General features: G+C 32.3%; 2 protein-coding genes, 1 long non-coding RNA gene and 1 pseudogene across 6 annotated transcripts; 2 read left to right on the top strand and 2 right to left on the bottom strand.

Moving 5' to 3' along the window:
- The first annotated feature begins 12,927 nt into the window (after positions 1 to 12,927).
- LOC127087676 (uncharacterized) lies at positions 12,928 to 14,651 on the top strand. Its single transcript, XR_007789995.1, has 2 exons — positions 12,928 to 13,105; positions 14,371 to 14,651. It is a non-coding gene; the product is annotated as an uncharacterized LOC127087676 (long non-coding RNA).
- Positions 14,652 to 24,150: 9,499 nt separating this feature from the next.
- On the bottom strand, positions 24,151 to 26,509 carry LOC127078691 (uncharacterized; annotated as a pseudogene).
- Positions 26,510 to 28,284: 1,775 nt separating this feature from the next.
- Positions 28,285 to 33,038, top strand: LOC127084109 (amino acid permease 8). Of its 4 annotated transcripts, none has more exons than XR_007788624.1 (9): positions 28,285 to 28,457; positions 28,603 to 28,713; positions 29,445 to 29,772; positions 29,862 to 30,079; positions 30,169 to 30,308; positions 30,403 to 30,630; positions 30,748 to 31,157; positions 31,645 to 32,080; positions 32,303 to 33,038. XR_007788624.1 is itself a non-coding variant. In XM_051024499.1 (8 exons), exons 2-8 carry the CDS (start codon positions 28,635 to 28,637, stop codon positions 31,649 to 31,651), a joined length of 1,410 nt encoding a protein of 469 aa, XP_050880456.1. In that variant the 5' UTR covers positions 28,285 to 28,457; positions 28,603 to 28,634; the 3' UTR covers positions 31,652 to 33,038. The 4 variants fall into 4 exon arrangements, 2 of the variants coding, with proteins under 2 accessions (XP_050880456.1, XP_050880455.1); XR_007788625.1 differs by having other exon boundaries at positions 32,278 to 33,038; XM_051024499.1 differs by having other exon boundaries at positions 31,645 to 33,038.
- A 5,101-nt stretch (positions 33,039 to 38,139) lies between these two features.
- On the bottom strand, positions 38,140 to 46,288 carry LOC127084108 (amino acid permease 1). Its single transcript, XM_051024497.1, has 6 exons — positions 46,162 to 46,288; positions 45,947 to 46,042; positions 43,028 to 43,355; positions 42,731 to 42,948; positions 38,809 to 39,179; positions 38,140 to 38,724 (listed from the first exon to the last, which is right to left on the bottom strand). Exons 2-6 carry the CDS (start codon positions 46,032 to 46,034, stop codon positions 38,302 to 38,304), a joined length of 1,428 nt encoding a protein of 475 aa, XP_050880454.1. The 5' UTR covers positions 46,035 to 46,042; positions 46,162 to 46,288; the 3' UTR covers positions 38,140 to 38,301.
- Between the last annotated feature and the right edge of the window lie 25,801 nt (positions 46,289 to 72,089).

Raw genomic sequence — 72,089 nt, 5'->3', positions numbered from 1 at the left:
AGAAGGGCTCCAACTTGGATAAAATAAAAAAGTATGCCACTAACTCTCACAAATGGAAAAGGAGCAAAATTTTCACACAATACCATGAGGAATAGGAAACTTACAATCTCACTTATAAAAATGCCATTGCCTTTGAGACAAATTTAGCATTATGTTAAGAAATCGTAATTGGACTTATGTAGAAGTCACAACTATCTGAGGTCGGTCAATAATAGTGTTTGTGTTAATACATGCTAGAGAAATGATATGTAAATCATCCTCCTAAAGCTATGCCTTACAAGAAAATAAAATAAAAGGTGATGATCAATCACAAAGGCTAGGAGGATGGTCCATTACTTCAATCCATATTTCATGACACTTAGGAAAAACTTATGCATCAATCCAAAGTATCTTAAATGATTCATGATCACTTAGAAGGTAGATTTGAAATGATGAAAGTTCATCAAGCACCAATCACACATCATGAACAAGATGGACACCAATCCATCCAATTGATCAAAAGAAAAGAAAGGGATGAAGATGAAAGGTGACAAAAGAAGTCACACCCAAATTGAATCACAAATTTGATCAAGTCATCATCAAAATCAATCATCTATTTTGGTGGATTAGGTTTTTCACCCCATCAACACCCAAGATCCATTGAGTTTAATGATACTTGAAGTCAAAATCATCATGATCCAAGGCCAACAAAAATTCACAAGATCAAACAGATTAAAAATGCAATTAAATTAAATAAAGATGCATTAAAGGTATTTTTAAATGATTTTTAAAATGAAAATAAAATGGAAAATACACAAAGTCCTTTAAAACACCAAATAAATGACCAAAAAAATTATGGAAGGTTGAAAATAAAATGATAACCATAAAATAAAAATCTCAGAATTTAAAAATGTAGAAAAGTATTTTTAAACCAATTATAACAAGGGGAAAAAGAGAAAAATCATGAAAAAAAGAAAATCAATGAAATAAAATGTGAAAACATAAAAATCAGATGAAGAAAAATAAAAAAGAATTTAGAAATTATTTTGGGATTTTTTGGATAAAAAGTGAAATTACTACGAATTTTTAAAGAAAAAGTAATTTAAAATAATAAAAGAAAAAGAATAAAAATCAGAAAAAACCAGGAGCGTTGGATCACGCCTCATTAATTGACGTGACAGATCCAACACTCCAAATGATGAGAGACAAGGTGGAACGCGCTGCTAGCCAAACACAAGATCCAGTTCGAATTTAACCAATCAAAACATTTCAAAATGCCAGCGTGTCTGGTCAAACTCAGACCACCTGAGAAATACTTTGGTCACCTTCTCCGGTGAACTCTCACCGGAGTTTCATCTTTTGGTAACTTCAGGACACGAGACCACCACCATTGTGATCCTCTTCTCATCCCGAATTCAACCTCATGCTTCAAATTCATTTATGTGAATTGAGCAAAGGGAATTTCAAAGAAGTTTCAGAAATAAGCAAGCCACGAAAAGTAAAACTAAATGATGAACATGATCAATCAACACCAGATAAGTTAGGGGAAAGCATCACAGAGTGAAAGACTACATTGTGGTAACTTGTTTGAATTTAAATGATGCTCAGAACTACCTTATCCAGATGGTGATAAGAAGTTGATGAAGCTCAATCTGGTTAGAACACTTCATAAGGTCTCAGATCTTGGGAATTGTCGCAAAAGCTCCAGAGGATGCCAATGGAGCTAATAAAATCAAGAAAATGGATTGAAACAAGCTGAACCTCAAAACACGATAGTTGAATTTTCTGGAAAAACTTCAAGTTTCAGCAGGGGTTTCTTGACTCTCAAAAGCTTGAAAGTGAAGGCAACATGTTCCTCTATTTATAGGGAAGCAATTGGTGATTCATAAGTGCCAAATGATGCTCAATTTGTGCAAAACCAATTTATGCAGAATGCATGGAAAGTGTAACATGCAATCCATCAAAACTCAGCCAAATGATGCGTTTTGAGTGTCAATTAACTTCTGGGGGTTTAATTAAACATGTTTATGCCTAAAACACTTTCTAATTTGGCTTGGAATTGAGTTTAGTCATGATCAAATTTCGGCCAATGGTGATTTCTTCAGTTCTAAATTACCATGTTCAACTCAATGGGACATCTTGTTCAAGAGGCTTTTTGATCCCATTCTTTTCGCAATGTGTTTACATCATGGCCAAGATTAGAATGATCCAATAAAGGTTTCATTTGGATGTTTGAGCATAAAGTTATGGTGTGTTGAAGTTGGCATAAAATATTGGTTCCATAACTGAGAAAATTTTGAATGCTTCATAGCTGAAGATGACCTATAATCTCCAAATGAATTCCATGGCCTTCCAAGCATAATTTGACTTCGGTCCTTGAATCAAACTTGTAAATGGAATCCCAAATGACATTGTGAAAGAAGAATTATCTCCATATGTTGAAAGTTGAAGAAGTTATGATCTTTGAAAGTTGGAAAAAAGTCACCTGAAAATATGTCAAATTTCACTAAGTCCACAAATGACCTATAATGTCTCTAAACTTTTGATGATCCTCCAAGCATAATTTTCTATTGTCATGTAAAAAGAAGTTGTATAAGATGTTGAGAAGAGTCATATGCAAAAAGGGACACTAAAAAATGTTGAAAATTGAAGGAGTTGTTATCCTTGGAATTTTGACCTCAAAATGTTGGCTTTTAGGTCAAATCCCTTGGAACAAGCATGTGCACTTGGACTTTTATTGCATTCCAAAGCTTATGGATGATAATGGTTGAAAATAAGGCATTCTTGATTTTTTATTGATTATATTTTTCAAAGCTTGAAGTTGCTTATTGAAGAAGGCATGGAAATAAACACATGAACCTTTGACCTTCTTGAGAAGTAGGCCACCAAACTTTGAGATGATTTGAATTGAGAAGCCCTACCTTGCACAATAAACTTAAGAGAAAAAAGACATATTTTTTTGGTATTTTTATTAGTGGTTAGATAAGCAATGAATCAAATAAACGCAAAGGTAAAACAAAGGGGTGCTTAGTGATCCCTGCAAGAGCAAACCCAAAGATGAATAGGAGGAGGACCAACACATGACCTTGTTTGTATGCAAAAGATGAAAATGATATGTGAGATCTTAGGGTTAAAAATTAAGGTATGACAATAGAATCTTCCTCAATCAAAGCAATTCCATCCTCACGTTTCTAAAGAAATATAACATAATCATCTGAAATTGCACTCTTTCTCTCTCTAGTGGATCTTCTCAATGGTGGCTCTTGAGGTTGTTGAGTTTGAACTATATGTGGTGCTTGGGGAAGAGACTCTGTATTGTCTTGTTCTTGAGGGATGTTAGGAATAACATCATTGTTTGTTTCAGAATCTACTTCTGGAACAAAGATAGGTACAAAAACTCGATCATTGTGAGGAATAGTTTCTTCATCAAAGACAACACTCCTTATGCTTCCTTCCCCTCCAAACTTTACATCTTCAAGGAATCTTGCATTTCCCATTTCAAAAATTGTTCTAGTGATGGGATTGTAAAACTTGTACCCGTTAGAGCATTCAGCGTATCCAATAAAATAACAGCTAATTGTCTTTGCATCCAACTTACCTTCATGAGACCTATAAGGCCTCGCTTCAGCTGGACATCCCCAAATGTGTAGGTTTCTAATGCTAGGATTTTTCCCAGTCCAGAGCTCATAAGGGGTTTTAGCTACTACTTTACTAGGTACTCTATTAAGGATATAAACTACGGTCTTTAATGCTTCTCCCCAAAATGACTATGGAAGTGAAGAATGACTAATCATACTCCTTACCATGTCCTTAAGAATCTGGTTTCGTCCTTCTGCCAATGCATTCATGTTGGGTTTTCCCGACATTGTGTATTACGGAATAATGCCACACTCATTGAGGAAAAACGCAAAGGGCCCTGGACGTTGTTCCATTGATCCATCATATCGACCATAGTATTCACCACCACAATCGGATTTGACAACTTTTCTTTTCTTTTAAAGTTGAAGTTCGACTTCAGCTTTGAATGACTTGAACACGTCTAAAGATTTAGATTTCTCATGAATCAAATACAAGTATCCATACCTCGAGTAATCATCTATGAACATAATAAAATACCATTGTCCATTCCAAGAACCTGTAGGGAGAGGACCACATATATAAGTATGAATTAGTTCTAAGACATTCTTAGCTCTTTCAGCATGGAAATTTGTCTTGTTTGTTTGCTTGCCCTTGATATATTGAATGCATACTTGAAAGTCCGACAAATCAAGGGATCTAAGAATACCGTCCGACATAAACCTCTAAATTCTTTGTTTAGAAATATGTCCTAATCGCTTATGCCATAAAGTGGCAGAATTCTCATTTAATTTTTGTTTTGTACCATGTGACTCTATTTGCATTATTTTGTTATAAGGACATTTAATATCAAACATATAAAGATTATCATTCAAAGAACCATAACCAAAAACATTTGAATCATATGAGAGGCTAAATTTATTGTTTCAAAATGAACAATGATAACCTGGTTTGTTCAAAATAGAAATAGAAATTAATTTCGTCTAATAGACGGTGCAACAAAAGTCTCAATCATATCCAAATGAAAACCGGTCTTTAATAATAATCTAAAAGTCCTTATAGCCTCTACTGCAACTTTATTACCACCATCCACATAGATGAATCTTTCAGCATCATTTTGCAGACGGCTCCACATGCAACCCTACATGGACATACTAATGTGAGTAGTAGCACTAGAATCTATCCATCAAGTATCCTTAGGCACAAAAACTAAATTAATTTCAAAACAAACAAAAGTGAGAAAATTACCCTTCTTTTCACGCCATGCAACATACTTGGAACACTCATTCTTCATGTGTCCATCCTTTTTGCAAAAGAAGCAAGTGGTCTCCTTAATGTGTTCCTTTGCCTTCTTATTTTGAGAAAAATTTCCCACGGATTTCTTCCTTTTATTCTGAGAACTGGTAGCCAAGTGAGCACTTTCAGTCTTATCTCTCTTTAGCCTTTCTTCCTCCTGCGCACAGTGAGATATGAGCTCATTGAGAGACCATTTGTCCTTCTGAGTATTGTAACTCACTTTGAATTGCCCAAAGTGTGCCGAGAGAGAGAGAGAGAGATCAACACCAAGTGCACAATCAAACGCTCATGAAGTTTTAACTTCAATGCCTTGAGTTTTGTTGTGAGATTGGACATCTCCATGATGTACTCCCTTATGTTCCCTTTGCCTTTATAGACCATTGAAATGAGTTTGGACAAGGTATTACTTGTATCAACCTTATCATTTTTAGCAAAGAATTGTTCCACAGTTTCAAGGAACTTCCTGGCGCTTTCACTCTCAGCAGTCGAGCCCCTAATCATTTCAGGTATGGATCTTTTGATCATCATGAGGCACATTCGGTTAGATCGGTCCCATTTTTCTATTTTAGTTTTATTTGGATTCTCAACAGTGGCGGTGGGATGCTCCTCCTTCAAACATAAGTCTAAATCCATGCATCCAAGAACGATCTCCACATATTCTTTCCAAGACTTAAAGTTCATCCCACTCAACATAAGGATAAAGTCAATCTAAGCAACAAAATTTGGAGCGGTAGCAGCGACAACTTGATCTATTGAAAAGAACAACAAACATACAATAACATTAGTAGGCATGCTAAATAACCATATAGACATGAGCAATATTCTTTATATGAAAATTTAATAAGACCTAGACAAGATACCCAAAAACACCATCAATTCTCAATCTTTGATTGCAAATTAACTGTAAGCGGTACTCTCACGTAATGATCAAACATTTGTAATAAGTCTTGTCACATAATGGATGCTTCAATCATTAGCCACATGGATAAACTTGATAATTACTACATATTTACCATTACAGGTGTGTAAATTTTCGGCCAAACCGTGTCTTCCTTTTGACCGACCATAACAGTTCGCATGAAAAAATTACACACTACTTCTTTTCTAATTCTAATTGAATCAAATTTAAATAATAGAGGTTACTTTTGCAACTTGTTGTTTCAACTAATCCAATCAAAGTTACTAGACAATTTTTAATTTAATAAATTAACTTGGAAGATCTTTAAAATTCACATAAACATTACCTGCAAATGTAATGTCAAAATTGTATGTTTACTTGATTGCTTAATAATTATATTTATATCATGTACATACCGGTATAACAAACCGGTTCTACTCGAAGGGTGTTAAAATAATAATAATAATAATAATAATAATAATAATAATAAAATAAACATATTTGATTGTGTTTAATCTATGTAAATATAATAAATAAAAAAATTGATATAAATAACCAAAATAAAGTTTCAAGCATCAAGTGTGTTTATTCACGTTGTTATAAAAAAAAGTTTCAAGCATCAAACATCAAATTGATATAATTAACCAAAATTGATATTCACGTTGAATCCTTTACTTATTTTAAATATCAAGTTTCAAATCAATAAAAATTGCCGACTAAAAAATACTTGTGTTTCAAAATAAAACATGGAGAGAAACTCAAATAATATAATAACATGATGAGGAGCACATATTGACTCGCCAAAATTCCAGATTACCACTATCGGTTTGATATAATAAAATTGGATTCAATTCAGATATAAACATGCTTATACATATGTTAATATATATATAACTAGGTACATAAATTTTAAAGGCACCGATACGATAATATAATTGTCAATTACATATAATTTTGTTCTTGCAATATTAATTATGGCAATTTTCAAAATGTTCTGATACCGTTTGTTGGAATAAGATTAATAACGATTAATCAAAACATACATGCTCAAGAAATTATAATATAATTTAGGCGCATAAATCAAATATATATAAAATTAAAGGATCGATAAATGGATTATAGAATACCTGTATCCATTGAGAAAATTCCCTTAGATGGTAATCCTAAAACCCCAAAGTTGATGGATTTTGTGATTCTTCCTCAACCAGTACTCCTTATGCCTCGAATTCTCTTCAGATGGGGAAAAGAGATAATTTGCTTGTGTACGGTATATTAGGTACCATAGTCTGTATATAGTGTGATGACCAATTAGGGTTTCCATTATTCCCAAATGGGCTAACCTGACGTCCACTCATATTTGAGCCCATATCCAATTATTTAATTAATTAAATAATTTCTAAATAAAATCTAATCATCCTTTTAACTCTATTTGATCACTTTATTATTTAAGGAACTTAATTGATAAAATAACTAATATAATTAAAATATATATGCTCATATAATAATCATTGGGATATTAAAATAACATATATAAAAATATTCCAACAATCCATTCCCTTAATCCAATCGTTGCCTTTCTTAATAGCAAGAATATCATTCCTTTTATTCATATAGTTAATCGAGGCACGGAAAAACCAAAGTTGGCATCACATTCCTTAAGCCACCTAGTCCTAACTCTTTGGTACAATTGAGAACCCTTCACCTTAAGCATATACTAAAGATCACAAATGACATTATATATGATTTCTACCTCCTTTGCGTATAGGGAATTATTATCGGCTAACAAATCCCAATTAGACACGACATTCTTGAGAGTATTAATCTTAGAATCCAAGTCTCTAAAAACATGCTTATTCCAATATTTGAGTGTGAGCTTAAGGGATCTAAAATTACCCATAAGGGCAAAAGCCTTAGAAAACTCATTTGGAGAAATCAACCAGGAATTCAAAACCAAATCAGGGAACTCATCATTAAATAGCCAATGATTATCAAACCGAAAAGGTTTTAGCCCCCATAACTAGTTAACATACTTCAGGATGATATGATAATGATTAGAAATATTTCTCAGGAGAGTCCATTGAGCCGTAATCCCCTATAAGCTACTAAAACCCCCACCGAAAGGTTGATTCCAATTAAAATTTCTATCTAACAGGGGAAAATCCAACAAATCCACTTGAGCGATAAATGATGATAAAGAAACACATTCAACATTACTCGAAGATATAGAGGTGCCCTCGATACTTCTCCGCTCACTGGGAGACAAGATCTCATTACAATCATCAAGGACACACCAAACCTCACCACCTAGGATGGACTTACAAGAACAAAGATACTCCCACATGAACCTTTTATCAACTTATAAAGGTTTGGAGTACACGTTGAACATGAAACATACTAACTTCTTAACACCTCACTCTAAACAAGTATCCAGAAAACCTGGTCCCAAAAAAAGAGAAGAGAGTTTTCCCTTTAGTACTCCACTAAATCGAAAGATAATCATGCCCTCTGATGGTTTGGAACTCCACTCATGAAAAGAATTCCTCCAAAGGGAATGGACAAGAGAATTAGAGATTTCTAGAAGTTATGTCTGTTAAATAGCCATCCACTCTAAAGAATTATGAAGAATAAGATTCATAACCTTCCTCCTTTTAATACCACTCCTCAGCCCCATAATATTAAAGGAACAAACTAACATCTCCCTTCCCACTAGACGAGCGAGACAAACTCTTTCTTTGATCTCTCATATCCAAATCCACAAGACCCTTAACCATATCATTGCACTCACCAGATGCTTACATCTTAGTTGCTTAGTAATCCTAAGTTTTTTTTACAACTAAACTATCAACACCAAAATGCACCATGATAAGATAAGTAGCGGAGTCAATAAATATGAATGAGAAGGGGGATGTTGTTGTCTTTTAAGAAAGAAGAAAGAGAAAACCTCCATGAAGTTAGACTTCCCTCTGGAATTGGCGTAGGAATCTATCTCGGAAACAATAACCGATAGTAGTATGAAAATCACACGAGGGATTGGACATACTTAACTCCCGAAGGGGGGGGGGGGGGGGGGCAACTAGATTAAATTGTATGTAAAAGGGTATGTGCCTATGGCTTCCCCCTGATGATCTAAAGAATGGTGGTATGATTGATGGGCAACAACAAAAGGATCCAGTCTAATAAGAGACTTCTGAGGACCTGTCTGAGTAGCTGGTGAAAGAACTGGATTGGTCGGGGGCTCTTGAGAAATAACCTGAATGAATTGTTGCGTAGTGGATGTATTATAGATGTCATCCTCTATGTGAGGGACACGAGGAGAAGCTCTCAAGCGAGCAGACGAATAGGAAGAACTTGATCTAGCCTCCAAAGAAGCCTCAATACCACCCACCTCCATAGCACAAGGCTCAAACTAATTAATTGTAACTGAATCAAAAAAGTCTGATAAAGAGGACAAGATCTCAAAATCCATTTTCTTATGAAGCAAAGAAAATTTTACCACCAAAGTCAATAACAACTAAATTGCCCCCCCCCCCCCCCCCCTCTTAAAATCCTCTGTCTTAGGAGAACAATTTAGCGCACCATCATTTGGATTAAAAATAACGTCCATATTGAAAGGAATAATAGACTCAAGATTCCTATTAAAAGAAAACTTTACCCTATATTCCAACAATTATCCTCCACCCCAGCATTTTTCAAAATATTTAAACTATACCCTTTTTATTTATTATTAATTTCTTTTCAAAATTGCAAAATTTTATACCCCTACGCTAGTGTACCGGAGAACGTTACTTAAAGAATTCCAGTACATAGTTTCTCTTTATCGGATAAATTGCAATCAAGTATTTCGGTAGGGTTATATATTCACCAAATAACTTACATAAAAGTTATTCGGTATTATAATCTTTACCAAATAACTTGGTTATAAATTTTCTGATAGTTACCATGTTGTTCACCAAATAACTTGGTTATAAGTTTTCCTATAGTTTTTCATTTAGTCATCATATAACTTATATAAAAGTTTTTCGATACTTTCCTTTCTTCAACATTTTGCAATGACATGATAGACTGCCGCTTGAAAACCGTTGCCAAAAATGGTCAAATCACATTTAAAAACCATTGCTAAAAGTGGAAAGATCATAATTAGAAATTTATATACAATAAGTAAGGCAACGACAACGACTTTCTTTACTTTAAGCCGCCATTTCTTCACTATTGTCTAAACTCATTTTGTTTAGTAATAACCTGATAACTTACCTATAAGTTATCCCTAATGTATTTATTTCAAGATAAAATATGGATTTGATAACATAGTAGAAAGACTTCCGAGTTCCGGAGAACTTAGTAGAATAGTAAACGATTTTATTTACTTAGGTCACAGTTTTGAACTGTTGTCTAAAATCATCTTTGTTGTAGTCATAAGGTAACTTACCTATAAGTCTTCTAAAATACAATTTCTTTTTCATTTCTTTTACTTTTCCTCCCATATATAATACACTGGTAATTTGTTCAAATTAAATGAATTTTAGGGGTGAGGGATAACTGTTGGAATATGATCAGGATTTGGTACCTTTAAGGCAGAAAGGCACAATGCCCATATTTATTGTATTTATTGATATGGAAGAAACAACAACATCAAATCCAGTTGCATAAAAATCATAAAATAGAGTTTAAAGTAAATGTTTGCAATAAGAAGTTGAAACCATTTCAGCAACAACCATATGTAGAAGATTTGGAATTGGAAAACCATTAAAAGGGGAGATGATTATAGATCGACCATTGTAGAACCAACCTTATCATATTCGAATGGTGGCGAGAAAAGCTCCGACAACGACAACAAGGTAAGCTCTAGCATTGGAGGTGAGGTAAGCTTCGGCGCCAATGACATCAAAGGGAGGATGGGTCATGACCGATGTATCTTGAGAAAGAGAACACTTAGTTTTTCCTTTTATTTCTGTGAAGAACCATGATTAAAAAAATGAAAAACGTGACATTATTTGATGCATTGAATTGATAGGATGGACAAGATTGGTGGAAACGCATCATACCTTTCCCGCCTTGCCTTAAAGGCACCCAATCCTGATCCATTTGAATATGGGTTAAGTTTTTCTATTAAATTCACCAACTCGACCAATAGACCATGAATTCAAATTAGGATTGAACAATCAGTCGATTTGGATCGAAGTTTCATAAGACCAAATTTTGACCTATAAATTTCGACAGATTCACTTAAATCATTTTTTGAAAAAAATATTATTATGTTAAAATATTTTCAAAATCATTTGATATTAATTTCATCATTATTATACTTTAAATCATAAATTAAATAACACTTAAAATGATAATAATTTAATAATATTATAAATCTAATTTTTATAATGAGACAAATCCAAAATATTTATTCGAACTCGATTGAATAAATAATATATTATTTAAATTAAGTAATTGGATCAATCAACACTTCATTCCATCCAATTTGTTTACATAGAAAAAGACAATAAATTAATCAATTTTAATCTAAACGTTTCAGATTTGTCCACCTCTAATTGACTTGAATAAATAAAAAGGAGAAGTCTCGATTGCCATGACTTTCTTAGATAAGGAATAAAATAATGGCTTTTTGCAAATGGATCTAGGTAAGATCCACTTCACAAGAAAAAGCTTAGCACCTTTTTTTTCTCTCTAACTAAAGCAAGAAGTGAGCACTATTGGTGACTTGCTTTGAGAATGAAGAACACGTGTCACATCCACACTCCTCATATCCTGAGGACTGCACTAATAGCCTTAACATCAATAGAGTTCTTACAGAATATGGGAAAAGACACCCTCTAGTGTGAATATGACTAAGAGGGAGTAGTGTTAATCAACATCCTTAAAATTTCATTTATATTTTGAATTTAATTGGAATACATTCATATTGTAAAAGAATTTTACATCAAATTCTAGATATTGAATATTAAAATAAGTTTGACTTTTATTTTAAAAATTTATAAAAAATAATCCAAACGGATAATGGTGATGAATCGATTGTGTAAATCTTTTTACACTGATAATATATAATAATTAATCTCTTATATTTTATGTATTTTATATATATTTGACTTTTAATTATGTGGTCGAAATTTCATTGCATTCATATATCAGAGGAGAGATATTAATTTTTGTTAAATGATATTTTTGTTAATTATTTAATCATATATTTGTCTTCTCACTTCTATTATTATAAATGTAAACGGAAAGATATTAATTTGAGAGTTATGTGAATAATATTAATGATATATTATAATTAAAAATTAATTTTGTTGTTGTATTTAAAAATTTAAAATATTTGTTATTTTGTGAATTTTTTCAAAATAATTATCTTTTCCATTCTCTTTTAATAAATTTTGATTTTTTGGATTTATTGAATAAACGATGTATTTGAATAATATATAGACTAAATACATCAATTATTCAATAAATAAAAAAATTAAAATTTAATTATAAAAGAGATGGAGGGAGTATTTTTTAAATGAAATTACTAAAATAATCATGTTTTTTTTTACTATTTTTCAAGATACCATGTTTCAAAAAATTTACAACGCACAAGCTAATTGAATTGACGTCTGCATTATTCATTTTAGAAGGAAATCCATGCGAATTGGCGCTTCATATAGGCCTAGTCAATCCAATTGTTGCTTTTAGTTGGGCAAGTCAATCCAATAGCTGCTTTCAGTTGGGCAAATCAATTCAATTGGCACATATACTGTAATATCCTATATTCCCTTAAATGTTCAATCAGTTGTCAGTTGAGACCAACTGAGTTTCTATGTACTCTATCTTTTTTTAGTTGGAATAATTAGAGTTCCTATGTGCTCTAAATGTTGTCAGTTGGGACCAATAGAGTAACCAATGAACCATGAAGAGATTAATTATTAATAAAAGAGACATACCTATATTAATAAGTACAAGAGAAGACATTTTTGGTAACTGGAAGATAAAATATCAATTGAGATATTTTATATTACTACCTAATATTAATATTAATATATATATATATATATATATATATATATATATATATATATATATATATATATATATATATATATATATATATATATATATATATATATATATATATATATATATATATATATATATATATATATATATATATTATGTTATATATTTGTGTGGTTATAAGAAAAAGAAGGAAAAGTGGATAAGAAGAAGAGAAAGAAAGAAAAACCAGTAAAGAAAGAAACAAAAGAAAGAAGAGGAAGGAAAGAAGCCACCACCACCACCATCATGTCATCTTCATCTTCATCATCATCATCACCATTTTCTACTCATGATCTTCACCATCTTCAAGTGTTAGAGGTGAGTTCTTAGATAGATTTAGCTTTGAGGGGGGGGGGGGGGGGATAATATATGCTTTGGGAGTTAGGATTTGTGTGAATCTATGATGTATTTGTTGTGTTTATACTTCCCTTGGTGCCATGTTACCAATCGATTGGTCCTTGGGTACAATCGATTGGATGAACTTTCTGTTGTGAAGAAGTTGGAATTGGATGAATAATCGATGAACTTTCTGTTATGAATTTGAATAAGTTGGAATTTTTCACATACCAATCGATTGGATGAACTTTCTGTTGTGAATTTGAAGAAGTTGGAATTTTTCACATACCAATCGATTGGCCTTGGGAATCAATCGATTAATTCCTTTGTATTTTTGTGAGTACGGAGTTCCAACCAATCGATTGGTCCTCATTCTTTGATAAATTAAAATATGCTAGAATTTTTCACATACCAATTGACCCCAACCATGGTGGACATGGGGGAGATGTCACATACCAACCTTGGTGCCATGTTACCAATCGATTGGTCCTTGGGTACAATCGATTGGATGAACTTTCTGTTGTGAAGAAGTTGGAATTGGATGAATAATCGATGAACTTTCTGTTGTGAATTTGAAGAAGTTGGAATTTTTCACATACCAATCGATTGGATGAACTTTCTGTTGTGAATTTGAAGAAGTTGGAATTTTTCACATACCAATCGATTGGCCTTGGGAATCAATCGATTAATTCCTTTGTATTTTTGTGAGTACGGAGTTCCAACCAATCGATTGGTCCTCATTCTTTGATAAATTAAAATATGCTAGAATTTTTCACATACCAATTGACCCCAACCATGGCGGACATGGGAGAGAGGTGGACACCTAAGTGGGTTAGAGTCTCATACGATGAAAGATACCCTAAGTGGGTTAGAGTCTCATACGGGTGACAGTCGCTTGAACTGGGGATTAAGCCTCATAGAGGACCCAATATCCACCGCGAAAGTCGAATCATACGAGCATGCATGAACCGTGCCTGGCTTAGACGTAAGTCCGTTCGGGGATTGATGTTTCGTAAATCCGAATAGTGATTTGTTGAATGGATGCACTCAAGTGACATGTTTCCATATATTGCGATTATCACGTAGTTACTCAAGTCCTAGTTACAAGGTGCGAATGATGCACATGTAACGGGAGGTGAAAACTTGAGTTAGAATCGAGTAGGGACCATGTAGAGCCGAGTGGACCCATAGGATATGAGAACTCACTGAGATTATTATCCCATCCCATTATTGTTGTTATTTTTCAGGTATTCCTTGCAGGTTGAATCTAAGAGAAGTTGTCTATGGATGTTTCAAGGGACACAATTATTCTGATCTTCCGCTGTGGAGTTGTGTGCAATGAAGATATTGCACATAGTTCTTAGATTTTTATTGTTTAGGCATTATTGTATAACATGTTCCATTGATGTTTTCATATTCGGACATGTATATATATTGATGCCATTAGGCACTTATGTTGGATCAGTACCAATTACTAACACTTGTATGATATTATTCTAGGTATATATTATATGGGTTGTTACATGCACTTTGATTTTCAAAGAAAGTAAAATTCATCCGACTCCAACACTTTGCAGCTTTTCATAATTTTGTATTTTAATTAAAACAATTAACTAATTAAAAAATATTGACTAAATACTAATAATATTTAATTTTAATCGGATTACATATGAGAATACTTTTTACTTTAATGATAATGATCGACTTGGTCATACATGTTGTCGTAACCCAAATTTTAACTACCTAATTTTTCTATTTTCACCGGATCAACCCCAATAACAAAAAGTTAAAGGGGTCTTTTTGACTTTTTATGAGAATATTTAGTTTTATGTTTGTTCGTTTAGGTCTAAATCAGGTTTTAAGGATGGCATTAGGGCTAAGATTGACTTCGATTATTGATAAATATTTAAATATTAATTGAATTTATTTTTAACAAATTTGTTTAGAATATTAAATTATTTTAGGTAGGCCTGGGTTGATGTTGGTATTTTAATTGGATCTTTTTAAAATTAATCAGCTTTGATCAACTTCTAAGGTATTCAAAATTTAATAGTTATATTTTCAAGAGTTAAATTATTAGTTATTAATTATTATTATTATTATTATTATCAATATTATTATTTATTTTTCATTATTAGAATATTATTTAAGTCGGATTAACTGGATACAGGTTAAGAAAGGCAAATTAACTTCTGTTAATTTGTAAAAATGTTGATTAGATCATACTAGTAAATAAATTGGTTTTAACTAAGTGTTAGATTAAATTGGTCTATTAAATTAATCTGATGTTGATGAGTATTAGGTTAATTAAATTAGTAAAATAATCCAAGTCTTTAGAAATAATTAAGTTTATTATCACTAAAATACCAAATGACTAGTATTATTGGGCTTCTTATCGTTTTTTTCCCAATCTTATTGGGTTTTTGTTTGAAATTTGAGTTGGGCCTGGTCCAGACTCATTTTCGTAATTTGGTTATTTGGATAACCTGCATGTCAACTGGGTCAAACCCAGTACCCATTCCCTGAACCGGGTCAAGTGTGACCCAGGTCTATCATCGTCCTCCTCAGAAACCCTAATTGGCATAAAATCAAAAATCATAAGGGATCAAAATGTTGAAATTGTAATCTCAATCAAATATTTCTAAATTGATATACATATACATTGAGAAACTATTTTATACCGTAAATTGGACCAAAATACACAATTGAATCAAAAAACCTAATTTCTAATTGAATCAAAGAATCTGATTACATCAAAAGTTTCCTAAAACAAATTAGCTAATTAAATTTAAAACCTAATCCTAACACTATAAAAACTAAAGAATAAAACTGTATTGAGGAGGAAAAAAGGAAAACCCTAAAAGAATACTTGCTGCTGCAAATCCGATCTGTCACGTAAAGCTCGAATTCAAATAGAGATTAGGGTTTCACATTGAAACCCTAATTCTTTAGAGCTGACCTTCTTTCCAATCCAGCAACACCTTGCATAGAAAAGAAATAAAAAAGAGGAAGTTAAAGGGGGGAGAGGAAGCAATCATATCAAACAAAGGAAAGGAAAGAACTTAGAATTTACTTCGTCACCGGAATAAGCCTCTATTCCGTAGGTTGGCCTTCATAATTTCATACTCTACTTTGAACTGTTGTTTGCGTTGATTTGTTGTGGTTTCAAATTTTGGATATTTGAAATGGGGGTTATGGTTTGATTTTGATAATTGAGGGTTGGATTGGGGTTTGGGGAATGCCTATATACGAATCGGCCAGGGCTTAGAGTTTGAATTAGTGAAATTTTAGGGTTTTTGGAAAAATTGGGGTTAGGGTTCATCACATGAACCCTAGGGTTCTTTGCTTCCTAGGTAGGGTTATGGTTCATCACAAACCTAGGTTAGGGTTCATAGGTTTGGGGTTAGGGTTCTTAAGATATAAGGGTTTCTGGGTTAATGTTCATCATCAAGATGAACATCGGTTGAAGATCCCGATTGAGCTTCAACTGTAGATTTGTGGCTCACGATGGTTTTAGGGCGGGGACGGTGATCTCTGGGTCGGGGGTTGCATTTCTGGGTTGATGTTCATCATGTTCATGATGAAAATGATGAATGTGGTGGTCCAGTGGTGTTTTGGGTGGTGGTGAAAGGTGGTCGGAGAGGGTTGGGTTTAGAGAGAAGTCAAAGAGCATAGGGGAGAGTAGAGAGAAGGGAGAGAAGAGAGAGAAAGAATAGTGAAGAATCAGAGGACACTGAAGGTGGTGAGGGTTATATACCATCACCGCGACCTCTCCGATGCCATCCAAGTGGCACTCTCCGAGCCCTTCAGATCAGTTGACTATCTCAGTCAACTGATGCTTCTCTACGCGTGCAAACATTGTGTACACCCCTTGACTTTCCATATGATCCCTCCGTTTCAATTACTTTGACCAGGTATGAGGATCCAACATTCCTGGAGATATGTGTGTGCATCGCGTTGGATCGATCCAACACTCCAGGACGAGAGTCAATCGCTGACTCTTTCCGTGGACTGCCCTTAATTGGGGGCTTCAGAATGCATTGGGTTTTCCAGCCCCTTGTTGATTGCCCCTACCCCCATTTTCAAGCCCGTTGCTAATTCTGTTTAAAATACACCCCCTTCGTTTTTTATTAATTTTTAGTTAGTTAATTACTTAATTAGTTATTAATTATGATTTATCTATTTTAATATTTAGGATTAATTCAAATAAAATAAAAATAAAAATTATTTTTTTTATTTTTTTATTTTTATTTATGACATGTTTATCTAATTAATTAATTATGATAATAATATTTTAGTTGATTAGGGGTTTATATTATTTATATTAGGGTTAATTAAATCAGAAATTAGTGAATAGAATCAGGGATAATTATTAAGGTTTAAGGGATGTAAACATGAGACAAAATATGGATAAAAGATATCTCTTGTGACATCCAAATGTGAGTGATCTTGTATTATATCATTTATCATATTTAATATATTATTATTAATCAAATTAAAGGATATTTTCAAGTTAAAACGGGATAAAGACATGAGATATTATTTGGGATAAAATTAAGGGGTTATCAAAGGTTAAATCAGGATTAAAATAGGGATAAAAAGATATGCCTAATACACAAATATGACTCCTAATTTATTTTCTTAAATAAAATTAAAACAATATTTTTTGCAAGGGATAAAGGGATAAAATCAATTTAAATTCACTTCAAATCGTAAGACCTCTACCCTAGTGTATTGAGGCATTTTCTAAAATCATTTTTCCGCCCCCGATGCGTGAGAATTTTCAAGGGATAAAAAGAACCAACCAATCAACATTTTCAAGAAGAACTACGGTACTCTGATCCCTCGCCTAATGCAGAGGTACGTAGTCATAGAGTTGTAAACTCTAGCGAGTACAATTATAAAAAACTTTTTTGGGTCTCTCGTCCATTTAAATGTAATACCTTCTATAAATAAATAATAATCAATAGTTAACTAGAAATCAAGCAAACACATTAAAAACATACACTAGCCCTAGAATTGTAGGAGGATCCCATTGAATACAATGGAGGTAAGAGGTACCTAACACCTCCCCCTTACTTAACCGACTCCCGAACCTAGTCTCTCCCCCTAACTATTAGGTTTTATCATTATTTCCCTGTTCCTTAGGAACGAATAAAGGATGGTGGCGACTCTATAGTTTTTCCAACCGCGACACATGTCACCTGTTCCACACCCTGTGGTACCCTTTCTCGTACATGTCTTTGTTAATTCACCTACTGAGGTGTTTGATACGAGCTCCACAGAACATCACCATCACTAGATTTCCTAAGAGTTTCTTGTAATTCTACGCAGTCTTGTGTCTATATTAATGCATTGCCGTAATTGAGTTTGTTGCCCATGTCGTGGTAATTGAGTTGTGTTGTTTGGGTTGACGGGGTTATTGGTGAACAACCTGGTCTATTGAATGAAGAAATTTGTGTGAATAATTCGTTGGAGAAAGGAAGAAATAGTTGTTGTGGTGTTTTGTAACCATATGTTTGTTGGATGATTTCGTGTTGTGATGTTTAGGTGTTTTGACTATGGTAAGAAGTGTTGATGTCATATGTTTCTTGGGAGGTTTGGCTATGGTAGGAGGATGTGTTGGTGATACATGTTTGTTGGGAGTTTTGATAATAATCATGATGTTGGAGGTGGTATGGAGTATGCTATTTATTTTTATGGTTGGGTGTATGATATGTATTGGTTGTGGGTTGATAATTTTGTTGGGTAGGGTGTTGTGTGGTTTGATAATTTTATTGGAGATTAGATGTTGAATCTTGTTGTGTGTAAGTGATTTGGCGTGGGTCGTATAAATACTTATTTTTTAGAGAAAAATCAAATTGTAATCGATCTATACCAATTCATATAATTAGAAGCTGGTTTAGATTCGGTTGGCATGACAACGTCGATTAAGACTCGTTGATGAAGCCTAAAACAACAAAACAAACAAAAAATAAAAATACTTAACACTACAACATATCTAAAAGCATAAAACAATAAAAATAATATCATCTGGTGCAGACATCATATCTCTAACATCATTGTCATCTTTAACTAGCACCCACATACGCTAGATATCATCATTGTCATCCGAAATAGAGATGACGAAATAAATCTCTCAATTCTTCTAATTCTTTCATCGTCATTAATCCCTCTGTCTAACCAAATGATCAAGTTCTTCTCAAACTGCTCGGAACTCTAGATGTTCTAAAAATGCATCTTTATCAGAGTCTTGGTTCTAAAAAAAACATGTCCATGTCTTTCACTACTCATGTTAGAACAAGTGAAGAAAATATTAAGAAGAAAATGAGAAGTGTAAAAAGTGATAGAAGACATATCTCTATTTATACTAAATAATACCTACTAAAATATAATATTTTACAAAAAAAAGTCGCAACACATAGGCGTCGGATGAATTGGCGCATCGTCTTAACGTCAATACATGTGCGTCAATTGGATTGACTAGACTATTGGTGGCGTAACTTCAATTAGCTCACCTTATAATTTGTATAATGCAAGTGCTAATTCGTCTGACTTGAGTGCTACAGATGACTTTTTTGTTTTGTTTGAGACTGATGTATTTTAAAAATTAATGGAGGAATATGATTTTTTTGGTATTTTAGTTGAAAAATATGATTATTTTAAAAAATAATTTTTCATAATAATTTTTTTAAAAAAATCAATCATTTTAGAAAACTATCTAAATATTATAAAAACTGAATCAATTATTTTGTAATAATTCTATAAAAATATGAGTTATGTATTATCTAAATATTATTATAAACAAAGTATAAACACATTTATAATAAAAAAATATTTTCTTTTCATAATTAAGATGTGTGATGATATTTTCTAAATTTCGTTTTGATACTTGACAGGGTTGGAACATTAATTAATTAATCTTGTGAAAATGGAGGGTGAAAAGGTTGTGTCAATGAAACATTACTCTAATGAGGAAGTAGATGATGATGGAAGAATAAAGGGAACTGGTATATATGTTTTCTATATCTTTTCAATTTTAAACTTCTTCTGATTTCAACATCTCTCTTTTTCTTTCCTTATATAACACACAGTGGCGGAATTAGGGGGACGTGGGAAGCCCAAGACCACCCCTCAATTTTTTTTTAATTCATATATATTAAATAATAAAACATCCTTATTTTAAATTAAAATTAATTTTTATTTTTTCTTTTTTATTCAAAGTTAGGTTAAAATACAAATAAGGTAAAAAGCTCCTACCTTTCCTTTCTTTCTCATATGGATTTGCTACCGGCACGGCGGCACCGGAATCGGAACAGATTAAAGTGAACGACATCTAACAGGTAAAAAAATTTATTTATGCTTCTTTTATAAAAAGTAACAAATTAAAGTGATTGCTTGATTTGTATTTTTGAGATTTTTAGGGTTCTTCTTTCTTGATGTGTTAAAATAATCTATATGAGGTTTATTAAGCCAATTCATAACATTGTAATTTACAAATATAATTATACACTGTAATAAAGTTTATTTAATCATTGTTGCTGCTAATTTCTAATAGTGAAGTTACCGGTATTTGAAAACGGATTAAAGTTTATTAATTAAGTTTATTAATTTTTTTCTCTTTTAATTTTTATGTTCTCTAAATTGATTTTTGGATCTGATATGATATTATAGGAAGAGTAAAGATGAATAATAGGAAAATTGATTCTTTTTTCAAAAGGAAAGCATGTGAAATTGAAAGAGAAGAGAGAGATGAAGAAATTATAATCCCGACATCCGAATCTGAAACAGTTCTTGAGAATCCAACAATTGAAGAGCATCATGGTTTTAAAAATTCTTTGAAACGCGATCCTGGAAAGCGTCCTCCGATTTTGCAATATCCACCAAATTAAGTGGATGCAATACGAAGAGCTTATCTAAAATGGGGTCCATATCAAATTCATTTAGAAAACTATCCTTTGTCTGTAACGAGGATCATCTGAGAAGGTTTCAACATACTTGGTTTATCATATTTCCATCATGGTTAGAATATTCACCATCTGAAGATGCCACATATTGCTTACCATGTTACCTTTTTTAGCAAAAAACTAAGTGGACATCCCGGATCACTTGTCTTTATTTCTATGGATTTTAGAAATTGGAAGAAAGTTAGGAATGGAAAACATTGTTCCTTTCTTAAACACATAGGGAAGGATCCTTGCTCACCACACAACAATGCAATGAAAGCTTGTTAAGACTTATTGAATCAAGATGGTCATATTAGAAATGTTATTCAAGTGCAAAGTTCAAGTCAAAGAATGAATAATCGGTTACGACTCAAGACTTCAATTGACACTGTTCGTTGGTTAACACTACAAGCTTGTGCTTTTAGGGGTCACGATGAAAGTAGCAAATCAAGAAATCAAGGTAACTTTATTGAGTTATTGAAACTTTTAGCATCCTACAATGATGAAGTTGCAAAAGTTGTGTTGGAAAATGCTCCACAAAATTGCAAGTATACTTCACATCAAATTCAAAAAGAGCTCTTGCAAATTCTTTCTAGTAGGGTGAAAAAGAGTATTTTTGAGGAAATTGGTGATTCCAAATTTTGTATCGTTGTTGATGAAGCTCGTGATGAGTCAAAAAAGGAACAAATGGCTCTTGTATTAAGATTTGTTGATAAAGTTGGTTTAATACAAGAGAGATTTTTTGATGTGGCACATGTTAAAGACACCACATCTTTAACTCTTAAGGAAGCAATATGTGATATACTTTCTCAACATAACCTTGATGTTTCTAACATTCGTGGTCAAAGGTATGATGGTGCTAGCAATATGATAGGAGAATGGAATGGTTTACAAGCCCTCTTTATGAAGGATTGTCCTTATGCATACTATGTTCATTGTTTTGCTTATCGATTGCAACTTGCATTAGTTACATCATCAAGAGAAGTCAAACCTGTTCATAAATTTTTTGAGAAGCTGATCTTTATTGTGAATGTTGTTTGTTTTTCTACAAAGCGTCATGATGAGTTACAAGCTGCCCAATTAGAAGAAATTGCTTATTTGTTAGAGATTGATGAGATTGTAACTGGTAAAGGTGCAAATCAAGTTGGTACATTGAAACGAGCTGGAGATACTCGTTGCACTTGATAAAAGAAATCATGGGAATAACAGATATGCTTTGTCAAGCCTTACAAAAAAAATCAAGATGTAGTTAATGCTATGAACTTGGTTCGTTCAACCAAACATCTTATTCAAGGTTTGAGAGAAAATGGTTGGGATATATTGTTTACTAAAGTGATATCTTTTTGTGAAAAACATGGTATTGAGATTCCTGATCTTAATGATGTTCATTCAACAACAAGATTTGGACGCTCCCGTCTTGAAGAGAATCAAGTCACAAATCAACATTACTTTAAAGTTGAAATCTTTTTCACTACCATTGACAAACAATTACAAGAGTTGAATAGCAGATTCAGTGAGCAGGCAATGGATTTGTTAACTATTTCTTATTCTTTATCTCCTAAGGATGGATATAAAGCTTTTAGCATTGATACTATTTGTTCTTTAGTTGAAAAGTATTATCCTATGGATTTTAGTGATCAAGAGAAGAATAATTTGCAATTTCAACTCCAACATTTTCTATTTGTTGCTCGTCAAGCATCAAACTTGAATAATTTATCAACTATTCAAGAACTATATTCATGTTTGGTTGCATCTGGACAGGCTGAAACTTACTTCTTGATTGATAGACTACTTCGTCTTATCATGACTCTTTCCGTTTCTACGGCCACAACTGAGAGGTCTTTTTCAGCAATGAAAATTATTAAGACTAAGTTGAGAAACAAGATGGATGATGAGTTTCTTGGAGATAGCATGACAGTATATATTGAAAGGGAGATTAGTGCAAGCATTAGTTCGGAGTCAATTATTGACGATTTCAAGTCACTCGGAACGCGTAAAGCATTACTTTAAGGTAGTTTTAAGTCATGTAATTTAAATTTTTAGTAATTAACTTTGTATTTATTTTAACTTTAATATTTTATTTAAAATACTATTTATATTTTATTTATAATCTTTATTTTACGTTAGCGGTCATCCCAAATTTTTTTATCTGACTTCGCCAGTGAGCACACATGTTTTATATTTTTATGTCTTTTAAAACTCAACTATGATAAAAAAACAAAACAAAAATATAATATCTCTTTGTCTTTTATAAGAAGTATTCTTCTAAAATAGTGTAACAACTTTGGAGGATGCATGTGTGAATATATATATATATATATATATATATATATATATATATATATATATATATATATATATATATATATATATATATATATATATATATATATATATATATATATATATATATATATATATATTGATTGAATGCATATATGAGTATATATATTTTGAAAAAAATAATATAACACTTGATAAATTTGATGGGTGACACCTCATAAATTTGATGGTGTAATAAGAATATAAATACATTTAAAATAAAAAGTTGAATAATTGTTGAAAAATTCAAATTGTCCAAATATTATTATTTTTGTTGAAATCGTTCATTTTTTTATATTGTTGTATTTTAATTCTATTAGTAATTATTATATTTTAATTAAAGCATTATTACTAATTAGAAGTTAAAAATTAAGTCGAAACAAAATAATAAAGAGGTTGAAGCTTGACAATAGGCCTAAGTTTCATAAAATATGGCCTTAAACAGACCCAATGCCTTAATTTGAGAAACTTCAACGTCAACTCCTAAAATTGAATTCCAAATCAACAAATGTGGATGAGATTTGTGTTATGTGGATGATAATTGTCACAAGAAACAATACCATAATCATTAAGTAAATGAACCTATCCTCGTCATTTTCATTAAACTTGTCAGTAACTTCAATCCATTAACAATTACTTTTGTCCTACATATCAGACAGGACGGATCCAGACATTATATATTATTATGGATAAACATGAAAGAAATTATAAATTAAATTAAATTTAAAATAAGAAATAATATTGTTTAATAAATCACATTTACGATGAAAATTGTCTATTATCCATTTTTTGAAAATGAGCTAAAATAACATCATTGTTAATTTTTCCAAGAACATTTCTTTCTATAAAAGTTACAAGACGGTCATTTAACCATTGATCAATCATTTTGTTACATAACTGACTTTTCACAAACTTCATAGTTGGGAAAAAAACATATTTCACGCTTGCAGTTGCTACTGGCAAGACTAAAGCCAACTTCAGAAGCTTATAAACCATATCAAATGCGTTGCACTTATTTGTTTCTACGAGTTTTGCACAAAGATATGAAATTCCTTTTAAATTTGAAAATTTTGAGTCACATCGAACATTTCTAACATAATTTTGAAGTTGATGCCGCACCACCACTTCTGACACATCTAAAAAATCATTTGGATAAAGCTCAATCATCCTCAATATTTTTTTCACATCAAAAGCTGCAAATGACGATGAGGGACTCAAACATGAAACACATTGTAAAAGTTCAGTATTCTCTTCATCAAACATAGTATTGAGTTCATGCAATTGCAAATCTAAAACACTAAACAAACAATCAAGCTTATAATGATGCAAATTAGAAACGCTAGAAGTTGTAGCATGTCGTCTAGGTTTCTTCCCTTACACATACAATGCATCCATATTAGGCACATTAGTATCATGCTTATTGCAAATTCCCATACCTTAGATATAAGTTCTTTCCTTCCACCATTCCTCATTTCTTGTAATTCTTGTTTGGTAGCATTGATAAGTGACAGAGCATTCAAAAGATATTGATCACGATTTTGTAGCGCTACTCTCAAATCATTTGTAAATCCTAAAATCTCAACCATCATATATAACATGAAGATAAAATCAAAAGACTGGAGCACATCTAGCAAAAGTATAGTTTCACCATATTTTTCAAATGACATAGGCTTCATGACTTCTTCAAGTACCCCAATAATGACACTGTACAAAGTCATTAAACTAGTGAGAGTCCTAAAGTGGGAACCTCAACGAGTCTCACATGCTCTAGCAATATATAATTCTCGATTTAATCCACTCCAGTCTTTAATTGACCATCTTCAATCAATTTAGCAAATTGAGTTACTTGTTTGTCCCAAAGCAATTCTTGTCTCTTGTTAGAAGATCGTATGAAATTAACAAGAATATTGATCTTATTGAAAAAACCACTAACATCTTTGTGAGTCTTAGCACATGCAACAAGTGCTAATTAAAGTTGATGGGCGAAACAATACACATAATAAGAAAATGGATTCTCATTTTGGATTAAAGTTCTCAAACCACCACACTTACCTCGCATGTTGTTGGCTCCATCATATCCTTGTCCCCTAATGCTAGATAAACTCAAGCCATTAATAGACAACAACTTTTCAAGTGCCTTCTTAAGTGACTTATCACTTGTTTCTTCAACACTTACAGTGCCAAGAAACCTTTCTTTTTACCAAACCTTTACTATTAACATAGCAAACAACAACATCCATTTGTTCTTTACCAGCAACATCACCATATTGATAAATCAAAACACAAAACACATCATCCTCAATATCACATACAATTCGTTGAGTTATTTCACATGCACAAGCAGCAACAAGATCCTTTTGAATCTTAGGAGCATTCATATGGTTATTTCCTGGAGCATAATCTATTACACTAGTGATCTCTGGGTGAATTTCCTTTAGAGTGTCCACCAACTCAATAAATGACCCCTTAAATAAAGAGTTAATGGACTCGTCACTTCCTCTAAATGGCATACCACACCTCAAAAGAAACTTAGTAGCTATAAGAGATGTGTTTACCCGAACACGATATTCGACATTCATTTGCTTAGTTTGATTGACAAATGCAACCTTAATACTTTGGTTTTGGTTCATGAGAGTGTAACTCATATGCACACAATTAACATGACTATTGGAAGAAGTATAATGATTAACGAACTTTTGAACATTCTTTCAATCACCAAAAACCTCTCCCACAAAGTGATCTCCCCCAGTTTAGAGACATTTTTAAACAAAAAACATGGCAAACAAAATGTTAGGTCCTTAAATTCACTATAATCAATTCAGTCATACAAATCAAACCAATTTTCGCAAAATCGACGTCTTTGTTTACCTTGAATAGACAAAGGGTAAACAAAATTGTGAGGAGGTTGATGACGACCTATTTTTAAATAAGCTTTCCTTACCTCATTTTGGATGTCAGGATGATAGTTTGAAATTGGAGGCCTAATTCCTGGATCCATTTCCAACCATTCAAAATCAACAATTTTAATACTCTCACTTGGATGTGAAATTTCCGATGCTTCTAGATTTGCTGAAGAAATAACTTTGTCTCTAGAAAGCATAAGAAACAATTTCTTCATCCTATAAAAAGAACAATGAAATCATTTAAAATATTTATTCAAACTATAAAGAGAATAGTAAGATCAATTGATTATAAATAAAATCATTTATGAGAAATTGAGAAAATTGTTTTTTTTTTACAAATTAGGGTTTTAGGGCTCATCTATAAAAGGAGAAAAGAATAAGGTAAAGTTGAAATACTCATTTTATCTTTGATTTTCAATCACTCGTGAATAAATGAAACCAAGTCAAATAAAAAAATCAGAAAATAAAATAAAAGATTAACAAATATGAGAGAAAAAACAAACACGAAAGATGATGAAATTTGAGAAAAAGATAAATAACTGTGAGAAAGAAAAGTGAGAGAAATAGTTACTATAAAAGAGAAAAAGTGAGTTAATAATATTTGTTTTTTTTTATTATTTAATCTGTGTTAATATATAATATAAAAAATTAAATATTATAATAATAATATTTAGTAAATATAATATAAAAAAAATTAAAAAAAAACTAGTACCTAAACTTGTATCCGCCCGTGTGCGTACCTATATCCGATTGGAAATTAAATCCCATATATTCAAAAATATTCATGTATTTGGCATCTTCAAAATCGTTAGATCATGATCAAATAGTATAATACAATATTTAATATATTTGATAATTATTTTAAAATAAAAAATATCGATATTAAAATTTAAATCAATTGATGTTGATTCAATGACCAAGATTGCGTCAAATGCGCAAATGCGATGTTTCTTGAAGGCAGGCAACCATGATCATCTGATTGAGACATTTTCCTAATTCTAAATCTCCCTACAATCTATGAGTCTATTAATTATATTTAAGAAAAATCTTTTGGTAATTGAAGTTTGGTTGAGTATCAATATTTTCAAGATACAACTAATTTGAAGTTTAAATATATTTTAAAATTAATGAATATAAATATTAAATATATTGAGATATTAAATGAAGACATTTTTTTTAAATGATTAGATTAAAGTTACACTCTATAGTAAGATATACTTTATATGTAATGGTTCCAAGTTGAAAATAACATATTAAATATTGATAAATTAGTTCAATATTTGATTTATAAGAATTATATTCTCACATTTCATTCTTATAATTTTAATCGAGGTTGCAAAAACAAAGTACACAAACTTATTAAGTAAATAAAATAGCCAATTAGATACCACTAAATTAGTTATTAATATTTCATTTCATTTTTCTTAATGGATGGTTGTGGTTGTGTATTCACTGCAACAGCACACACAATGATCATTATGATAAGTTTTTGTAATTTTTAATAGTGGGGGATATTTCCCAGCACTCATAAAGATATACAGAGCACCTTCAAATTTTTGTAATATTAAAATTTTTTCTCTCATTTTTTATTTAAAAGATCTAACATAAATTCAAAATCTCCTATATAAATTTAATTAAAAAATATTTAAAAATTCAAATTTTTTAAATATAAAAAAAATGGTTTGAATGGTGAAAGTTGTGCGATGATTATATGATAAAAATGCTATTAACAAGAGTATTAGATATATATAAATGAGTGTCAGATATCAAAGATATGTCTTCTTCTCATTTTTTTTTTGGAGTCACTAGTTGATCAAAAATTACTAGTCCAATTATTTGGCAAATAATTATAATGTCAATATTATTTTCCAACACTCATTTAATGAATGGTTGAAAAATTACACACATGTGAATATATATAGTTATTTAACCTTATTTTAAACTTGTGTCAAGTAATGGAAGGGCAATTTAGGATTTTCAACTACATTCTTCTTTCTTATATAGATATCATCATGCCATTATCTGAATTAGAGCAATGAAGTAGTAGAAGTCAAATTTCATTTGAGAGCAATATAGAAGAGATTGAAAGGAAGAGGAAGAGAAATAGAATAAAAAACAAAACCAAGAGAAAGGTTACTCATTGCTAAATTCACTGGAAAACAGGTAATTTGTATTTTTTTTTAACAAATTCACACAAACTAACAAAATATATAATTGTATTTTTGTTAAATTATTTAGTCATATATTTGTCTTCTCACTTCTATTATTATAAATGTAAATGGAAAGATATTAATTTGATGCTCGACAGGGTTGGAACATTAATTAATTAATCTTGTGAAAATGGAGGGTGAAAAAGTTGTGACAATGAAACAGTACTCAAATGAGGAAGTAGATGATGATGGAAGAATAAAGAGAACTGGTATTATATGCTGTCTATATCTGTCCAGTTTTGAACTCTATCTGATTCAGTATCTCTCTTTTTCTATTCCTATAAATTCACATATTTTATATTTTTATTTAGTTGAACTCAACTGTAAGGAAAAAACAAAACAAAAACATTCCTTATAAATATGCTTTCTTCTAAAATAATGTAACAACTTTGGAAGATGCAACAAAATTATTGTCTATTATTCAAAGAAAAATAATGTAACAACTATTATATTAATTAGAAGTTAAAAATCATGTCAAAACAAAATAATAGAGGTTGAAGCTTTAAAATAGTCCTCTTATTTTCTATCATGGCGATAAAGTTTATTGGTTTCTTTATTGCAACTTTTATAATATATTAAGGTTTAAATGATGTTTAGAACCGAGTACACTAAGACATTTTGCCAATTCATCAAACTTGTCAATGTGAAAACAATTATGACCTTGACTCTATCTAGAGTTAGGTCCCTCCAACAACTAAATGGGGGACCTTGATGAAATTGTGTCCATGAACATCCACTTTTCTTTGAAAACTCCAATTAATATATGGTCCATAAGCTTCATAAAGCTATATATTGTCTTAAACAATCCACCAACTTAAAAAACTGACTCTTATCCAAATACTTGTCTATTATTTATTCTAAAAAGTTAAAAATATTTTAATAAAAATTAATATCTTTTATTTTCTTATTGATATTCTGAATTTTTTGACTCTTGTTGTAGGGAATGTGTTGACCGCAACAACACACGTTATAACAGTGGTAGTGGGTGCAGGAGTGTTGGCTCTAGCATGGGCAATTGCTCAACTTGGATGGATAGCCGGCATTGCCGTTATGATCATGTTTTCATCTATTTCCATTTACACTTACAATCTTATAGCCGATTGTTATCGATATCCCGATCCAGTTAACGGCAAAAGAAACTACACTTACATGCAAGCTGTGCATGCATACCTAGGTGGAAAAATGTACCTGCTTTGTGGATTCATCCAGTATGGGAAACTTGCTGGTCTTACAGTGGGATATACTATAACTTCCTCTATAAGCATGGTGTACGTTACAACACCATCACAATCTTACTTTTACTCTATTTCTTTTACTTTTTTTTCTTCTAATTTACGGTAGTGTATTTATGTGACAGTGCTATAAAGAAATTAATTTGCTTCCACAAAAATGGACATGGAGCTTATTGCAAGTTTTCGAATAATCCTTATATAATTGGTTTTGGGATCGTTCAGATTTTACTGTCTCAAATCCCAAACTTTCATAAGTTAACATTGTTATCAACGGTTGCTGCTATTACCTCTTTTGGCTATGCATTCATCGGAAGCGGACTCTCTCTGGCCGTTGTGATCTCAGGTATAATTTTCTTTTACCTAAATATTTCCAACATCATTTCCAGCAAAAGTTTGTTAGTGATTACAAAAACTATACTCGGTGGTAAATAGGGAACGGAGAACCAACAAGCTGGTTTGGTGTGAAAGTAGGATCAGAATTATCAAGAGAAGACAAAGTTTGGAAGATTTTAACTGCTTTGGGAAACATTGCACTTGCATGCACTTATTCTACCGTTGTTTATGATATAATGGTACAATAAATTACTATTATTGAATAATGCTAAGAAGTTATTCTCTATCGCACATTTTAAGACATTTTTCTATCTCTATATATGTTTTATTTAGGACACGTTAAAGTCATATCCATCCGAAAGCAAGCAAATGAAAAAGGCAAATGTGATTGGGATCATAACAATGACAGTACTTTTCCTCTCATGTGCTTCACTTGGATATGCTGCATTTGGTGATCACACCCCAGGGAACATCCTCACCGGCTTCGGATTTTACGAGCCCTTCTGGTTGGTTGCGTTAGGGAATGTTTGCATTATAATTCACATGGTGGGAGCATTTCAGGTAAATGATTCCCTCTTATTGTATCAACTTACAAGAAAAATATAAGTTAAAATTATTGATATATTAGATATATGATTTGATAATGGTGTAACAAGAGATATTTATATTATGATGCAGGTGTTAGCTCAACCATTATTTCGTATAATTGAAATGGGTGTTAATATGAAGTGGTCACGCTCAACTTTTATAACTAAGGAGTACCCTAATAGAATTGGTTCCTTAACTTTCAACATCAACTTGTTTAGGTTAACTTGGAGGACAATATATGTGGTAATGATCACAGTAATGGCCATGGCAATGCCATTTTTCAATGAGTTTCTTTCTTTGCTTGGAGCATTTGGATTTTGGCCACTCGTCATCTTCTTTCCAATACAAATGCACATTTCTCAGAAACAGATTAACAAATTTTCATTGAAGTGGTGTGTGCTCCAATTTTTGAGTTTTGTGTGTTTTATGATTTCAGCAAGTGCTGGAATTGGTGCCATTCATGGAATTAGTAAGAATATCAAAAAATACAAACTCTTCAGGTATAAACAGTGATATATTTAAAAGTTTGCACACAAATAAAATGTAGTAATGTTATTCTTAGATATAATAAGAAAAACTAGCAAAACACATTATCTTATTTTGTCCACCAAGTTATTGTAATAGATAAAAAGAAAATCTACTACAAGAAATTGTAATTCTACATGGATATTTTCAAAAGGCACAGCTTCTTAGAAAATAAAATGTGTTTTTAGGAGAAATTAAAGTTATTATAATATATCTTTAATTTGTTTTTAATTGCTAATGTACAATTAATTTGTGTATGATTTTTTTAGAGAAATTAAAGTTATTATAATATATCTTTAAAATGTGTATGAAAAGTATGTTTGAAAGTGAGAAAAATATAAGAAGGGGGTCTAAATTGTGTTAATTTTTTTTTAATTTTTTAAGCTTTTACTTCTTCTGATTTATCTTAATCAGAGTCCGAACTTTCAATTTAGAGTCTGAACTCTTGTATATCTTTATCAGATTCTGAAACAAAATATGACTAAGATGTAAGTAAGCAAATGATAGCAGTGAAATATAGTTCAGAGGCAGGTAAAGTAAAAACATAAGAGACAGAAGCAGTTATCCTGATTCTTCTCACAATCTGAGAGTAGTCCAGTTCTCTTGCACTTTCAAGGGATTTCCACTATAATCAAATTTGATTACAAATGCTCAAGCACACAAGAAAGAGACTTCATTGGCTTATACACACAAGTATAAGACTTCTTTGCTCATACACACAAGTTTGAGAGTTTCTTGCTCAAACCCACAAGCTCAAGACTTCATTGCTTTATCACACAAGTCTGAGACTTCCTTGCTTAAGCCCACAAGCTAAAGACTTCCTTGCTTTAGCACACAAGCTAAAGACTTCGTTTGCTCAAGTCCACAAGCTCAAGACTTCAAATGCTCAAGCACACAAGTAAGAGACTTCTGACTCTATAAGAAAATGTTAAGAGATTTGGTAACAATTACACTTTATATACAATCAGAGGTGTAGACAGAATATAATTTAAAAAGACTCTAAGACTTAATAACTTTTAATATATACACAATTTTAAGATGTTCTAATTCTAATAAATTTGACAGAGTAATTTCTCTTTGAATGTCAATGTTCAGAGTCTTGTGATATGGTGTATTGCAGTGTGTTAGTTTTCTTCTTCAAGTCTGCAGCTCCTTATATAGAGAAGAGAGAAAAAAGACGTTGAAGACTTTCACTAAAAGGTTGATTAACCTTTGTACTTGATTAAAAACATCTTACAAACACTTTTTTTTCAAGAGGAATGATCTATTAAAGCTCAGACAACCAAGAGAGAGATATTTCCTTAAGTCTTCACGTGATCAAAAAAGTTATGAGTCTGTTAGAGATGCCTTGGTAGAAAAGCTTTTTCTTTAGAGGCTGACTTTCCTTCAAACATCACTCTTCAGAGGCTGATCACATCGGAGTTCTCTTTTTTCCTTCTGAAGCATTAGAGTTTGGGTCACCAAAGGCTGACTTTCTTCAGAGTTGACTTCTTTAGAATTTGGATTTTCATCAGAGGAAGAGTCTTCATATAAGTGATCTTTAGAGCCATAGTCGGATCTTCTAATTCATATTGCTCAAGCATTTCTTCATATGTTCTTAATGATATAATCCCGCATACTTGAACAAATGTTAGAATACCACATTATTCTTTAAATACTTTGTTATCATCAAAACTTAAGAAATATGGTATTAACCATTCTTGTTCCAACAATGTTTTTAGGAGAAATTAAAATCATTGTAATATACCTTTAATTTGGTTTTAGTTACAAATGTAACTTTATTTTATTAGTATATAATTATATGCATATGTATGAAAAGTATATGAGAAATTTTTTGAATATGTTTTTCATTCTCATTTTTTTTTCATATTAGTTCTAAATATATATTTTATTAGTCTAATATTGACATTAGTTATCTCCTTATACATTTTATTTAGGACAAAATAAAGTCATAACTATTAGAAAATATATAAGTGAATACTGCGCAATGTCCTTCGCCCATATAATCAGTGACATGTGTGATGTATAGTATTGTCCTTGTCCACGAAATCAGGTAGTGGAAAGGATGTTCGATTTGTACTATGTACTATTTAATCAGGTTTCCATTTGATCTTACTATAAGTTCATTAACTTCTGATGAAAGTTGATGAAACATGAAATGAAGAAACATAAAGCTGGATTCAGAAACTTCAGAATCTTTGGTCAGAACCTTGACAACGTCAATAGTCTGACTTGAGATCTTCAGTATCTTCATAATCTTCTGAGTCTTCAGAATCTTCAGTCAGAACCTTGATAACTTCAATCGTCTGGCTTGAGATCTCCAGAATCTTCAACTACATAACAGAACTTCAGATGCTTGCCATTCTTCAGAAGTTTGGTGATCAGAGTCACGTCCATAAGCATGAACTGAGAGAACATTGCAACAACAACATAGTGTCTCCTTATAAGCTTCTCATGAGTGAATCACCACAGAAGAAGAAAGACCATTGCATTAGCAACATTGAACATCTTTCAGAACTTCTAGTAGCTGGCGCATAAGCGAATTTGGAACACATTGTTCAGAAAGTGGTGACGTTGCACATCATAAATTCAGAATTAGAACTGGTTATTAAAGCTACACAATAACAAACCATTAGGGTACCAAAATTATTCTCACAGAAATACAACATTGTTATCATCAAAATTCAAAGTATAGATGTAGAACCAAATCTTGTTCTAACAAGACATTGTCCTGATGTGATGCATGTGGAGAAAAATGTGTGATAGTTTGATAGGAATACTTCTAAACATTAAAGGAAAGAAGACTAAAGATAATAAGAATTCCCATTTAAATATGGTGAAGATGGGTGTACGATAACAGTTGGCTCCATAAGATAGAGTAAAAAGATCTTATTTGTCTTTGGAATGTCACACTCTATCTAAAAAGGAAAAGAAAAGTTTTGCGAGTGTTTGCATGGTATCAAAGCTCCCTAAGATTACTCTTCAAACATCAAGAAACTTGTATCAATGAAAGATCTCAAGTTAATTGGCATAAAATCTCATGATTGTCATGTCTTGATGCAATAAATTCTACCAGTGGCTATCCGTGGCATCCTTCCAAAAAACGTAAGAGTAACTATAACCAGATTATGCTTATTCTTCAATTCTATATGTAATAAAGTTATTGAATTCAAAAAATTATATGAATTAGAAGAAGAGGCTGCAATAATATTGTGTCAATTGGAGATGTATTTTTCTCCATCGTTTTTTGACATTATGGTTCATTTACTTGTTCATCTAGTCAGAGAAACCAGATTTTATGGTCCAGTTTATTTAAGGTGGATGTATCATGTATATAAATACATGAAGATATTTAAAGGATATAAAAAGAATAATCACCGACCAGAAGCTTCGATCGTTGAAAGGTACATCACAAAAGAAACTCTTGAATTTTGTTCAAACTATTTATCGAAAATAGAGTCTATCGAAATTCCAAAGTTTCATAATACTAACATATTTGAAGGTAGATGTCCTCAAGGTTTAAATGTTAAGTCAATGAATCTGGATGTAGTACTTGAAGCACATTTCTATATATTGAGCAATCTTATTGCAGTTAAACCTTACATAGTTACTCACAAAAAAGTTATAAAGAAAAAATATCCCCGAATGAATGACAAGTGGTTGTTGACACGAGATAACAAGGATTTCATAAGTTGGTTTAATAAGAGGATTTCTAATGATGATGGTGCATCCGAGACAATTAAATGGTTGTCGTACATGCCAAATTTCACTGTGATAACTTAGACGACAACAACATTTCTAAGTATTCCTTTTATACAAAAGAAAAAGATGATCAAAGTACAATGCAAAATAGTGGGGTTATGATTGAGGCTGAATTCATGTATTTCTCTAGTCAAAAGATAAGAATCATATTTTGGCAACCATCACGTTCTATGGTGTCATTGAGGAGATTTTGGAGATTGGTTATGTTATTTTCAATAGGGGTGTTCGCGGTGCGGTTTGGGCGGTTTTGGCGATAAAAATCATTCGAACCGCAAGAGAAAAAAGCATGCGGTTTGGTTTGGTTCGGTTAGCTTTTAGAAATAAAACCAAACCAAACCAATGCGGTTTGGGTTGGTTCGGTTTTTTATAATATTTTTATTGTGCCATACATACACCTATAGAGAACAACATAACTTTGTATTTAGTCATTCATACATGACTAAATAACATCAAAACTCATCATATTTAGACAAAAATGTTTTATTCAATATACAAAAAATTAGATTAGACAAAAGTGGAATAAAAAACATATATAAATAGTAGCATAAAATAATATCGAAGACATTATAATAAAACATAAAAAACATATGAGATGAGAGATTAGAGAAGATGAAAAAAAGAACATAAGAGATGCGAGATTGAGAAGAAATGTGCGATAAAAATATAATTAAAAGAGAAATTAGTAACATAAAAGATGAAAGAGAAAGAACATAAGAGATGACTTATTAGAGTAGAATAGGAGAAACCTACATGGAAAAGAAGACGAGAAGAATGTGTGATACTACTATGAGAGATTTAAGAAGGTTGAAATTGAAATCCTAAGCGTGAGTAAGAGAAAATCATTTGTAATTGTAAGGTTAAGGCATACTAGGTTTGATGTGGGATAAGTAAAATTTGGGTTGTAACATAATGCGGTTTGGGTTGGTTTAGTTCGGTTTGCAAAATACAAACCGCAAACCAAATCAAACCGTGCGGTTTTATTAAAAAATGACCCAAACGAATCCGAACCAAATGCGGTTTTTTGCGGTTTCGGTTTGGTTTGGTTTGGTTTGCGGTTTTCTATTGGGTTGGTTTGGTTTTGAACACCCCTAATTTTCAAAGTGCCTTTAATTAAATGCAAGTGGGTTCACAATAACAATGATGTACAAACTGATGAATTAGGATTCACACAGGGTGACCTTGACAAGACAACTTATATGACCGAACAATTCATCATGGCTACTCAAGCAAAATAATTTTTTATGTGACAGACCATGCGGACTTATTGAAGAGAAGATCAATTGTTCACAAAGGAAAACGCATTCCTCATAGTGATGATGAAAGTTTTTATATTTCTTTCCCTCTTTCTTATACAACACAAGTGCCTACTTCATATGAAGAAGTTGATAGAGATGATGTACATGTTATTCATAACAATCATCAAGAATCATATATGAAAATTAACAAGTACTTTATATTATTCATTCATAATTTATTGTATGTTATAATTTCTAATGATGTTATTTTCTTACAACTATTATTATTTGAAATTATAGGTGTTTAATTAAAGTCAGAACACCAAGAGACAAGACAAAAAGTTAACAAGATAATATTATTTGATGTAATGATGTGTACATTGTAGGTTGTTTTGTGCCATTTTGATTTTTATATAATATAAAATTTTTGGTTCCTAATGGAATTGTGTCATTGATGTAATGCAATTTTTTGTCTAATTCAATTCACAAATAGGTGCATCTGTCGTTTCTCGTCTAATATCTTGGTTAAAAATATGGGAATATTGTAAAGCGCGTTATCAGAATAATAAAGGCAAGAATGCCGATGTTGGAATTCAAACCCAAGACCTATAAACTATTTTGCAACAAGTGTTTTCTGTAATTGTTGTTATAAGTAGCACGCTATCTAACTTTTAATTACGATCACTCGTCCGTTATAGAAACCAACATACATATAATCACACGTTATCTAACAATGGACGCGAAAACCGTCATTATATGTGTTTCACAAACGTTATTATATGTATTTTCCGTAGTAATGAGAATTGTTAAGTTATGTGGTTATGGATGAAATAAACTCTTAATAGTTTATTGTCCACTTATACCTCTAGTTGGTCTTTCATTGATTTATAAAATTAAAATATTGGTTAAATAATACTACCTCCGTTTTTTATTATATGTCACTTTGGAAAAATATTTTGTAAACCACAATATAAGTCGTTTTATAATATCAATGAATCATTAATGTTATTATTTCTATTATACCCTTAAATATTTATTATTCTTTCTCTTTTCAATTATGTCAATTTGTCTTTCCAATGTCATTAATGAAGAATAATTTTGTAAAATCCTTCATAATTTATCTTTTTTTAACCATAATTATTACATTTCTTAATACGTGTGAAAAGTTAAAAACGACTTATAATAAAAAACGGAGAGAGTATCTTTTACGGCTATTAGAATATCTATAACGTGATAGTGATCGACAGATATTAGACATCACACTACCCTATTTGAGTAATGTAACATATAGTTGAATAAATTTACTATGGGTGTAACTATTGAAACTTTTCATGAAAGAGCATGGTTTAAATTATTATTTAAATTTTATTTAATATGTCAAACCATTGTAACTCTTTAATGAAAGTGCGTGGTCTAAATTATTATCGTATTTGAATTAATATGGTGAATCATTCTAACTCTTTATTGAAAGCGAAGGTTCCCTCGCAATTTCTCTATAAATATATTTTGGACATATGAAAAAAAAATCATAACATAATTGCATACTTATTCATTTGAGAACACACACTAATAATTAATTACTCCAAAAGATATATAAACCCTCTTCATAATATTCATATGGCGTCCTAATTCATGCAACTTTGATCAATTGTTTGTGACATATGATAAATTTTTAAAAATCTTTTATTTCTAAAGCAAATCCTTACAATTTTAAACTATTCAATAATTATGTCTGTTTTCCACTTAATATTTTAAGGAAAATATACCGTTATAAACTTGTGAATAATTTACACCGTTAATTTAAGATCAAACAATTTAAATTACACAAAAATAAAAATAAGATAAAGTTTAAGTATTTTTCTGTTGTTTTAAAATCAGACAATAATGATTAAAAACTATACGACAAAAATAACAGAAGTCACAAGTTTTTTAATTGTGACTAAAAGAACAAAAACAAAACTAAGTAAAATTTCATTTCATAACCTTTAGCTTAATTATAATTAGTTTTTCTTCCACATTTACTTATTTAGTTCCTAAGCATAGTCTAAAATCTATGTCATCAAACTCTGACAGAGACAATAACCATATTATTGTTTACAAGGTTTTAACCCAATAAAACCCACTAGGCCTTATACATAAAAGGTTTGTATTTTCCAACAGCTTCACCCAATCCATGAATAGCTCCAATTGCTGCAGCCAATGACACAATCAAACAGAAAAAGCTCAATGTTTGAAGCCCAATCCAACGAATTGTTCCTTTTTTGATGTTCTGTTTGACAATATACATTTCCACAGGAAAATACACAACTGAAGGCCAAAATCCAACAGCGCCAAGAAGAGCAATCATGGCATTGAAAAATGGCATTGCCATGGCTAAAACAGTTACCAGTATTATAAATATTGTCCTCCAAAGTAACCTAAAATAATTCATAGTGTACTTTATTTTTCCAAAATTCATAGGAATTTCCCTTGTTACAAAACTTGAGTTTGGCCATTTTTCCGCCGCCATCATTTCAACTATACGAAACACTGGTTGGACTAGTACCTGTCAATTACCATCATTTCAGAATCAGTAACCATTAAGATGAAAAAAACGTACAAAATATAGTTGAAGAAGTAAATGTATAACCTGAAATGCTCCTATAAGGTGGACAACTATGAAGGCATTGGCCAATTGTAATAACCAGAAAGGTTTCCGAAAGCCGGAACTCATGAGTATGTTACCGGGAGTGTTTGAACCAAATGCAGCATATCCAGCACATGCATTCAAGATAAAGAAAATTGTCATGGTGAATATGGCAAGCGTGTTTGCTCTTTTCATTGCTTTGTTTTCTGGAGGTGATGATTTAAGACTGTCTTGTATATCTACTGCAATTTGAGCGTAAGCACCTGCAAGTGCAATGTCTCCAATTGCAACCAACATATTCCATGCTATGTCTGATGTACTACGAGTCTTGTCGCTTCCTGCAAATGCCATCGTGCTCTTTACGTTCCCATTTCCTAATCAAATAGAAAAAAAAGCCTTAAGTTTTGAGTCAGATTTATAACATGCTTTTAGAGTACTTTCGTGTAAACATGCTTATGAGGTTTGGGACAAAATTCATCAGTATTTCAATGCTCAAATGAAAGCTAGGGAACAAATTGATTACTAAATTTGTGTTGCGCATCAAAGCTATTGCTAATTCTCTTCTAGCTGTTGGTGATTCGATTTATGAACAAGATCAAATCGATTCTATTCTCGATGGACTCCCGGAAGAATACAATCCATTTGTCATGCAGATGTATGGGAGCACTGAATCACCTTTACTATGTGATGTAGTAGCATTGTTGTACGTGCAAGAAGCTCAATTGGACAAATTTCGCCAAGAGTTAGTTGTGTCCACGGTTGCTGCTAATGTAGCTCATTCAAGTCAAGCAACAAATAACTCGAGAGGAACATTTCCTAACAATCGTGGCTGAGGAAATCGCTTCACTCGGGGTAGAGGTCGTGGCAGAAGTCGTGCTACTACTGGTACGACTGAATATCGCCCTACCTGTCAGTTGTGTGGGAAGTATAGACATTCTGTGGTTGATGGTTGTCACAGGTATGATGAATCATTCATACCTCATAGCACAATAAATTCTCGGTTCAATATACAGACAGCTCTGGCGCTACACAAGAACAAGCATAAGATGCCTCTCAAAATTCTCAAGTTATGGCAATGGTAGCTACTACAAGTCAGCCTTATGCCTTCACTTAGGAGTATTTCCTTCCTTCACAGCTGGAGTCTCAAGCATGGTTTGCCGATTCAGGTGCTTTTCGCCATCTTACTCCCTTTGATACTCACTTACAAAATCTTAAGCCCTATCTAGGTTCTAGTAAGGTATGTGTTGGTAATGGTCAATTTCTTGCTATCAAGTCCACTGGATCACTTACCTTTTACTCTAAGTTTAACTCTCACCATAAGTTAGTGCTTGACAATGTTCTTCATGTGCCCTCTATCACTAGGAACCTGCTATCTGTCTCCAAATTTTCTGCTGATAACAATGTTGTTTTTGAGTTTATGGTTGACAAATTGTGTGAAATGTCAGGTTTCTAAACAAGTTCTTATTGAGGGATTCCTTGATAATAATGGCTTGCACTGCCTTCCCAAGCTCTCATTGAAGCTCTCAGGGTTCATTTGCTTAAATAAATCCTTGCCTACACAGCTTGATGCTCAAGGCTACACTGTTGTCAAACCTAGTTTAGATGAGGTTTCCTCTTGTAATTCTTTGGCCGTATGGCATCATAGATTAGGTCATGCCAATTTCAATTCTGTCAAACAAATTCTCAGAAAGTGTAATGTTTCTCTACCTAATAAACATGATTCTTTGTTGTGTAAATCTTGCAATCTAGGCAAAGCTCATAGATTACATGACCCTACTTCAACTACTGTCTATGATAACGCATTTGATATTATTTATTCTGACTTGTGGGGTCCCTCTCCTAATCCATCTAGTCCTGGCTATAGATATTACATTGCCTTTGTAGATGGCCATACTAGGTATACTTGGTTATATTTTCTGAAACAAAAGTCAGAAGCTCTACAATCCTTTAAGCTATTTCATGTGTTTATTCAAACTCAATTTAAGACAACTATCAAGTCAGTCCAATCTGACTATGGAGGTAAACTTAGATCTTTCTCCAAGTTCTTAGTAGACCTAAGCATAAGTCACAGGCTTACCTGCTCACATACATCTCACCAAAGTGGATATGTAGAAAGAAAACACATTCACATAGTTGAAATGAGCCTCACCCTACTTGCTCATTCATCCATTCCTGTAACCTATTGGGATCATAGTTTTTCCACTGCAGTTTATTTGATCAATAGGTTACCATCATCCATACTCACTAAGTTTAATTCACCCTACCATGCTCTTTATAGCAAACATCCTAGCTATCAAACCTTGAAAGTGTTTGGATGATCATGTTTCCCATTGTTGAGACCTTACAACAAAAACAAACTTCAATTGAGAAGCTTATAGTGTGTTTACTTGGGTGTGTCACCTCAACACAAGGGGTTTAAGTGTCTAAGTAAAGAAGGCAAAATCTATGTACCTAACCCTATTGAAAGATCTCAGTAAGTAAATGTACTCATTTCTCCACATAACTCTCCAAATGATAAGGACATGTCTAGTCATAACCAAACTGTCAGTGTCTCACTTAGTGCAGACTATGTCCTTGCCCCCATTTGTACCTCCTACTAACTAGCTTGTAAATGGGTCCTTTAATAAGGATAACACTGATACAAATCATCAGGCTGTCAATTCCCATGAAAAACAACAGGTTGTCCAGTCAAGTAACAAAGCCAAATATCATGATCTCACATGTGCTACACATGACAGTCCAGAGGATATAACAAGCTTTCATTATCCAGAGGATAATGCAGTTTCTCAGTCAAAAGTGTCTCTAAACCACAATGTAGAGCAAAGTTCTGGCTCAACATCTGACAACTCTAGCTGGACCCTGCCTTTATCCTTTTCTGGTGGGTCTTTATCAACCTTTTTCACAGTTTTCAACCCTCTGCTCCTCTTCTTCACGATGACCATCCCATGCTCACTAGAGCCAAAACCCGAAAGTCCAAAGCCAAGGTATTTGTAGCTCAAACTCATGCTGAACCTACTAGTGCTAAACAGTCTCTTTCTATTCCAGAATGGGAAAAAGCTATGCAAAGTGAGTATGATGATTTGATTACTAATGGCACATGGACCCTTACTACTCTACCTTCTCATAGAAAACTATTTGGATATAGATGGGTGTTTAAAGTGAAAGAAAAATCAGATGGGAGCATACAAAAATACAAAGCAACACTTGTTGCTAAGGGTTACCATCAAGAGCTGTAGTATGTGTCCTTGACTGGGCTTGACATAGCCTTTAGTGTGAACAAGGACTGTCAGTTTATGGCATCTCCTCTTGAGGCACATTGGTCAGTTGTTAGGCGGATTTTGAGGTATCTAAGTGGTACTATTTCAGACGGCCTTTTGTTATCTCCTTCTCTTTCAGACCAGAAGTTCTCTCTTTGCGCCTATAGTGACTTTGACTGGGCTAGTGACCCCGATGATCGAATGTCAACCTCTGGTACGTGCATTTTCTTTGGCTCGAATCTCATATCTTAGAGTTCCAAAAAGCAGTCATTTGTTGCACGATTGAGTGCTGAAGCTGAGTACCGCGCCTTAGCCCACACCACCTCTGAGTTATTATGGATTGAATCGCTATTGACTGAAATTGGAGTAACATTTCATACACCAACCCTGTTATGTGACAATATGAGTGTTGTCCAACTATGTATATATACTCTCAGTCACCCATTATATGAATACACATGAATATTATTCACTTCTGCATTTTTCTGGTTCTGCATCAATCTTTTACAGAGATGAATCTCAAAGAGATTTCACTCTAACAAAAGTAAACTAAGATATGAATGAATTGTAGTATTGATTCAAATGATAACTACCTATAACAAATATAACAACTAACTGTAACAACATGCAAACTAGTGGAATGAATGAAAGTAATGAAGCAAAAGAACCTTGAATAACGGTGGAAAGAGAAAGTACAACTCCAATGGAAGCGTAGCCAAAAGCCATGGTAGCTGCCAAGACTGAGAGAATAGATAGCTTGTGAAAATTTGGAATTTGAGATAATATTATTTCAATTACTCCAATAGTAATCATGTATGGATTATTAGAAAAACGGCACGAAGCTTCAAACCCATTCTTGCGGTAGCAATTGTTTTTCAATATCGTCCTGAAAATACATTTACATGCAATTAACATTAACAAGTTAACAATGAAGAGTTAACATAGAAAATAGTTAAAGAACTTACACTATACTTGTAGATGTAGTGATGATGAAACCAATAGTGAAACCAGCAAGGTTAATGTACTGAACCAAACCACAAAACACATGTTGTTTTCCACCCAAGTGAACTTTGACAGCTTCCATGTAAGTGGTGTTTCTTTTGCCAGTAACAGGATCTGGTGATCTATAACAATCAGCAAGAAGATTTGATGCGTAGAGTGTAACACCAGAAAAGACAAAAATGCAGGTAACTCCAAGGACCCATCCCATTTGGGACATAGCCCATGGTAAGGAGAGGACTCCCGTTCCAATAACTGCGTTTATGATATGCGCGCTTGCAGTCCACATCGTTCCTGCAAATCATACTCATTTCATTCAAATATGTAATTGAACTATGCAACTCTAACACCTTAAAAACCAAGGACATGTTTGTGTCTTATATATGTATGGATACTTATAATTATATTTAATTTATTTATTTTTTAAAATTATTATGGATATCGATTTCATAACTTAATAATTTCCAACCAACAACTATGAGATCTCATATTTAAATTTGAATAGTGATGTACAATATGACAATCAATCGATCAATGTATTATTCTATCTTAATATTTGAAAGGTTAATTTTGTATAAAATGTTAATATATTTATTTTTATCATTAACAAATAAGCCGTATCACCTCAAAATAAGACTAAATAGGAATATAAAAAATTAAAGATGCAAAAAGTAATTTTTATAAAATAATTTTTTTTGCGTAAGTAAAGATGTCAAAGCTACATTAAAGTTATTATTTTTATTTTAAAATATTTATTTATAATTAAATAGAGAGTATTAAAGATTAATTAATTGTCTCTCTTAATAGTTAAAATACTAGATATCACTATTGATATATCTCAATTATAAAAATAAAATAAAAATAGTATATCTCTATTAATTATATTTAAATTATTAATTATACCTGTTGAGTCAAAAACATATTTATAATTTTTATTTCAAAATAATTCTTACTAATACTAATTTTAATAATTTGTTCTAAAAAAAGATAAGGAAATAGAATCCGGAAGATTTATATAAAATAATCATATATATATATATATATATATATATATATATATATATATATATATAATGAAAAATTAAATATTAATTTATAAAAAGTTACAAAAGAAATTTATAAGAAATTTTTACTCAAATGTCCCACTTTTTCAAAAAATAATTCAGTTTTAAAAAAATTTCCCAAATTATTTCCCAAATTATTCTGGGACAATTGAGGGAGATATTGATTTGAACGATGCGTCGAGAAAATTTGAGATTTTTTTTTTTTTAAATTGAATTATTTAGATAAAAAATTTAATTTATAAAATAGAGAGAGATAAATCATTTAATTTTTTTTCACTAATGTAAAAAATACAGCTGTTAACACACCAAAATTATTTATAAAATAAATATATCTAATAATAATCTAACTTTTTACCTATATAAAATACTTATTATAATTATAAACTGCTCTCTCTATTAAAAAATTTATTCACTTATAAATATAATTGAATTGGCAAAATTTAAGGACCGATCTATTTCTTAATGTCCAAAAAAATATAAGGATTCAAAATTATAAAAATAAATGAACTCAAAAAAAGTAGATCCCATTCCTAAAACTTGATTAAATCTTCGAGGCTTCAACACTTTTAAAAAATTGTTTTTTTTTTAAAAATCGACTTTTTTATTTGTAGAAAAAATTGATTTTTTTATTTTTGAAAAAAATCGACTTTTTTTCATTTTCGAAAAAAGTTGATTTTTTAAAGAAAATCGACTTTTTATATTTAAAATAAATAAATTTTCAAAAAAATAGATTTTAATTTTAAACTTTTGAACAAAATCGACTTTTTTATTTTTTTAAAAATATAATTTTTTATTAGTTTAGAAAAAAATAAAAAAATCAACTTTATTATTTAATAAATTTTTACATATTTTGTTTTAGAAAAAATATTTTTAAACTTAATTTTCAGAAATATTTATTTTTCTAAAAATGCATAATTAAAAAAAACTAAAATATTTTATTTCAAATAAATTACACTTTGAGCCCTTTATTTGGAACCAATAAAAAACAAAAATATAAGAAAACTTAAAAATAAAGGGCAATTGTTTTGTTATGAGGTAGAGGCCTAAAACAAAGAGTCAAGTTAAAGGTTTAATTATTGGGGCATTATCATATAGAATTTTTTTACACCTCTATTTGTGAGTCAAAACTATAAACAACATTTTCATGAATAAGAACAAAAAGTTTAGACCACTAAAACTGTGAAAAGTAGTTGACTGTATGTTAAAAAAAACAAATAAGAAATTGGTTTAGTGATTACCCTTTTATTTGTTCTTTGAATACTTAACTTAGTGGTTGTCCTTTTCCCAAATATATCAAAGATTAAAGATAACGCCACAACCAAACAAATGTTCGATGAATCAAAAAAGTGCAAATTCATCGCATACAAAAAAAAGGCAAATTCATGAATGCAGAATTTTTAACATTTTTTTCTTTCATTTTTAATACTTTTTACTTTAGTTTTTCAAAATAAAAATTCAAATGAATCGAATTTAAAATAAAATAAAATCAAACTTTAAAAAAACTAATGTATTTACATATAATTATACATACAAAAATAAGTCATATTTAAACTCCATTTCGTATATCAAAAAACAAACATTAAAACTCTTCAGAAAACTTTATTATTAGCTTAAAATAAATTAAAAAAATTTATAAATTTGAATTCGCTGCATCTCACTTATTTAATTTTTTAAAATGATATGTAAATTTTAATTATTAAACTATTTGATAAAAGAATTATATCACACTTTCACTACAATAATGCATAGAGAGATGTGTGCAAGATTTAGATACAGAGATTAATACATATGCATGGAGAAAACAAGAAAGAGAAATGATACCCGTTCTTTTGGGTCTTCCATCATCATCAAGAAGAGAATTTGGATCATTTGTAACACCAGTTTCAAGTGCTATGACATCGTTCTTCATTTTGAAACCTGAAACAATCTTAAAATGTTACTATATAGAAGAAAATGAATAAGCAACAATGGAGTTAAATAAGTGTATGTGATGAAGATGGTGAAGAGTGATAGTGTGAGAAAGAAGTAAATGAAACCTTATGTGAAACAATGACGCGTAAGTTTAGTTCAATTCAATATATGGAGATAATGAATACAAAAGATTGAATTGCTTTCATTTATTAGTATTTATGGTTTTTGTTATCCTATTTTAGTCAAAGTGGGGGTGGAGTCAAATTATTTATTTATTTTTTAGTATTAAATATTATATTTTTATGGGTTTTTCGTTAACGAATATTTCATAAGCACTTTTTAAATAAAAAAAATATTTTATAAAATATTTAATCATTTTAATTTTCAATATATTAAATATTATTTTTTAGAAAAATTTATTTTTTTAATAATTTAAAGTGTACCCTTAAAGCACACTCGTTAGCATTTTTCTCTCTTTATTTTTGTTAAAAGTATTTTTCTATTTTCTTTTTGTTTTTTAATCAATTTAAATCAATACTAATTATGTAAAAAAACTATAATAAAAAGTAATATTTAAAATGAATTAATGTACAATTTGGTCAAAGTCAGTATTATTAATAATTGTAAAGGCTTTTTAAAATATTATTTGAAAGTTTGTATTTCTTTAATAAGGCATATGAATTGTAAGCATGAAACAAGGGATTATATAACTTGGTGGTTGTTTCTAGAAATTTTAAGTGGTGTATCAATTACAATGGAGCGTAATTGATTACAATTGTGTGAAAAAATAATTAAAAAACTAAAAAAAAGAAAAAATTGTATTGGGGTAATCAATACACATTCGCAGTAGTAATTGTATTTTTAGAATTTATTTCAGTTGTAATTAGTTATAGATTTTGTGTGACTGATTACATGTACGAGATTTTCAATTTTATATTATTTTTAATATTGTAATTTGCGTCACAATCCACTTGTATTTATATATATATTTTGGAGGTATTATGAATAAAAACTAATGAATATTCTCACTGTCAATTACTCTATCTAATTACAATTCTTTCTCACTCTCTTTCTCTCCACACTCAATTTCTCTATTATTCACCAATCTTTTAGTTACAAGTTCTAACATTTGGCATAAAGAGTTTGATTCTAATCCAGAAACACCTAGTGTAAAACATGAATTTTGTCTCCAATGAAAAAAAATCCTTGCAAACCTATCTATCTTTGATGTGAAGAATTACGAAAAATGATGCAAACAAATGAAGGTATTGTTTGACTATCAAGATGTCCTTGAAGTGATCAAGAACGGGGTGAGTCCTCTTGCCGAAGGTGAAACGGATGCACAACTTGCAATGCATAAGGAAGAGAAGAAGAAAGATTTTAAGACACTATTTTTGATCCATCAATATGTGGATGGTAACAACTTTGAGAAAGTTGGTGATTGCGAATCGTCAAAGTAAGCGTGAGAAATCTTAGAGAAGGCATACGCAGGGGGTGACAAGATGAAGTGTGGGACAGATCAAGCCTTTAGACTTGCACGCTATAATATTTTTGCTCTAATCAGTTGGACATGTCCGTTTTATCCTAATTTTTTTGCGGAACATATTTAACTTCTAGAACTACACCGTCTAATGTGTTCGCTCTGTCTCGTCCCAGATTTTACGAACGCCGACATTAACATAAATTTTTGTCATTTTTAAACTAAAAATATGCAGTGCCCGCAGAGTCGCCTCGTCCTTTTTCAATTGCATTATTTTTTCAAGATAGACTATGATATTAAACCCGCATTGCCAATAATATTTGTCCCGCACGTCTTATTTTTTTGGATTTTGCAAGACGGGTTTAAATAAAAAGGATATTCCTGTTTGCCGGTCTAAATTAACTTATCGCAACAAAATCGACTTCTAATTTAATTGCTAATATATGTTTATCTGGTTTTTATTGTGTAAAATATAAATTTCAATGACTTTTTTTAGTATGGTTAAAATATGATGAAATGTCTTAAATAGCTTGTTAACTTTGTAATGGACTGGTTTTTGACAGCTACCAACTTTTGTATAAATAGTAAGTAAATCTAATTTTTTTTCTCTCAAAATTACTTTAGGTAACATGTTAATAAATTGGTTTTTGAGAATTTTTTTTTTATAAAGAGGAAACAAATCTTTTTTTTTTCTTTCACAAAAGTATCTTAAATAACTTGTTAGCTGTGTAATGGACTGATTTTTTAAAACTATCAACTTTTATATAGAAAAAATTAATCTAATTTTTCTTTCAAAATTACTTTACATAAGGTGTTAACTTTGCAAAAGACTGATTTTGGGGAACTATGAACTTTCACATAAAAAGAAAATAAATTTAATTTTTCTCTCAAAAATACCTAATAAAAACGAGTAAAATAACTTTAATATAATAGAAAATAGATAATATTTTCAAATAATATTATTTATACCTAATTGTTTAGTTAAACATGTAATGTAAGTTGTTGTAGTTAAATTAAATGAAACAACTTAACTTAAAAATTTTAAATATGAAATAACATCTATAATCTACAATAGAATACATAAGTACTTGATTGGAATTTTTAAATCCTTATTGAAGATCTTACTATTTATCACAAATCCCACGAATACCCCTTATTTGATTATAAGAAAAAATATGAACATTACTAAATAATCACTTTTTCGATGTTAGAGAGAAATTCCAACATCTCTCTAATCCTCTAGCCTCAACCACCTTATAGCACCACTTAACCACCATAAAAACATCCATTAACTTTTCAACTATGGAATGACACAAAGTAACAAGAAAGGATCGGTCTTGAGAAAATTAAAAAAAAAAAAACAAGTGGGACACTCACTTAGGTAGTAGGAAGATATAAGAGGAGGCCAAAAGTGTAACATCATTTTTTTCCACATAATATTCATACGGTTTTGATGCAAAAGAGATATATGAAATCTTCGAGGACTGTGGTGAGATTGATGAAGTGTTATTTTCTTCAATGAGATATAGTAGAGGCAAAAGATATAGTATTGTCAGGTTCTACAACGTCCAAGAGGAAAGGGTGTTGGCAACAAAGTTAGGTAATATTTCATCGGGAGAAGGAAGATCCATGCAAATCTACCAAGGTTTCAAAGAGCGACGACTAGGATGGGTGAAGACCTTGGATCCATAAGAATGAGAACTAAAGCAGACTTGAAGAAGATACCTAAAGGGGCGGGGAACGTCATATATAGACCACAAACTAAGCAAGACACAAGAAGGGGTGAACGCTCCTACGCCTAAGTGGCGGGTAAAGGTCTTGGTGTTCCTAAGTTGGGAATCCCAAGGGAGAATTTGGCACCTTCTACTCACAGAGAGTTTAAGGTGGAGGAAGAAGTCTTTTCAAGATTTAGGAAACAGGTGTAGGTTATGTGGAGAGTCCAGGAATGTCCTATAACATTCAAGAAACTTTTAACATTAAAGGCTACTATTCAATCAAAACCACTACTCTAGGATAAAATATGTGCTTATTAGAAGAAAGAGAGGATAAATAATCAGAGACCTTGGTGGAGGAAGACAAATATTTGCTGAGTCAATAATTCAGGGAGATAAGAAATGGAGCCCTTATGTGGTTGACAATGAGAGAGTCACCTAGTTGAGATGCTACGACATTCCCTATTAGGCTTGGAGCCCTAAGTTCTTAGAGTTCTTACCGTCTTTGTTTGACATTTACATTTGCTTAGACGAAGAAACAAGCAACCAATTCAAATTTGATATGGTGAGGATTCTTATTTGTACTAAATACAACTTGGTCCTCAATAAAACATTCAACTTGGAGGTAAATAGAGTAACATTCAAAGTCAAGTTAATGGAGGACTCGCAAGGCCTTTTGAGAATATTGATTCCAAAATCACACATAATTTTTTTTTCTCAGGGGACTTGGGACTTTGAGCCTGTATTGGGGGACGATTCTGGTGAATGGACATGTGAGGAAGTTGAGGAGGAAGGTGTTTATGAAGGATCTTTTGTTTGTTGTTCCCTAGGATAAGATCATGATGGAAGATCAAGGATAGACGTAAAAGGTAAAAAAAGGACATGATTGTGTTCATCGATAAAGATGAGCCTAGGCATGTAGGGGGGATGTTGGGAAAAGTCAAAGACTAAATATCTGATCATAACACATGTGGTTGCAATAGCCAGATGGATTTGGTGGATAATAACCATCAGTCAAAAGTTGTTGGCATTCGTGCGTGCATAAAGCCTTTGTGTCAAAATATGGGAAATGATGGCTATGATTGTAAGAAAGTAGGGAGATGATGACTTATCGGCAAGTGTATTGATACTGCCGAAGTAATAAAAAGATCAAATCCACAGGGGTTGCTTTCAAGCAAGAAAAAATGTGTGCAATTTATAGAAGAGTATCTCACTACTCGGGGGTATCCTATCCCTATTCAACCAGCATAAGTACAATAATTGTCTTAGGTCCAACACATAGACTAATGATTAATATTCCCTATGTGCCCAAAATCAGATTAAAAGAGTATCTCACATAAAAAGCATTACGAACAAGAAGCAATTGAATAAGTTTATAGATCAATAGGTTTATACAATGGTCAAATCAACATAGAATCCAACAATATAGAAATAGTTTCTTTATAACACAACCTAACCTAGAAGAGTTTAGCTACTCATAGTGAAATTAAAAATACCAAAATTGATAGGTGAGAAGAACATAAGAAAACCCTTGAAGATATGGTCTCCAATGGCTTTAAATTCTCTAAAAATATCCACTTTTCTCTCAAATTCGTGCTCCAATCTCCCCAAAATCGTAATCCTTGTGAAAGTGCAGAAAATACCCTTTTAAAGGCGTCAGAATGGACAAAAACGTGTCAGAAAAAGGCCCAGAAAAAAGACTATCGCGCGCGTGATACCTTGCATCGCGCGCGATGCAGCTTTTAATGCCTTATCACGTGCGTGATAGTGGATGTAATTATTTTCGAAACTTCACTCTTTTTTTTCTCATTTTTCACTCAAATTTTCACTAAGTCCACAATTTGCACATATAGCTATTTTCCGTCATTCTTTGGCCATTCTTCCTCATATTTTCTCGACTTTCACTTGTTTTTCTCTGATTCTTTGACTAAATATATGCAATGACGAACTATCATCACAACCCCAAACTTGAATCGTTGCTTGTCCTCAAGTAAATCGCATGCAACTGCATATTTCAAGAGACATCAAGTCGCAAAATAACAATCGAACATCACCAAATTAAATATTTCTTTTACCTTACCATTGTTCTAGCTCCCAACTTCTATCCAGAGAATTTGGAAAAACATCCTCAACATTGACGAGTACGCAACCTGTCTCTTAGCTTACTATAACGCACTCAATAGATAAGTTGATCTCTCAATCATCATGCAAAATCAATTAAACTTATATTGATCATGTTCTAATATAGTTCATCATAAAAATCACAACACACACATTAGAGGACTTTTTAGGTTGTAATCTAGTTTATGTTAGGGTAGGATATTTTTAGGAAAGTAGGGTTAAACCTTTAGAGTTAGGTTCCTAGTTTTATTTCTATCGTCATACCTCTTTGTTCCTTTTTGCTAGTACTAAAGAGTTTTGATGCTTCTTATAATATCATTCCTTTTCTTTTCTCATTCATCTTTTTTTTTGAAGAAGTGTCTTTTTTCACTTCTTTTTTCACAACAACTATTTTGAAAATTTGGATCATATTCTCTAGTACCCCAACCCCAACCTCAAACTTAAAACTTTCCTCACTTCCAAGAGCAACCCTGAACTTAATCTTTTTCATAAACTTTAAGATTATACTTCTAGCTATCTTCAAAGAGAGGGTGGAAAGAAAAGAGCTTTCGAGTAATATGGCGAAGAATTTTAGGCTACATCACCGAAAGAAATGCTTAGGCTCAAAGTGTTTAGCAATGAATATATCCATTACTAAATGGTGGTTTACAAAGGCTAAAAGTTATAAACAAAATATTTCCTCAGTGTGTGTTGTTTAAACCAGGTAACTTAATCGGAAACAAATCAAGCCAGATAAAAGAATAATGCATGAATACACTCATAAAGAAAGAAAAGTGAACAATGGAAATATTTGGCTCAAACCTTACTAGATGAGGTATATGTAGGTTGAGTACAAGTCCGTTGATTCTTTTCTCATCTTTCGCCTTCAAGTTGCTAGTTGCTATTGTGATGATCAACTTTCTTTTGGATCATTTGTAATGCTAAAGTGCTAAACTTGCAGTCTGAAAGAAACAAAACAGCTGCAAACTTGTTTATTAAAGACAACATGTGTCTTCATGGAAAGGTTATATTCTTGAGTAGCTACTTCCTCTTGGGATGGTCCTGAATATAAATAAAATAAATTTTTCAAAACAAAAAAACTGATAAAAAATTGATGGGTTGCCTCCCATCCAACGCTTATTTTCCGTCAATAGCTTGACCTTTCATTTTTTGTGTCAGGGTAGCATATATGACACGAAAAACACACCATCATTATTCTTCCTTTTGTTTGGTAGGAATTTGCATCACTTTCAGGAATTGAAGGTTTTTCTTCCATATTCTCTTCAGCTTTATAATATCGAACAAAGCATAAATCTCATCCAATACTTCATCTATTTCTCCTCTTTTATCAGTCTTGTTGCTAGGTGTAGGACTATTCTTTTGTTGAAGATCTTGTAGTTGGATATCTAAGTCTAAATGAATGATTGAAATTGAAAATTCATAAAAAACGATACAATCTTCATGGCTCTTTTCCCACATGTCTTTTTCACCTATTTTGCTTCTATTCTTGCTTCTATTTCTTTATCAGGTGTTGTGCACTTTTCTTCTTCTTTTTCTTTTTCAACTCATCCTTAACCGAATACCTCACATTCTTGTTTGATTTCTCTTTCAATTTCCTTATCTCTATGACTATCTAACATATTTACATAGAAATATCCACTAGATCTCAGTTTTAATGCTATTGGCTAGATACTTGACCAAGTTGCATCTCTAAATTCTCGAAGGATGTTTCTATGTTACTTCGCACGGTTTTTTGATGCCTGTTTATTTCTCGAAATTGAGTTGAGTCGTCTTTATAAATTGAATCAAGGTTTCTTCAAGTTGAGATGATGAATCCTCTTCCCATGAATGATCAGTGTAAGATTTTGGTTCTAAATAATTTCTAACATTTTTCTAAGTGAGCGTTTTTGCTGTAAACTCCTTTGCTTAAGCTTCAAACTTTGCAAAGGTAGCATATACATCATCTTTCTTGGTTGTCTTGACCTTGCATACAAACAAAAAGAAAATATCTTAGTAGCATTCCACTAGATAAAAAAGTTAAAAAAAATAAAACTAAAAAGAGAAAGAATAGGAAAGAAAATCTAAGAAGAAACAAAAATAACTAATTACAAAAAAAAAATTTACAATTGAAAAAAAATATATAAATAAACAAAAAACCAAATTAAATGTTGCACAAGCATTGCCTTGTTGAAATACCAATAGTCCCCGACAACGGTGCCAAAAATTTGATGAATTCTCGACAAGTGTATCCATATTGTTGAAGTAATAAAAAGATCGAATCCACAAGGATTGCCTTCAAGCAAGAAAAAATGTGTGCAATTTATAGAAAACTAGTAAAAAGGGGGGCTCAAGTTTCACTATGGAAAGTAAATAAATGAGTAAACAGTGTCACGAAAGCGGTCAGGTTGTGTTATAGAATCCCCTATTCTTTTATTGTTGGTGTTTGATGCCCTATATGAATGATCTAATCACTATAATCTCACCGCAAATTAACAAAACTATTATAGTCGACCTCTCACGAAATAACTCACTAACCACTACTCGGAACTTTCTATCCCTAGTCCGCCAGCATACATAGGGTTAGCAATGTATAGAATGTTAATTCTCTATGCCACTACTTAGGATCTTCTATCCTTATTCAACCAGCATAAGTACAACAATTGCCCTAGGTCCAACACATAAACTAATGCTCGGTATTCCCTATGTGCCCAAAATCTGATTAAAAGAGCATCTTACATAAAAAGCATTACGAACAAGAAGCAATTGAATAATATTATAGATCAATAGGTTCATACAATGGTTAAATCAACATAAAATCTAACAATATAGAAATAGGTTCATCATAACATAACCTAACCTAGAAGAGTTTAGCTACTCATAGTGCAACTAAAATATCACAATTGATATATGAAAATAACATAAGAATTCCCTTGAAGAGTTGGTCTCCAATGAATTCAAATGCTCTAAAAATCTCCACTTATGCTCTCAAATTTGTGCTTCAATCTCCCCAAAATCGTAACCCATGTGAAAGTGCAGAAAATCCCCTTTTAAAGGTGTCATAATGGACCAAAACGCGTCAGAAAAGGGCCCAGTAAAGTGACCATCACGCGCGTGATATCCTGCATCGCATGCGCGATGCAACTGTTAATGCCCTATCGTGTGCGAGATGTTGCACGATGATGGATGTAATTATTGAAGCTTCACTCTTTTTTACTCCTTTTTCACTTAAATTTTCACATAGTCCACAATTTGCACGTTTAGCTATTTTTCCTTCATTCCTTGGTCAATCTTCCTCATATTTTCTCTACTTTCACTTGTTTTGCTTTGATTCTTCGACTAAATATATGCAATAATGGATTGTCATCAGGAGACAAGTGTTTAAATTGATGCTTAATCAATATGATGCCTCTGGAAACAAAGGCTTAGAAGTCAAGCAAGGAAAAGAAGGATGTGGGAGGATATCATAACCTTGAAAGTTGAATGGAGAAATGGGGAGTGATGTCTAGGAGGGAACTTTAATGCTATCGAAAATGTATACGAAAGAAGTGGGAGGAGTGGTCAAGTGAGGATAAGTTAAATTTCAAGAGTTCAATGATTTCATAGACTTCATTGAATTAGCGGATGTTCCCACCATATGAAGGAAATTTAAATGGAAAAATGGGGATGGTAGCTCTATATCTAGGCTTGATATATTTATGTTAAGTGATGGTTCTATTGATAGTTGTAATGTTGTAGGAGTTGCAGTGAAAATAACAAGTGAGAAATTATCGTATCTTCAAAGCCTATTTGTGTTTAAAGACGATTTCAACATTTTTTATGATTCGAAGCAAGTGTTTAAAGTTGTTTTGTTTTAGAAAATTAAATGAAATAAAAGTAAATGATAGAAAATAAATTGAGATTTTGGTGTTAACAGTGAGAAAACTTGCTAGGGATGGATTTCATCATCATTATACTCATGCATACTTCATTAGTTAGTAATATGCTCTTCTATTCAACTATTAATATTATCACTTATTACCCTCACGATATCTCATTTATGACTCAACGGCATGAGACCAGTTGCATCGACTGATATTTGATGTCTCGCACTATTAAATACAACAACATTATGTTCCAATAGTGATATACACACACGGATTACCGATAATCAGTATTCTGCAAATATTAAACATAACCTTATATCTAGGAATTAGTATCCAATAGTTGGAGACTTGGATCTAATATCAGTTAACACCTTCTAAATGTCAAGTTGCACTATGAAAACATAATTTTAGATAGAATGTCAAGTCACATCATTAAAGCATGAGTAAAATTACTTAGAACACCATGACTATTAGAAGTAATTCATATTTATTAGTTGTACTATTTTCTTAGCCCCTAAGTTTGTTAGAGGGTATTTTAGTATTTTATCCTATTCTAGTAACCCTAGTTTTAGCTTATAAATAGGGTGGAAATCATTGTAACTTTTATCATGTTTTGTAGCCGTCATTCTCTTAATAGAATATTTCCGTTCATCATTTATTCTACCTTTGCACCAACAATTGGTATCTAGAGCTCCGGTTTGGATTCATTGGGAAACACGGGAAACACGAGTGAACGTGAGGTCTTGTGTGTTTGATTTTGATTCTTAGATTCGTGTTGAATCTTGAACAAAATCTGATCAGAATTTTAATTCTGTGGGTTGGGAAACACTGTGAGAAATCTGAGTGTACTGTGCAAGGTAGAAAGATGAACGGAAACGGCAACATGAACACCAAACTTCCAGTATTTGACGGTAAAAACTGGAATCGTTGGATGATCCAAATGCGTGTACTGTTCGGTGCTCAAGATGTTCTAGATCTTGTCACTGATGGTTATGTTCCGGTAGCAGCAGATGCGACGGATGAACAGAAAAACGCGCAGAAGGAAGTAAGGAAGAAGGATCAGAAAGCATTGTTCTTCATTCATCAATGTGTTGATGTAAATGTGTTTGAGAAGATTGCAGATTCAACGACAGCAAAGGCTGTGTGGGACACACTGGTTAGATGTTATGGTGGTGACGCATCAATGAAGAAGGTGAAGCTTCAGTCCTTGAGAAAGCAATATGAGAATCTCAACATGAAGAATAATGAGAAAGTTTCTGAATACATCTCCAGAGTGATTCTGATCACTAATGAGATGAAAGCGTGTGGAGAAACTCTTTCTGAAGAAACAATCATGGATAAGGTATTGAGATCCCTTACCTCTCAATTTGATTACATTGTGGTAGCAATAGAACATTCCAAAGATCTGAGCACCATGAGAATTGAAGAGCTGCAAGCAGTCTAGAAGCGCAAGAGTTGCGTTTGACTGAGAGAACTTCTGAAAGGGAAGTAGAGCAGCAGGCTCTGAAAGCAACTTCTGATAGGAGGTATCAGAAGCAGTCAGAAGCCAGGAGAAGATCTGATGGTGGTCAGAAGTCAGAAAGTTCAACCTCTGATAGACAAAAGAATGCTCAGAAGGGAAAAGAGAAGTATGACAAGAAGAAGATCCAATGTTACTGTTGTAAGAAGTTTGGTCACTTTGCTAGAGACTGTTGGTCAAACAAGGAGAGAAAATCAGAAGAAGCAAATATAGCCAGAAGTTCTGATGACGAATCTGTGCTATTGATGGCCTCTGAATCTGATGATATGGATCTGATAGACTGGTGGTATATGGACACTGGCTGTTCAAATCATCTTACTGGAAACAAGAAATGGCTGGTTGACTTTGACTCTGAAAAGAGGACAAAGATCAGATGTGCTGATGACAAATATCTTAATGCAGAAGGTATGGGAAATGTCAGAGTGATTCTGAACAATGGGAAAATAGCATTGATTCAGAACGTGTGGTATGTACCTGGCATCAGAAGCAATCTGATGAGTGTGGGACAATTAATTGAGAAAGGTTTTTCAGTTACCATGAAGGACAATCTTCTGAAGCTGTATGACTGCAATCAGAAGTTGATTATGGAGTCAGAACAGGGAAGGAATAGAACATTCAAGGTGAATGTCAGAACTGCAGACTCAGAATGTCTTAGTGCAACAAGTGCTGAGAAGGAGAGTGAGCTGTGGCACAGAAGATTTGGTCATTTGAATTTCAGAAGCTTAAAACATCTGAATTCAAAGAAGTTGGTACATGGAATTCCTGCAATTAAGAAGCCTGAAAAGTCATGCAAAGTTTGCATGGAAGGAAAACAACCACGATTGCCATTTGCGTCAGAAACTGCTCCAAGAGCAAAACATGCCTTGGGAGTTGTACATTCTGATGTGTGTGGTCCATTTCCAGTAGCATCGATTGGAGGGAATAAATACTTTGTGTTATTTGTTGATGAATTCACAAGAATGACATGGGTATCCCTTATTAAGTTTAAACACGAGGTGTTTGATGAATTCAAGAAGTTCAGAATGAAGGCTGAGAATCAGAGTGGTCAGAAGTTGAAGATTCTTAGAACTGACGGTGAAGGTGAGTATAACTCCAAAGAGTTCCAGAAGTTCTGTGAGGAGAATGGAATTGAGCATGAGGTTACTGCTCCTTATACCCCTCAACACAATGGTCTTGCTGAAAGAAGAAACCGCACTTTGCTTGATATGGTGAGAAGCATGCTAAAGGAGAAGAAGCTTCCTCAGAAGCTCTGGGGAGAAGCTGTTGCCACTGCAACGTATGTACTCAACCGATGTCCTACGAAGAAGTTGAAGGAAATAGTTCCAATACATAAGTGGACTGGAGATAAGCAAAGTGTTAGTCATCTAAAGGTGTTTGGTTCTGTTTGCTATAAACATGTTCCAGAAGCCAAAAGACAGAAGCTGGATGATAGAAGCAAAATGATGATTCTGATAGGGTACCACAGTACAGGTGCATACAAGCTCTATTGTCCAGAAACCAACAAAATTGAATTCAGCAGAGATGTGATTGTGAAGGAACCAGAATTGTGGAATTGGGATAAGTCTCAATCTGATTCTGATGTTAGAACTTCTGAAGAAAGGTCAGAGTTAAGAATTTCTGAAGTTGGAGTAAACTCTGACGTTGGTTCTGATTCTGATAGTGATTCTGACTCTGGAGAAGACTCAGAAGATGAAGGTGACTCTGATGACCCAGACTCTGATGGTAATCCAGATTCTGGTGGCAATTCAGACTCTGGAAATATGCCAGCCCCTGAAGATGGTCAAAGCTCTGGAGGAAGTCAACCATCTAAAGCTAGAAACTCTGAAGCTCAAGACTCTGAACAAGTTCAGAGACCACAAAGAATCAGAAACATCCCCAGAAGATATGCAGAATTTGACATGCTGAAAGACACTGAAGTAGACTCTGAAGGAGAAGTTATTCAGTGTGCCATGTTAGTAGACTCTGAACCCATAAGTACAGAAGAGGCTCTTAAGCAAAAGCTCTGGATGAAGGCCATGAAAGAAGAACTTGATGCTATAGAGAGAAACAAGACTTGGAAGTTGACAGAACTTCCAAAAGACAAGAAAGCCATCAGCGTCAGATGGGTTTTCAAGCAGAAGTTAAAGCCAGATGGTTCAATTGGCAAACATAAAGCAAGGTTGGTAGCCAGAGGATTTCTATAGAAACCTGGGCTGGATTACTCTGAAGTGTTTGCACCTGTAGCAAGACATGAAACAATCAGAATGGCGATTGCAATAGCTGCTAACAGGAATTGGCCTCTGATGCATTTAGATGTAAAATCTGCATTTCTGAACGGTCCATTAGAAGAAGAAGTTTACGTGTCACAACCTCCTAGATTTGTGAAAAAGAATCAGGAAGGGATGGTGTACAGATTATACAAAGCTCTATATGGATTGAAACAAGCGCCCAGAGCTTGGAATCAGAAGATTGATTCATTTTTCAAGAAGCAAGGCTTTCAGAAATGTGAGATGGAGTACGGTGTCTATGTTCAGCATACTTCTGAAGGAAATATGACTCTGGTATGTTTATATGTTGATGATATACTGCTGACTGGAAGTTCTGAACAGGAGATAGCCAAGTTCAAGAAAGTTCTGATGAATGAATTCGAAATGACTGATCTAGGCAAAATGACATACTTTCTAGGGATGAAGTTCAGATACTCTGAGAAAGGTATTATTTTGCATCAGCTCAAGTATGAATTAGAACTTCTGAAGAGATTTATTCTGAAGAATTGTAAGATTGCTGTCACACCTTCTGATACAAATCAGAAACTGGATTCTGACTCTGATGGAAAGGATGTGGACGCTACAACCTTCAAACAGTTGGTTGGTTCTCTGAGGTATTTGTGCAATACCAGACCTGATATTTGCTATTCAGTTGGGATGGTTAGTAGGTTCATGAGTAAACCTAAGTGGTCCCATTACCAAGCTGCTGTCAGGATTCTGAGGTATATCAAGGGAACTCTGAAGTATGGAGTATTATTTCCTTCTGGAAGAAAGGATGAGTCAGAACTTCTGAGTTATTCAGATTCTGATTGGTGTGGAGACAGAGTTGACAGAAGAAGTACGTCTGGGTACTTATTCAAATTTCTGGGAGGTCCCATTTCTTGGTGTTCCAAGAAGCAACCTGTTATGGCGTTGTCAACTTGTGAAGCTGAATACATTGCAGGTGCTGTTACTGCATGCCAAGCTGTGTGGATTCTGAATCTATTACAGGATCTGAAGATTAAAGTAAACAAACCTCTGAAGCTGATGATTGACAACAAGTCTGCAATCAATCTTTCCAGAAACCCAGTGTTGCATGGGAGAAGCAAACACATTGAGACCAAGTATCATTTTCTGAGACATCAAGTTCAGAGGGGAGTGTTAGAAGTTGTACACTGTAGCACTCAGAAACAGTTAGCAGATGTTCTGACGAAAGCTATCAAGACTGATCAATTTCTCAGATTAAGGGATGGAATTGGTGTTACAAGTTTTGATGGAATATGAATTAAGGGATGGTATTAGAAGTAATTCATATTTATTAGTTGTACTATTTTCTTAGCCCCTAAGTTTGTTAGAGGGTATTTTAGTATTTTATCCTATTCTAGTAACCCTAGTTTTAGCTTATAAATAGGGTGGCAATCATTGTAACTTTTATCATGTTTTGTAGCCGTCATTCTCTTAATAGAATATTTCCGTTCATCATTTATTCTACCTTTGCACCAACAATGACTAACAAAACATGAGTAAGTAATGATTACATCTACCCCTAACAAAGAGATTTCTAGCTACGTGTAGTACCCCAATTTTGTCTGGTATAAAATTCTTTCAAAAAAGAGGAGACTTGATATATCCATGATTTTTAATTTCCGTTGTTTGCATTTTTAGAAAATTATAGATATAATAATAAATGGGTTAAATATACAACACCCATCTGCAATGTAAGAGAGATTCACTTTTTAGCCCCCTGTAAAAGCTTTTTTTTATTTGCTCCTTGTAATACCAAGGTTCCCTTTGTAAGACCCCCGTGGGCACTATTTAAGCCCATATTCCCATTTTTTTTCTAGCGTGGCATATATGTTAATGCCAGGTGGATTAAATTAGACAGCATGGCATATATGTTATATTGCACTTCATGCTATGGTTTCGTAGCATTCCAATTTTGCCTCTTTCTTCATTCGTGCTGTTTTCTGATTACAAATTTTCCTTTTTATTCATCCCATCGTCTTTCTTCATCTTGCAAACAAGTTCCTAGTTAATCGATAATCATCTTCCACGGGTTTAAAAACATGGGTGGAAGCAAAACATCATTTATTGGTAACTCAAGTGGACTTAGTTTTCCCATATGTGGATGTAATGAACTAATGAAGATGTGGGTATCAAACACTAATGGAAACCATAATCGAAAATTCTAGAAATTTCAAAATTCAGGGTGATCAGTGCATTTTGATGCACATTCTTCTATATTTATACTTATGCATTTCCATGTTTTAGTTTGATTATTTTTCCCTTTTAATGTGTTTTTATAATTTATCTTATTTTTACACTTATTTGTTTTTCGCAGTTTATTTTCAGCATTAGCAGTCTGCACAAATAAATTCATAACTAGAGCTAGGAGTATCGGATCGAGGCGTGCTACCAGTCGTTGGAAATCTAAGAGAAAGAGCTACGACTTTCATGAAGAAGTCATAAGCTAATTAGGACTATAGAATAGTTGAAAAATCCGTTGAAGCCTTCAGCACTAGATTTATATTTTGTGTTGGGTTATTTAGTTTGGGCCTGTGTTATGTTTTGACCAAATTAGGTTTATTATACTTTTCCTATAACCTAAGCAGCCGAACAGAGTACACGGTATCACTATTCACGAAAATTTGAAAGATTGTACGAATTCCATGGAGAACTAATCCCTCTGATTCAATCTGCCATAATTCAGGTTCCAAAACTTGAGATTATTATAATGTTAATTTTAGTTTAATTCCTTTCAATGATATTTTGTGTTCTTGTATGCTTAATTCGATTGCATAAAATATATTGATTCAATTTGGTTGATTGTATGATCCTAACATAGGCACGTCACGTTTGCTTAATTTGTTTTTGTGTCTGATCAATTATGTTTGCTTAATCCATGAAAACTTATCCCGTTTGCTTAATTCGGACAATAGGATCATACATCTCACAAACTTCACCGCGCTTGTCATTGAGTTTGTATCCAAATAGGAATAGACAATCCGCTTAGGGTATTAAAATTATATTAATCGATGATAGTAGGAACTGAATCGGTAGATTGAATTATTTCATAATCACTTATTTCATAACAGCTTATTTCAAGAATTGCTTTTAATAATCACTTTTTCTTAATCGAACACCAAACTAAACAACCCCCCCTAATTCGATTTACCTTTGGATAATAATAATCAAGAATCCTTGTGAGAACGATATCCGAGTTAAAATTATCGTCGTACTACGTTTCTGAAAAACACTCGTTTTGACCCGCGCGCGACAACGGATCAAATTGGGCCCTCGGGGTAAGTCCTTGTTCATGTTTCTCTTTGTTTTTCTGTTTACTTTAACTCTTAAATTTGTTGTGAACCTAATTGCAGAGTGGGGTAAGTTGTGAGTTTTTCATGTGGCACAATGAGGTTGAACTGGTTTAAAGGACTCAAATGATTCCTAGAGAATGTTGTGAATGTGAAATGACAATGGTGTATTTAAGGGAATATGCGAAGGACATTAGCAAGGAAGTTGGGACTGAAATGGCAAGGAGTTTGGTGTAAAATTCAGTTCAAAGAAGCTTGAAAAGATGAAGAAAAAGTTTGTAATGAAGAAGAACAAAAACCATTGCTTGATGACTGTGCTTGTTGTGTCATGAATTTTGTTCTTAGTCTTTTTTAAGTTAATGTAATCATGTGTACTAGATGTTGTATCAGGTTGTCAGTCTTTGTCATGTATGAGTGTTTTCAGTCTTTGTTAAGTTAATGTAGTATTGTGATGTATTAGTGTATCAATTCACATTTTATATAATGAAAAAGTCGGTATTTGTTAAAATTGTTGTATAATATTGTAGTTTGTTTAAAAAATTTGGTCTTATATTCTAGTTAGTTAAAGTGAAACTTAATGGCACATGAAGTACATCATTATAGAGATAACAAAATGGCACATAATGTGCATCAATACAAGCATATAAAAGTGCATAAGTCATAGACAAAATGGCACATAAGTGCATCATTATAGAGATGACAAAATGACACATAATATGCATCAGTACAAGCATAACTTAAACATACCTTAAACATACTACTAGTAACTTAATACAGACATAAAGTTCATCAACTGTTATTTCCTTTTCTTCCAAGACTTCAATGGTCTGGTTAGCACCCCAAGCTTGAATCATGTCCATGAGCTCTTTTCCTCAGTGTACTTGTTTCTTCATCATGTTCTATTACTGTGATTGGCTGGTCACTAGATGAACCCAGACCTATGATTGGTTTTTGAAAGCATCTCAACTTAATTCTTTCACTCTACCTTTTTCTCATCTTCATTACAAGTTTTCTTCCATTCTTTTGTTTTGCTTGTACTTGACTTAAACTAATATAACTTGTGTCAACCACACATGAACTTGCTTGACTTGCAGCAACATTGTTATATGCAACAACATTCTTATATGCATCAACCATGTTATCAGCTTGACTTGCATCAGACTTCACATCACCATGGACATTTGGATGCACATCATCATTAACATTTGGCTGCACATCAACATTTTTCTGCACATTCTTCTTCTTTGGCTCAGCTCTAGCCTATTTATATTTTGGTTTCCTATGCATTCAAAACAGCACTATGCACACAAATAAAATTTTCGTTACATTCAAAAAGTGTTCTATTTTCATTTGTCTTCTTTTTTATTTTCTTTTAAAATTCCAATAATGTAAAAAAAAAATACCTATTATTTTATTTTGAACATTTAATTAAAAAATTCCAATCAAATATTACCTTTGTTTTTTTCTTACTATGTTTATTATTATATTGGTTTTAATTTTTATCAATTTAAAAATAAAGAAAAATAATACTAATAAAAAGGCAAATAAGTTGGTCAAAGATGTCGTGTTTCTTCTTTGGAGTAATGTTCCCCTTCGCCTTTCTCTTTGTCTTTTTGAGACACCGCCATTAGAATACAACACTACTACACACCAAAATAACTACAACCTACTGCATTTTTTAGAAATTGTGAAGTCTCTTTCTCCAAACTTTGAACCTAACAAAAACCCTAATTTTGTAAGTATAAAAAACACTTTCTCATTCATGGAGGGGAAGGATTATTTTTCTGCATAACAACACTCGTGGGGGCTGCAAAGAGAGAAACCAACATAGAAAAAGAGAGCATTTGAGAGAGGAGAAAGGGAGGAAAACCACAAATATTCATCATCTTCAACCCCACAACAACCACCATTTTTCATACACTCAAACCATCACCTTCACAATATACAACCCCCCCCCCCCCAACACACACACACACCTTTGTCATCTTCAGCCACAACAACATTCATCATCTTCAACTTCATATCATTCATTTGTGCAACGTTTGTAAGTTTACATTATTAATAAAAAAAATACTCATGTTATAGTTATTATGAATTTGTTGTAATATATTATATTGTTGTTATTAAATGTTTGTTTTAATATTCATGATATTGTTGTCATAAACATGTTGTAATATCTATGTTGTTGTTGTTTTTGTTTTTGTTGTTGTGGACTTGTTGTTATGTTCATGTCTTAGTTGTTGGAAGTTATTTTGTTATTCACAAGAAATATTCATGTTGATGTTAATGTAAGTTTTGTTATTCATGAAAATATCCATGTTGTTGTGTTAAGTTTTATATATATTATTGTTGTAAGTTCATTTGTATTCATAAAAGGTATTATACCATTGTTGTTGTTTATGTGTTCATGAATGAGTGAGAGAGAAGAGAGTTGGATGCTGAAATGAGAGAAAGTATAGGTCTAGAGCCACTGACGGTCGTCACGACAACAATCATCCAACCCACCATCGGGTTCGCTCATCAACATCGATGGCAACCGTCACCTAGGGTTGATCCAACACTTGTTGAGGCCCGAGGAAAATTCTAAAGTAAGTCTTTCAAGTAAATTAATTTAGTTGTATTTTTAATTTTATTATTTTTTAATTATTTTATGTAAAACATCTTTATTATATTATAACTTATTTTACTTAACATTTTCAATTTATAATAACTTTAACTCATGTATTCTTTGTTTAGAAAATGTAGAATTAAAAGTTTTGAATATTTTCTTTTTCATTTTAATTTTAATTTTATAATTGATTTAGTATAAAAATAATGAATATTTTTTTGTAGACAAAAGTTAAAAAATAATGAATAGTTATATATTAAAAATAAATGAGAAAAATTATAACAATAAATTTAATGGCTAATATATTAGTTTGGATAATTTCATTTAACTATGTGCTTCATCCAAATAAATCTTATAGAAAATAATGTTTTTTTAAAAGTTAAAATAAAGTTGCAAAACAAATAAAAAGTGTCGGACACAATAGGGTGATAGTTGCACTGCACACAGTACGTGACAAAAATAGCATACTGCGATGACATGAATCTCACTTTTTTTCTTTCAATAACTAATATTTATTATATTTCATTAGAGAGTTAGTACAAATTTCCTTATAAAGCTAGTACAATTTTTTTATATAATAGAATGCTATTATAGTTAGAGGCTTAGAAAAATTGGAGACCCAAGCCAAAGGCCTTGGTTGCCCACCACTTGGATTGGGCATGTCGTCACCCATCCTCATGTTATGATGGAACCCGTTGTGCTCCCTTGACGACCAACATTTGGGTTGGCATTGTGACGGTCTTCCCGTCACTCACGGCGACGCCCGTCACCGGGGCATATTTCGCCCCTTTTTGTTTTTTCCTTAGAAAATTGGAAAAAATGTTTCCTTTTGCTTCTATTTCATATTTCTTTGTTTTTTTATTACTTTTCACTTCATGATTAGGTAGACATGTAAACTCTTTCTTTTTGCGGGATTAAAAAGAAAATAATTGGATCCACATCCTTTTATACTTGAGTAAACGAAAGCAAGACGTACGTCTAGTTTAAATTTGAATACTCGTCTTCCTCATAAAACTCGACAACTCGTCTCGATAACTAATGGTGTATTGTACTTAAATTAAGCATATGGTACCTTATCATATTATGTATCCCACTTAAGTGCGATGCATCTTATAGTGTTATACAATTCACTTAAGCGCACTATACCTTACAATATTATTTAATTCTCTTAAGTACACTATATCTTATGGTGTTTCTTATTTCACTTATTCATTTTATCTCTCATCAATCAATCTTTATGTGTGTGACCATATAGGTTCTCGTGACCTTTGAAATTATATTTAATCAAACATTTAATATAATAAACAGTGAGCAGTATCTGGAAACGCATCACTGCTACCCAAGTCACAAAAATGTTATGTGATATGACAAAACATTTTTGTGATAATGCTTATGTGTACAATTACCCTTTTTATCTCATGTCTATATAAAACACATGAAATATATCGTGTCACCTATGTCCAGTTCAATATTGGGACCTTAGATATTTATCTTATTACGCGGGATAAGCGAATTTCATATTGGTCATTCATGTTCATCGACATGATTTGTGGAGTACCCATCATCTGTTTTTATGATCATCTTATTACAGACAACTCTTAATCAACAATAAAGTACTTAACTCCACATCTAGGGTCCATAATAGTTTCAGTTCGAAGGGTGTAACATCCCAATTTTGTCCGGGTTTGCAAAATCTTTTCCAAAACTATTTATTTTTTTAGTTTTATTTGAGGAAGCATTTCAAAAAATATATATGTTATGTTTATTTCTTAATATCCATTTTATTTTCATTTTTGAGAAAAAAAAAACATATCATTTTTTTACTAGCCTCTAAATGTCTAAATTTTAAAACAAAGAAAAAAAGAAGACAATATTATTATTACTAGTGTTATTTTAAAGTTTTTTATCACTTTAAAAATAAAAATAAATAAAAAATAAAAAATAAGACGCTCATTTCCTTCTTTGAGCAAGCTTTTCTTCCTCTTTTTGCTTTGTATTTTTGACATCACTACTCATTTCATGCAACCACACAAAACAATAAGAAACATGGCATCATACACCATTAAAAGGGCTAAATTTTTCCGCATGAAACAACGGCCCCTTTCCACCTTTCAAACCTCACAGAAATCATAATCTCATGGTATTTAAACTAACTCATGCCTCTTGAAGAGGATGAGGTTTTTAGAGACTTTTGAAAAGAAGAATTTGCTGCATAATTCCTTGAGAGAAAACCTAGAAAACCTAGAAGAAAAAAAGAGAGAAGAAAAAGAGAGGAAAAAATGAAAAACACTATTCATCATCTTCAACCTCTCAAACACCACACAAAGCTTTCTACGTTGTCTCTTTCACTAACAACAATAACCTCCTTTCCAACTTTCATCTTGCACACTTGTGTAAAGTTTGTAAATCACCCTTTTACTCAAAATATTCATGATGCAGTTCTTCTTGGAAATAAGGTATTTTGTGTTTAGGGAAAGCGTGTGGAACTATTATAGGCTTTAATAGAAACTTGATAAGTAGGAGAGGTTTTTGTGGAAGAAAGAACTTTGCATTTTTACTTAATACAAAAGTGTAAGATTATATTTCTACTTATAGTACTCTAAGGAGAACTCTAGACATACTAATTATATAGAGTTCTTAAGTCTATAAATCTCAAGAGTATTCTAGAAAATATTACAACCCTAAGAAATATTTAGATACTCCAAACACTACAAGATTTTTCTTGAAACATTATCCAAAATTACCTAAACCCAAAATAATTAAACCCAAAAATCCAAAATCCAAAATACAAATAATAAGGTTAGGCCCAAATCAAATTTTATATTTCAACAACCCCCCTTAAACTTGATTTGTGACTCCAAGCATACTCCTTAGTTTCACGAAAGTTTCCAACTTGAGTGGCTTGGTGAAAATATCGACAAATTGATCTTGAGACAATACATACTTCAACTTCACCTTACACACCCATCTTATTCCAATTTCTTTGTATCCTCGTGGAAGTGTAATTCTTTGTGATTGACTTGATTTCTTCATCCATGGAGTCTCCCCACTTTATGTTTTTCGTCGCTTGTTGATAGCTTAGAGGCTCACAATCACCAAAAATAAAAAATATGTTAACTTCATTTTGGTTTTCAGTTATCTCATAAATATCTTCAATGCTTCTTAGTCGTGGTGTCCTCTCACTTGTGCTTGTTTCATCCAACCTCGATGTCACTGAGGTAGGTGGTGTAATATGTTCCTCTATCACCGGTTATTCCATTTCGCCTTCTTCTTCAAATTAAGGAAGAAAATCATACATGTCTTCTTGAACACTCCAATCCCAACAATCTTCTTCTTCAAACTCCATGTCACGACTTATGACAACCTTTCCACTATTTTGATTATAGAATTGTACCTTTTGGAGCTTGAGTCGTAACCCACGAACACATACTTACTTTAATCATCGAGTTTTGTTCTTATTTTATATGGAGCATGGATATAGGAAATGCTTCCAAAAACTTTGAGGTGAGAAATCTCCGGCTTTCTTCCATTCCATGCTTCTTGTGGTCTCTTTTCATGCACGCTTCTTGTTGGGGGAACAATTTTTCAGATAAATCACACATACCACTTCTTCGGCCTAAAACTCTTTCGGCATCTTCTTGCTATTTAACATGCTTTTCACCATGTTAAGTATGATCCGATTCTTTCTCTCCTCCACTCCATTTTGTTGTAACGATCTTGATACTGTATGTGGGTAGCGGATTCAATGGTATTCACAATATTCATGTGTCATACCCTAATTTTTAACCCTAATATACCACATATAATTTGCATCTTTTGCACACAAACAAGGTCATCTTGGTCCTTCCATATCCATCTTTGGGTTTGCTTTTTTGCAGGGATCACCAAATACCTCTTTGTTGTTGTTTTACCTTTGTGACCATATGACTAATTACTTATCTAACCACTAATCAAAATACCAAAAACATATTTTTCTTCTTCTTAAGTTTATGTTGCAAGGTAGGACTTTACAATCAAGAGCGTCTCAAAGTTTTGTGGCTTACCTCTCAAGGAAATTTAAAGGTTCATGTGTTTATTTCCATGCCTTCTTCAATAAGCAACTTCAAGCTTTGAGAAATTTAATCAAGAGGAAATAAAGGACACATTATTTTGGGTTTATATGATCACCCATGTGCCTTGAAATGCAAGGAAAGTCCAAATACACAAGCTTTTTCCAAGTGGTTTGACCAAAAAGTCAACATTTTGAAGTCAAAGTTCCAAGAATCACAACTCCTTCAATTTCCAATATCTTTGAGTAATTATTTTTGCATATGACTCTTCTCAACATCCTCTACAACTTATCTTTACATGACAAGAGCCAATTATGCTTGGAGGACAATCAAAAGTTTGGAGACATTATAGGTCATTTGTGGACTTAGTGAAATTTGACCTATTTTCAAGTGACTTTTTTTCTCAACTTTCAAGGATCATAAATTATTTAATTTTCAACATATGAGGTTGATTCTTTTTTCATAATGTCATATATGATTCCCTCTATAAGTTTTCTTCAAGGGTCAAGGTCAAACTATTCTTGGAAGACCATGGAATTCATTGAAACATTACAGGTCATTTTAAGCCATGAAGCACTCAATTTTTTCTAAGTTATATGGTCAGTTTTTCATGCCAACTTCAACATGACATAAATTTGTGTTCAAGCATCCAAATTAAACCTTTCTTGGCACATTGTAATCTTGTCCATGATGTAACATATTGCAAAAAGAGTGGGATCAAAAAGCCTCCTGAGTAGGGTGCCCCATTGGTTTGAACATGATGACTTGTAACTGAAGAAATCACCATTTCCTGAGTTTTGGACATGACTAAACTCAATTCCAAGCCAAATTAGCATGTATTTTTTTTGGACCTAAACATGTTTAAGCAAGTCACCAGAAGTTAATTGACCCTCAAAACGCTTCATTTGGCAGAGTTTTGATGAGTTTCAAGTCACACTTTTCTCACATTCGGATCATATTCGTTTTGCACGAATTCAACATTATTCCACACGTATTTGGATCCAATCACATTTCCTATAAATAGAGGAAACTACTGCATTTATTTCCAAGCTTTGGAGAGCCAAGAAATCCCTGCTGCAACTTGAAATTTTTCCAGAAAATTCAACTATCGTGTTTTGAGTTTCAACTTGTTTCAATCCAATTTCTTGATTCCATTAGCACCTTCGGCATCCTCTGAGACGTTTGCAATAATTCCCAAGCTCTAAGACCTTTTGAAGTGCTTTAACCAAATCGAGCTTCATCAACTTCTGATCATCATCTGGACAAGGTAGTTCTGAGATCATTTGAACTCAAACAATTTACTACAATGTAGTCATTCACTCTCTGATGCTTTACCCTAACTTATCTGGCTTTGATTGATCATCTTCATCATTTAATTTTATTTTTCGTGGCTTGCTTATTTTTGAAACTTCTCTGAAATTCCCCTTTCTCAGTTTATATAAATGAATTTGGAGCATGAGGTTGAATTCGGGATGAGAAGAGGATCACAACTGTGGTGGTCTCATGTCTTGAATTTACCAAATGATGAAACTCCGGTGAAAGCTCACTGGAGAAGACGGCCGGAGTTTTCCCAGGTGGTCTGAAGTTGATCAGACACATTAGCAATTTGAAATGTTTTGATTGGTTGGATTTAAACTGGATCATATGTTTGGCTTGCAGCGCGTTCCATCGTGTTCCTCAATATTTAGAGTGTTGGATCTGCCACGTCAATTAATGAGGTGTGATCCAACGCTCCTGGTTTTTTATGATTTATTTATTTTTCTATTTTTATTTTTAAATTAATTTTTCTTTAAAAATTCATAGTAATTTCATTTTTTATCTAAAAAATCTCAAAATAATTTCTAAAATTCTTTTATTTTCTTCACCTGATTTTTATTTTTTCAGATTTTATTTCACTGATTTTCTATTTTTCATGAATTTTCTCTTTTCTCCCTTGTTTTAATTGGTTTAAAAATACTTTTCTACATTTTTAAATTCTGAAAAAATTATTATATGCTTCTTATTTTATTTCAAACCTTCCATAATTTTCTTGGCTATTTATATGGTGTTTTGAAGGACGTTATGACTTTTCCATTTTATTTCTATTTTAAAATTCATTTAAAAATACTTTTGGTGCATTTTTAATTCATTTAATTTCATTTTATATTTGTATGACATTTGTTAACTTATGTTGGCCTTGGATCATGATGGTTTGGATCATTAATCTCATCGAACTCAATGAATCTTGGGTGTTGATGGGGTGAAAACCCTAATCCACCAAAATGGATGATTGATTTTGATGATAACTTGATCAAACTTTTGATCCAATTTGGATGTGACTTCTTTTGTCCTCCTCTTCTTCATCTCCTTCTTTTACCCTTTGATTAATTGGATGGTTTATGCCCATCTTGTTCATGATGTATGTATTGGTACTTGATGAACTTTCATCATTTCAAATCTACCTTCTAAATGACCATGGTTCATTTAAGGTACTTTTGGGTTGATGCATAAGTTTAGCCTAAGTGTCATGAAGTGTGGATTGAAGTAATGGACCATCCTCCTAGCCTTTGTGCTAGATCGTTTTTCTTTTTTCTTTTTGTGTGGCGTATAGTTAGGAGAATTATTTACATATCATTTCTCTAGCATGTATTAACACAAATATTATTATTGACCAACTTCAGATAGTTGTGAGTTCTACATAAGTTCAATTACGATTGCTTAACATAACATTAAAGTTGTACCGAAAGCAAAAGACATTTTTATAAGTGAGATTGTAAGTATCCTCTTCCTCATGGTATTGTGTGAAAATGTTGCTCATTTTCTATTTATGAGAGCTAGTGACATACTTGTTGATTTTATCCACGTTGAAGCCCTTCTCAAAAATGATGCCTAGGTTCATATTTTCATGCTTGTGAGTGGATAGTTGAGTGTTCTCCAAAAAGTGACCAAAACATTTTTTCATCTTTTACTAAAATCCTTTACTAACACTTTACTTGTATTAACCTTTTACTTTAAAGTCATTTACATTATGCTCTTTTATTTTATGCCATTTACTTTATACTTTATGTCTAGAATTTCATATCATATTATTTGTGATTTATTGTCATTTGTTCTTTGTCAATTTGGACCTTTTCTTTTATATCATTGTAAAGAAGACATTAATAAAGAGAAAACCTATAAAGAAACCTAGTTATCTTGATTTAT

The sequence above is a fragment of the Lathyrus oleraceus genome, chromosome 5 (genome assembly GCF_024323335.1).
Source record: "Lathyrus oleraceus cultivar Zhongwan6 chromosome 5, CAAS_Psat_ZW6_1.0, whole genome shotgun sequence".
NCBI classification, from domain to species: Eukaryota; Viridiplantae; Streptophyta; class Magnoliopsida; order Fabales; family Fabaceae; genus Lathyrus; species Lathyrus oleraceus.
Note: the sequence above shows the minus strand (reverse complement) of the source record. Positions and strands in the feature narration are given on the sequence as shown.

Coding starts and splice junctions, on each gene's coding strand:
- LOC127084109 (XM_051024498.1), top strand. CDS start 28,635: ATGGAGGGTGAAAAAGTTGTGACAATGAAACAGTACTCAAATGAGGAA. Junction 28,714..29,444: donor TGGAAGAATAAAGAGAACTG/GTATTATATGCT, acceptor CTCTTGTTGTAG/GGAATGTGTTGACCGCAACA. Junction 30,631..30,747: donor ACATGGTGGGAGCATTTCAG/GTAAATGATTCC, acceptor ATTATGATGCAG/GTGTTAGCTCAACCATTATT.
- LOC127084108 (XM_051024497.1), bottom strand. CDS start 46,034: ATGAAGAACGATGTCATAGCACTTGAAACTGGTGTTACAAATGATCCA. Junction 43,356..45,946: donor TGGAAGACCCAAAAGAACGG/GTATCATTTCTC, acceptor TATGATTTGCAG/GAACGATGTGGACTGCAAGC. Junction 39,180..42,730: donor TCTTTCCACCGTTATTCAAG/GTTCTTTTGCTT, acceptor CTATTTGATTAG/GAAATGGGAACGTAAAGAGC.